General features: G+C 44.1%; 4 protein-coding genes across 5 annotated transcripts; 1 reads left to right on the top strand and 3 right to left on the bottom strand.

Annotated features, from left to right (window-relative positions):
* Positions 1-39,716: 39,716 nt before the first annotated feature.
* On the bottom strand, positions 39,717-46,178 carry LOC138191201 (nose resistant to fluoxetine protein 6-like). The gene is made up of 11 exons (XM_069137502.1): positions 45,475-46,178; positions 43,435-43,673; positions 43,130-43,335; positions 42,978-43,066; positions 42,629-42,834; positions 41,717-42,055; positions 41,255-41,451; positions 40,760-40,886; positions 40,488-40,677; positions 40,248-40,390; positions 39,717-40,145 (listed from the first exon to the last, which is right to left on the bottom strand). Exons 1-11 carry the CDS (start codon positions 45,905-45,907, stop codon positions 40,008-40,010), a joined length of 2,307 nt encoding a protein of 768 aa, XP_068993603.1. The 5' UTR covers positions 45,908-46,178; the 3' UTR covers positions 39,717-40,007.
* Positions 46,179-47,208: 1,030 nt separating this feature from the next.
* On the bottom strand, positions 47,209-56,844 carry LOC124221602 (nose resistant to fluoxetine protein 6-like). 2 transcript variants are annotated; one of them, XM_069137504.1, is made up of 12 exons: positions 56,817-56,844; positions 53,060-53,301; positions 52,653-52,888; positions 50,973-51,184; positions 50,461-50,531; positions 50,062-50,267; positions 48,984-49,310; positions 48,700-48,893; positions 48,447-48,573; positions 48,083-48,272; positions 47,844-47,986; positions 47,209-47,330 (listed from the first exon to the last, which is right to left on the bottom strand). In XM_069137504.1, exons 2-12 carry the CDS (start codon positions 53,253-53,255, stop codon positions 47,220-47,222), a joined length of 2,013 nt encoding a protein of 670 aa, XP_068993605.1. In that variant the 5' UTR covers positions 53,256-53,301; positions 56,817-56,844; the 3' UTR covers positions 47,209-47,219. The 2 variants fall into 2 exon arrangements, with proteins under 2 accessions (XP_068993605.1, XP_068993606.1); XM_069137505.1 differs by lacking the exon at positions 56,817-56,844 and adding an exon at positions 55,181-55,253.
* Positions 56,845-57,486: 642 nt separating this feature from the next.
* On the top strand, positions 57,487-66,069 carry LOC124221341 (nose resistant to fluoxetine protein 6-like). The gene is made up of 14 exons (XM_046631250.2): positions 57,487-58,107; positions 58,201-58,879; positions 59,143-59,345; positions 59,734-59,948; positions 61,043-61,131; positions 61,257-61,453; positions 61,528-61,688; positions 61,797-61,962; positions 62,073-62,266; positions 62,366-62,507; positions 62,602-62,791; positions 62,873-63,015; positions 63,109-63,217; positions 63,345-66,069. The coding sequence occupies exons 2-14, from the start codon at positions 58,582-58,584 to the stop codon at positions 63,407-63,409; spliced, it is 2,172 nt and encodes a 723-aa protein (XP_046487206.1). The 5' UTR covers positions 57,487-58,107; positions 58,201-58,581; the 3' UTR covers positions 63,410-66,069.
* Positions 63,299-71,019, bottom strand: LOC124221337 (uncharacterized). Its single transcript, XM_046631234.2, has 13 exons — positions 69,294-71,019; positions 69,029-69,211; positions 68,404-68,639; positions 68,126-68,337; positions 67,687-67,763; positions 67,411-67,607; positions 67,179-67,339; positions 66,930-67,098; positions 66,647-66,840; positions 66,456-66,585; positions 66,193-66,382; positions 65,955-66,097; positions 63,299-65,836 (listed from the first exon to the last, which is right to left on the bottom strand). Exons 1-13 carry the CDS (start codon positions 71,017-71,019, stop codon positions 63,677-63,679), a joined length of 5,778 nt encoding a protein of 1,925 aa, XP_046487190.1. The 3' UTR covers positions 63,299-63,676.
* Positions 71,020-71,456: the final 437 nt, after the last annotated feature.

Here is a 71,456-nt window from a genome sequence, read left to right as displayed (position 1 = left end):
TACATCGAGTGGGAACAACGACGCGTCGAGTCCTGAAAGGTGTGATAATCTATGAGTGGATCTAACGATAAGTAAAAACACGAGGAAGTTGGGTAAAACAACTCGTACTCGATGGCTGAGTGGAAGTCGCAAACAGGCTGTGAGGTAACTTATCACTTTCCCTTAATCCGGATCAGCGACTCGTGGGACTTGGGAGCGCTCAGCTAGAGCTTGCGCCGTTAAATATTCAGAAGAAGTCTGCCCGGGTGTAAATCAGAAGGGCACCCACTGCCGCCGGGAACCCGACGCATTGCTCCTTGGGGACGAGCGAACCTTTGGCTCCCGCTTTCACAGCCACCGATTCCATTCGTCGGCTTCTGCCGGAGTTTCGCTGCGGAAACACAAAGCTCGCATCGCATCGCGAGTGCGCTCTTTCGATGCCCGGATTGTGAAATTGTATAATTTAATTTGCGTCTCTTAGATTCAACGCGTCTCGAATCTCCAATCTACAAACACACCCGCCTCTCATATTTTTCACTCTTAGATCCACAAGTCGGCACTGCCTGAAATTGAAGAGTACCGATACGGAGATGCTTTCAGACCGATCCCGAAACGGCTTCGAAACTACTTTTTGAGAACGAGACTACTTTTACTTCCCTCTTTTCTTCTCTGTCTTCTTTTTTCTTTTCACTGAAGGCACTTGTTCTCCTCGTGACTGTAAAAGGCTCTGACAACTATACGGACAAATATTTTTCTCACTCTTCTGCAAAGTACGAAATACGGTGTGAAAATTTATTGCGATACAAATGTGCGCGTGCGTGCGTGTGTGTAATTAATCAACGAAAAACGATCAGATCAGCTAATTGCAGAGTTTGAGTTTATTTTTCATTTCCTGTATTCTGTGAACTGTGGTTCGAAAATGTTGATAATCTGTACGGTAAACAGTTGATAAAAACGTTCTCTGGGAGTATTACATCCGGTTTTTTTTTATTGAAATTATAATTTTTTTACGCTCGTGTGTGTGTTTATTATCTCTCCGGAAGTTTTATATCAAACCGTTTGCAGGTGTGTAGAATACGTGAATGCAAATGTTTACCCTTCAATTTTCATTCCACAGTTGTTCAGGAATATCTGTGAAGCGTCACGGTCTCTATACATTAACCTTTGATGCATGTACGTACCTGTAAGTCGTGGAAGGGTATCGTTCGTTTTTTTATTCTTTTTATTTGGCTAGCCTGTTTAATATTGCAGTAACAAGATGCACATTATTCAAGAGATTATCCCCCTCACTTTCAGGAAGGGGGTGTGCAGTTGTATGTGCCGCGGTAATCCTAATATGAAATTGTTATCAGGGGTTCGCTTTAAGGCTGATATATACGGGGCGTGTTTTGCATAAAAGTTTCAAAGCGCGAATGCGTTATGATCGAGCGTTGTTCGGGAACGGTGTATCGGATTGTCGTCGATGAAAAAATCTAGAAACGGGTTCAACGTTGCAGCGCTAAAACAGTACTTACATCGATTCGAGAAGTTTTTCAAATTCGATCGTAAACATCAACGATCATTTTCGACGAATTTTCAATCCTCCGAATCTCCCGAGGCTGACAAGCGATTGCAAAAATTGTCGATGAGTTAAATTGAAACGTTTCAATTTCCACACCGACTCTATACGTATACTCTAGGTACTCCACGGTATCTGTAGCCATCCCGTTAATAGTCCTCCACAATGCGGGATGCGCACGGATTCATCAGATTTTGGAATGCTCGTTTTCCTGATTAAAACGCCCAGCTAGTCGTTTTGTGATATAAATTGGCAATCGGCAAACAAGAAAATTGCAGCTGGACTTCGGCCTGATTTTGGAACCAGCCGCCGGTTTCGCTCCCCCGAACATGTAAATGAATCCTCCGAACAGCGTCCGCATTATGGAGTCAATCCGGAAACGCGGGATGCTCGCCTACCCGCGGCTTCAACTTCGGCTTCGATGCGATTCCAGACAATTGTTTGCATCTTTGTTCAACCCGAACGAGGCTCGCTTCGAACGTACATACATACATACATATACCAACATATTTCCGAGAGCAGATGCGCGCGCCTTCCGTGTTTTGAAAGCGAATTTTGAGCCACCTGATTTAATGGGCATCGTCTAGGCCGCGCGGTTTGAGTGCTGAGTAATTAAACGGATTCAAAGCTTTTACAGGGTGCGGAGAATATGCGCCCGTTATACATCCCGCAAACTGCTCTCAACCCGATCACCGGCAGACTCGCAGACGCGGTGAAGCACGGAAAAAAGCTCAAGAGTCACGCGGGAGACGCTTATTGAATGCTGCGGTCGGTCCCGCGCTCATATTATGCATCGTCTCTTGCCCCTGTAATGTCAACACGCTTTGGACTCGCCGGCAATCGACGGAGTTCAAAAGAATCATCGACGAATCGCCGGAGGAACGAAAGGAATACACGAGAGAAGAGAAGCAGGCAGAAAATTTTCCGCGACTTGTTTCTCCGCAAAAACGGAGCTTTAAAGGTTTCCCGATTTGTTTCCAACCGATAATAAAACGGGGCGCCAACGGACGCAGAGCGTATAATGAGAAATCCGTTGTACCTATTCCAAAGATTAACTCGGCAGCTCGGAGAGGTGATGAAACGAAAGGGAGTCTTTGAAGATTGAATCTCTTAATCTAATCCAATTAGGCAACGCGATCATGATACCTGGACCTGCAGTTTCGCCGAAGGATCCTCGAGAGGAATCGAGGCTCTTCAAGTAGCGGTATATATTTTTCCCGTCTCCTTCTCTCTCTCTCTCTCTCTCTCTCTCTCTCTCTCTCTCTCTCTCTCTCTCTCTCTCTTTCTCTCCCTCTCTGCAGTCGCGCCCGGTTTTCTCGGAACGGAGTGACGACCAACTTCCGGCTTCGTGCTGATTTTCATTTAATTACGGGAAAACCTTATTATATACTCAGAAGACTACCGAAGCGCTGTTTCTGACTTGCCAGGATCAGACTTATGGGTTCTGAGCAGAGATGGTGGAGGAGGGTGGGAGGAGAGACGAGCCGGATTCCTCAGGGAGGACGGTCTCAGGAATTGCATAGGTACTTCTCTTATTTCATTCATTATTTTTATTTCCTTCCCTGCCGTTTTTCAGTTTTTACCTTTCTATTTTCACCTCACTCTCGTCTCTCCTGACATTGACAGCGTCTCCAAGAAATTAATTAAGACTTCGATGCCGTTATTAATAATCTGGACCCGTGGATCCTCCGTCGGACGACTAAGACGTGGATGAATATCTCTCACGTTTCGCCGTATAACCTCGTTCGAGTGTCTTGCGTATGCCTCACAACTCTCAACTATCAATTTATTAGATGTCGACGAATAAACGGTTATGATTAGAATTTTACACGGTACACAGTTTAAGCTTCGAGGTTATAAACAGCGCGGACAACGTGCAGCGTGCACTTGAAAGTTCCTCTTCAATAGGCGAAATTATTAAACGTCTGAGAATAAAAATCTCGTGCAACGCGGGGTAAATTAAAGAGATAATTAAGCGTGTAATAAATTGTACGAAAAGTTTGCGAAACGTGCAACTCGCGTGAAGTAACAATATTTCGCTTTAGAGTTGGAACTAGCAAGCTACCTGTGCACAGTTTACGTTGGCGAATGCGAAATGCGCAATTACACCGAAAAACTTTATCGTCCTTGCAGTTTAAGAAGGAACATTAATTTGGCAAAATTAATCTCCCCGCAGCGTCACGTAAGCAGAGCATCCGAGAGCCGGAATGCCGACTTCTTCGTTCCTAAAAAGCTTGCAGCATAAATACTAAAGCGCCTCTTGAATTTTTACATCGTCGCAGTTTTCGCACTACGTATACAATTTATAATACAGGTACATAGTTTAACATAATACAGTGTAGTCGTATAACAAAGTGTGCGACTTTCCAGATTGCAAAAAGTTCGCGTCGATTTCGTACATATACCTGTAATGTGAAAAAGTGCAGGCTTTGTCTACTATCGAGATCGATCAGCAGCCGCGATAATTAGCCGGGGAAATTCGACGAGTTTCAAAACTCATTTTATTCCAATTTAGAGAGTTTAAATGGCCCCGCAGTATTGCTACTTGAATTCTTGTAGCTCGCGTTGCACTCGTCTCTCTGTTTCCCGTTAGAAGTCTGGGCTGCGCTCCTGTCTCCCCGAGTGGTACATAGCCGGATACAGGTGGGCCAGGAACAGCGTATCGTGAAATTGGTACTTTGAAATTTCATTAGCGAAGTCAGGCCGCGTCACAGATTCAATTAGCTTTTTATTGGATCTCGAACTGCACGACTGTCAAAGCGAAAACCTGACCCGTCTCGGCCAATGCACGCGCGAAAATTATCTACATGTATACCAGGGTGGTCGTTATTTAGGCTGCTGGCGATTTTTTTCTGGCGCGCCCCCCAAATTAACTTTAAATAATTCAAAAACAATTCAAATTTTTATCTCAACTCCGACCTGCGTATAAAGAGGGTGGATTTCCCCATTTAAAACACACAATATTATTAAAAAAACAATGTGTAACTACGAGGTTTTAGTGGACATTAGTGCGACTATCTGAGAAAAAAATCACATCATCGTACCAGGTAATATAGACAAATTACACTTCCTCTGAATGCTAAAAAGTCAGGTTTCGAGGATGTGAAATTCGTTGAGATTGCACGGTGAGATGATGTGATTTTTTTCTCAGATATTAGCACCAATGCGCACTCAGAGCTCGCAGTTACAGATTTTTTTGAATATCATCGCTCTTGCAATGAAATATTAATGCTGAGAATGTGTCCGAAGTAAAAATCACGTATAAAAGTGAAAAAAAAATGTGTAAGAATCTGAAAAATTTAGAGAATTGTTTTTGAATTATTTAAAAAGGTTTTCGGGAGCGCACCAGAAAAAATCATCACGGTCACAAATAACGGCCACGCTAACGTATGCGTTAAACGGACATACACAGGATGTCAGGAGCCGCGAAGTATTAGACATAACCTAAAGAAAAAAAAAAAAAAAACATAGAACCTTCGTAACTAAAACGATAAATTCGTTGGTTAATTATGGCACGCCGAGTGATTTAATACGAGTTAAACATAATTTAGATACAACGGCTTAGGTGAAGCAAAGCGGTTGCAGCCGAGCCGCGAGGGCTAGACTCAAGATAACCGAATTCCATTCTCCCGTACCTTGCCAACTAAGTATTTAATAAACACGCGGTAATTAATTACTGCAGAATTATGGGAAAGGAGGAAGGAAGCCGAGGCGAAGAAGGGGCAGGAAGGAAAGGAAAGGGGTTGTGTACCGTGGCTATACAATAATACGACGCGAATAAACCGGGGTGGCTGGTCTCCTCCTCGTAAGTGGTCACGTGACGGGATGTTCCGAAATTCGCTAACGCCGCTTCTATAATAATACGAACGACGAAGCTTCCCTCCGGCAATGATGGCAACATTTCTCTTATACGGCTGACGCAATTACTCGCACGGTGATCGTCTTAACTACGTCGAACCTAATTATTCTTCCATTATCAGGGCAACGACGAGGACGAGGAGATGGTGGTGGAGGAGGAGGAGGAGTAGGAGGACGAAGGGGATGGAGGAATGATGAGGATCGAGTCTGTATAACTCGCTCATGAATACAATTTAAATAATAACAGTGATCAATCACTGCTCGACAACGAGAAAACCGGTACAAGGTACAAATGTATACAAATACGTGTCACGTTGCGCGATTTCTTGCCAATTTACCACTCACTTATTAAAATATTCGCACGTACAGAAAATGCCCCTTTTTTTATTTAAATTTAACAAACTCACAGCGTCGTCTTATCACACAAACAAATCGATACAGATTTTCTTGTCCTTCCCATCAGAAACAGGTTCCACGGACAAATAACTGTAGAGATCTCGGTATCAGGATCGTCAATGACGAATCTTCTTCGAGGTTAGCGGAAGTGACTGCTGTCGAGGAATGAAAAAATAGAATATACAAAAATACTAAAAAAAAAAACGGGCGAAAGTGAAGGGGGAGGAAAAATGCGGGGGTGATGTAGGTGGGTGAGTTTCACTCACCTTGTAGCTCTCGCGTCAGGGAAGTTGCGAAAATGTCTTACCTCCGCACCTCGGCGCTATACGGGATATTCGAGCTTCTACCAACGGCGTAGCTGGAAAGCGAACACCCCGGGAACTTGGGTGTGGGTCGCCTGGGGGTTGGGGTCTTATCTCCGCGCACCGAGATTGACTTCCTTTCTACCCATTCACCCGCTCAAATGAGTTCCTTTGATAACTGTTGTGCGATCAAGTGTGCTGAATGCTGAAGGGTTTAGTGCACCGCTGCCACCGCTGCCTCGCCAACACCGTACACGTTGTTCTCTCTGTAGGTATATCTATATATCTTCGGATAACTCACCTCGGTATGTTATATTTTCCAAGACAAACAAAAATTATTATCAACGTAATTCCGAAGACACTTTACGCACGCGTTGCAAATTTATTGTATGCGCGGATGCGGCTCGTTTCCTTTATCAATCAACTTCGTTCATTCAATTTATTTAACTGAATAGATACAATTATTTTTATTACAATTGTGTTTTATTTTTTATTTTGTCCAATTGCGACCGAAGAGACGCTGTTTATTTATTTATCCGTACCGATAATTTCCTAGTAACTGCGGTTATGATTAAATTTCTTACAGTTGATTCCAGGGTTTCATTGCCATCTCGCATAGTTCCAGACTCGAAAGAATTGAGGAAAAATCGAGTGTGTTCAATCAACGTTTATTAGTGATCGTTTCGGGACGCGACAAAGACGAAAATGTGCAGAAAGCGTGACTCCTGCGGCAATTGCGGCACACATAATAATATGTAAATAAATGTATGGGCCTCCGCTAGGAGTCTGGATAGTTCCGGGGGTGGGATGACGGTTCCTGTGAAGTAACAGGGGCCGTATCGGAGGCGGGAAAGTGGGAAAGTCGGAAGCTGGTCTGGCAGCATCGCAAGAATACCGCCAAGTCCCGAGACGGTATAATAATTTCAAAAGTGCGGCGGCTGAAAGTTTTTCTTTAATATATTCTTACATGAGCCCGCAGATTAGATTAAAACGGCGAATGCATAAGCCCGAAGTGTTAGTCGCGGGGAGAGGAGATAAGGGAGAAAAAATTAGACGGAGGGTTTGCGGGGGGGGGGGGGGGGGGAGGGGAGGGGGAGGAAGGAGAAGGCGAGGGATAAAGACCGTAAATGCGGTTGTATTTATGATTTACTCCGGTGCCGAGAAGAGAGAAACCCAATTGGCTTATACCGGAGTGTGCAAAATGGAGAATTGAAAAATGCTAAGAAGGAAATAAAAGATTATTCACGCCAAGAATTTTATGTACGCCCGACCGCCTGTATGTACATAGCAGGTATATAGCACGTCGGCTATATTATGATAATATTCAAAACGCGAGCAAGAATTAAAATTCAAATGCGATTGTATCGCTCGCGGTCTGCAGCTTATCAAAGAATGAAGAAAGACCTCTCTGCCAACCACAGAAAATTAGGTAAGAATTAGTCAAATAAAAGCTCGATTCGTACCCCGATTTACGGAATATTCATATTTCATTTGAAATTGGCCATTTAACAAAAAGGCAGATGACTCTTAAAATTTAACAATTTTCTTCCTATTTATCGTACCGCAGTAAAACGCGTTTTGTATCCTAAGCTTTCAAATTTATTACACTTGAATTCGTGTCTGATGTTTCATTCAATCGATTCCAATGTTACTCCTCCTGTCGTGTTAGCTGTTTCTTCCAGATCAGCAGTAAGTACTTGCAGGGTGGATTGCAATCCAGAGGTTCGAACAAGAGATGTGGGAAATAAAATTATTAAGCAGTTATTCGAGAATATCTGCTTTGACACCAAATACGACGTGGTTTATTACGCGGTGGGAAATTAACTCGCCCTGAGGCCAGAACCGTGCGCGTGGCAACACCTTTGTGAAAATTATGCACTCGTTTACCTCTACGCCTATCGTGCAAACCGTTACCGTTTCGGGCCAGCGCTGGTAAAATTACATTTCCAATTCATGAAACGTCAGTTAGTTGTATATCTTATACATGTATAGACATATACATATATATATATATATACGTGTATACATGCGTATGTGTATAACCCATGTATATAAATATGACTATACATATGTACCATGTGCATGAAGTAAGGCAGTCAGGCGAGGCCAAATATCCCGCCGGGAAAAACAAAATTGAATGCGTACAACTCGTTTCACTTTATTTTTATGATTGAGAGTTAATTGTCATTTTTCTGTTCTTCACAGTTTTTTTTTTTTTTTTTTTTTCAAAGTCTTTTTCTTTTATTCTGATACGTACAACATAATTCTAACACTTTATCTAATTAGTCACCACGGACATAATAAGATATACAAAAGAGAAAAAAAAAATTGGATCGAATGAATTGTTTTTGTAGCATGCGATCAGATGTTTTTTTTTTTAATTTTTTTCAATACCATTTCCAAAATCTTTGAAAATTTGTGGTATGCAAAATAGGATCAATCTTCTGGCACATTCTTCAGACGAGTGGTTCCAATAAATCGAACTGAAAATGAGTGATCTGAGAAGAGTCCGAATGGCATTCGCGGCCGGTGGATGGGGGGAATTTTGAAAACGCTATTCCGGCGGCTCTCGTCGTGCTTATTTGGCGGAAAAGGTCGCTGGGGAGAATTCAAAACACAAAAAGTGCCCGATAAGGTTACCTAATCGTTGATTGGAATCGGGTTTACTCTGAACGAAGCGGGCGAGATATCCCGAAAGGGATCGAAGGACGTAAGGAGGCCGTAAGGGATGGGAAATGATTCCAAGGACCTCGTCGCAGCGACCCTAAGGAAATCGAGAATCAAGATTCGAGGACCGACTAATCAAAGACACTCGAGTGCTCCGGTGGATGATGGAAGGGGGGCTGGCGTAGGTCCATCCAAAAATTCTCAACCCCATTTTCGGGGGCTCAAACTTCCCTCCGGAATCCCTCCTCTGTTCTCATTCGGCTGAATCTTCCCCGCAATCTCATCGGTCGTTTATTTATACACCCGGTTGATATGAGCGATTCCCTTAATCCGGACCGATTTCACTCGGTGAAAATTTCTCCCACCAAATCGAAAAGGAAATAATAACGTCGGGGGTGTTGCGAGTGATAACGACAGGGTGCGCGGGACTTGAATTTGACGGATCCTGAGTTTCATCTCCGGCTCCGAGGGTTTTGCCGTGGGGTAGCAGATGACGGATATGGTCTCAACCACGGGCGACGCGAGTATATCGGACGATCAAGCTGCCGAGGGGTGGAGGAGGTCCTTTGATTTTTCTAATCTTGAATTAACGTCGCAGCTCTCTGAGGATGAGGAGGAAAGCGAACGCGGTGTTTTATTTTCGTTGCGGCGAACCGGAGTCAAACTTTTACTCCAATCTTCGTACCGAGGCTCGCAATGATGCAATTATACGTGTATGAAAAACGGTTAAGAAGAGATAAAAATTTGGTCATAATGGCTCTTTTGAAATTAGCTTAATCTTAAAAAACTTTCGGTAATAACTATGCGGGTGCAGGAAAGATTTACGAATAAATTTGCGAGAATCAGGTTATACATGAACTTTATATTCGAACGAAAGAATAAATCAGCTTGACATAACGGCGTAATGGTCACGCAATTGGAAAATCATAGGGATTTAAAAAGAATGAACAACAGCGTTGTATTTTTAAAGTTATCAACAACTGAAGGTTATCAATATTTTTTTCACGTGTCTGGGAGAGATTCTTTCGATACAGTTTTTACCAAATTAATGTCCGCGAAATTGACGGAACCACACCTGACTTCTAGAGATTGGATATATATTCGTAGGTGAGGGGTAGGCGGCGAGGCGACGCCCTCCTTGTCAGCGCAATCAGTTCCAAATTGACCCTTATCCCGCAAGATTAACCGGCGCTTGTTCGGAGAGTCCCCGTGGATGACCAAAGCTTTGGGTAGTCGTCGGGCGTCGGGACGCCGGGATGAAGCGACGTCGCAGCAGCGCCGGCTATGCAGACTACAAGGGTCGACCGACCGTTGTAATCCGAAGCACAAACAAATCCGAAGGCAGTCAAGTTACATCGAGTAACCGAACGTAACGCGGTTCCCGGTCCCACGATGCGATGGTCCGCATGCTATAATCACCACCCGGTAATTATAACTTGGCCTAATTGCTAGAGAAAACTGAGGGAGGTCACGTCAAATCCTCTACAAACACGCGCCCGCGCCCTTCCCGAAACAACCGCCCTGGGACCCGATCCACGTCCCTCCTACGTCCTTGTCCCGTTACCCGGAAGTGTCTTAAAGTTCGCGGATAAACCACGCGTCGTTGCGAGCTCAAGAAAGACCCGAATAGTATCAGGATGAGAAATATACGTAATGCGGAATGAGCGGTGTACGTAGTTGACGGCTTGCAGCGTAACGGTAACATCTCAAATTTACCATGATTCGTACGGGGAACCTTCAACGTCACAAGGTCGAAGTAAAAATGGTCTTAAAGACGATTCTCATACGGTGGGTTAAAAGAGAGTTCGGTTTTTTTCACGCTTATATCGCAAGTATCGAATTACGTGAACACATTCATTACGCAGCCAAGTGTCTGTAAGACGGTGGGTATGGTTATTTTCAGAAAATAAATCCTGTTTCTGAGTTAATCATTTTTATTTTTTTTTTTTTTTGGATCAGGTCTTTTACTTCTCAAATGCTTGTCTTGACGTACCGAAACAATTCTACCTGAAACCGTTGATAATTACTTAACTGATAGTATTAATTGCTTTCAACAAGGAGCGCTGCATTGGTCCCCATAATTCTGGTATTTAAGAGGAAGACCTGGACTAAACTCGGAATAACGGGAAACAAGGTGCGAGAATAGCCGTGGTCTGTGAAAGCTTCGCCCGTATCCTTATTCATCGACCTACGAACGGTAATTTCACTGCAACAACTTGAGATTGGGCAATGAAAGCACGAGCCATTGTGCACTTGCGCGTAAGAGGTGATCGAGGTATAACCAGGGATCATCACTTAGGTGATAAATGATCGATGCTCAAACAGCCGCAATGAACCGACGTAACTATCGGGTAGCGGCTGATTAGGGTCAGCTCGGAAAGCTCGCGTGCGAGATTTGGAACACCTTTGGCAAACCCGTTTCGCCTACACGCGACTGTTAAAAATCAGTGAAGTTTCGCTGAGGGTGCTAACGACGATGATTACGGACGCTCGTAGTGCTGAATACACCGTTGCCGAGTACCGTCGTGAAGTCGGGGTGAACGAACGCGGGCTTGACCGCTATTGGCGAATTGAAACACGAGGAGAGGCAATGAGCGGATGTTTTACGAGCCTCAGATTCGCGCGAATCACGAGGCAATGCATACATAGACCGGATTTCGCGAGTGTATCCGCGTGCATGGGATTTATTCGTAACGTGCCGCCGGACTGTCCGTGCGGGCGAGGACTCAAGGACCACGGAAAGCTTCGGGTAGCAAAGCTCGCGGGAAAAGCTCGCTCTCCCTAATTTATGGGTCGGAATGGAAAAACAGAAGCCAGTCGACCATAAAAAGCATGTAAACGACTATACGCGGGTAGCCAACATCGCGAGAGACAATGAACTGCCGTTTTAATGCGGAATCAACGCAATATTTTTCAATAAGGGTCCCTGGAACGCATTACCGGTCTTCGGGTAATGTATCGCCCCGGTAACGACTCTCCCTCTCTTATTCTCATACTCAAGACCTCGCCGAAACGGCCTGCAACGAGTAAGAAACTAGTCGTACCTACGCCATAGATTTTCATGCTTCAGAGTCTGGAGAAGCCTTGGGGCTCCGGATAAACGACTGATTCCTGACTCGTTCTCGAGGGCTTGATTGGGAACGATTTTCCCTCAAAAGCTCGGCTAATTACAATCCCGCGCTGATCACCACCCAATTATTCTTCACTCGAAATAAGAATCTCTTTCGTTTTTAGTCTAGACGCAATCCACCATTTCCAAACCAGGTTTTTGCAATTGTAGAAATATCGGAGTTATCTGTGTTAAACGTGTGACTTCCGAAATGAAAAAAAAAGTTCTCAAATCGCAATCCGCAAAAATATGTAAATATCAGTCCAAGTTCCGTCAAGTTAGATTCAATCGAACCAATATCTTTTCAAACAATCGATCACCAAGAACTTTGAATAAAAACTCGTCATCTGGTTCATAATTGACGAAATTATGTCTTATCGAAAGAATATTTCAAAAAAGTAATTGAAAATTGTTCAATTTCACCCGTTATAACTTCGATCTTGACATATTTGCGATTTGTTATTATTTCAACCGCATTATCCGCCCGATAAATCGCTTAGCAGAACAAAGATCACGGGTGGAAAACGAAGGAATGTCAAGGGGTGGTGTTGGACCCCTACTTGAAACTGGTATCCGCAGCAGCAGGAGTCGAGGAGCTGGTCCCGGTACCGCAGTGCATTCGAAATAACCAAGAGCATCGCAAGATTACAAGTCTGCAGTATAAACCCTCCTTACACGGGGGTCGTGAGGACCTCGTCTAGGCAGCGAGTGAGGTTGTTGCAGAAAAGGGTCGGGGGTAAAGGGGCCGTAAATTAAGAGCTTCCAAGGGCTGTTCGAGCCCCGAGCGTCCTACGTCCTCGCGCTCTTCCGTTTTTCCTGTCTCTCTTTGCGGGTGCCCGACGCGCAGGAACACCTACCACTGAAGCTGGTTCCCCGCGAGAGTCGCCCGGGGATGCGATCACTTTTTAATACCGTGTTGCTGCCGCGCCGTGTGGTAATTTCATAAAATATTTTAAGACCCCAATAAGGATGGACGGAGTAACTGCGGCATCGTCTGCGCCGGTAATTCTGCCTCGTGTAATTAAATGGCGAACGAAAGGACTGCACTTTTCTCGCCCCCGTGGTTTAGAATTATTCACCCTTAATCAACGCACGTTTGTTAATTATCTCAAAACCGGCTTGACTCCTGCAGCACGTGTAATAAGAAGATGCAGGTATTTTCGGGGAAGGGTTAGGCCGGGATTCCTCGGGGGGCTTAAACGGAGGGTGCAGGAGGGCGCGGGGGCCGAAACGGCGAACAAGACTCCCCGAAACTAAGACCAAGGGAAGGTGGCGATAATTGTCGGGATGCCGACGTCTTATACACCCACCCTTGCCTCTTACAACCAGCAGACAAGGTTCGCGGACGGGATCGTAGATTACAAACGCTTTCGTCCCTCGCTGCTTCTGCTGCTGCAGCGACACGTGCTCGCTGGTTGAGCTCAAGGCGGGAAAAATATTCGCTGCATTTTTCATCCGATATGATTCACTTTTTTTCCCCCTACCTTTTTTTTTCTCTCCTTCGCTGTAATAAGAAGTGGACGATCGGTGTCTGCCGCCTGTCGCCACGTGCAGCCTGGTATTTCAGGGTGAGATGAGACAAAACGCGCGAGCAAAAGAAAGTGAGCATTTATGGCGACAAACAGCGCGGGAGCTGGCGGTAAACGAATAGGGGAGGGAATACCGGCCGGAAATTCCTACCCCTTGCAGAGTTTGCGACTATTTTCATCTCGCCGCCTGTGGAGGGGGTTGGAAGGTGAGGGTGAATGCAAAAGAGTCGGCGGAAAGGTGCAGGATTGGAAATTCAGGAGGCTGCATTTACACTTCAATAAACGTTATTACTACGTGTCGATGCAAATCAACAACAAACTTACTTCTCGCCACGGCATTTACGTAGGGAGTCTCGATTCCCGCGACTCTATCCAGACGCTCGACGCACGACGTCCCGCGTCCTTCTCCACAGCCTCATTGAATATAAAACGCATTACCAACCGCGGGTTGTAAATCATTGGGAATAGAGCTGAAGGGTACGGGATAAAGCCGGGGAAACGCCGTCGCGAGTATACGAGTCAAGTAATTTCGGAGCCGCGACGTTCGACGCCGCAACCAGAAACCGGAAATCAAACTTGTCAGTCAAAATCCGACCACCTTCTCCGACTCGAGTCCGCCGCTTTGCAGACGTCGCGTCGTACGGAAGATGAAGTTACTCTCGCGTAGATTGAAATAACTTTCAGGTGCAATCCTCCGTTGGGACCCGACTTAATTTCCCCGATTCGCGCCCGATTAAAACCTAAGAATAACAACGAAAGAAAGGAGCTATTCCCGTGCGTCTGGCAACGGTATTAAAATGGGAATATGGATAAAAGGGAAAACGAAAAACAGGGAATTACGATTGAAAGTCGAGCAGATCTGCACCGGCGGGCAACGAGCCAGTTACATCGGTATAACCAGAAATCCAATGAAAGCCTTCGGGTAATCGTTTCCCAGTTTCATCCCTCGGGTTTAGCCAGACGATGCGTCAGCGGTTAACGCAAGAAATGGTAAAAGAGTCGAAGGTCGACACGGTTCGTCGTGCCAGGCAAAACCCGCCGCCGATTGACCATGAATTAGCAGTTATTACGTCTTATTATTTGGATAAAAGTACCGAGAGCGCGAATGTATAGGAAAGGGGGTGAAACCCGCCCTTTCTCGAACGCCGCGGGCTGTGCCGGCTGACGTAGGGCGTGAAATTTGTCGCCATTGTGCCGTGGCAGAAACGGCGAGTAACACAGGAGACTCGCTAACTAGCCCTTGTTACGTCGCAGCGACGAACTTCTCGTCAGAGAATGCGAAGTCGCTGCATCGAGGGAGGAAACGCCGCAACTTGTCCCACATTCGAAATCCTAAATACCGACGACTGACTCTCCGGATTTTCCTAATTTCCTAGCTCGGCCAATTCTGCTCGTCCCGCAGTCGATGCCGTAAGCTGGATGTGTCACCGGATTAATTTTGGAGTCTCGATTAAACCACACACGAAAGAAACAAAAAATATACAGCAATAGATATACTTATCCGTTGCGCCAGTGGTATTTTGGAGTAGAATCTTTTAGCAATTTTTGTAAATTCGGGAACAACTTTGGCAAAATCTCCTTACGGAATTCTTATCACAGTTTATGTAAAATCTACAATTTATTTTCTTCTCTTCGACTCAGGCTGGCATTTATAGCCATGGGTCTTATTTTCAAGACTGTTCCGAACGTGATTTTATTGATCGAGATCTATTATCTTGCTACCCTTGAGAATAAGACCTGTGACTTTGCAGAGGAATATCCACCATACAAGTAGTCGCGACTTTGTTCCTGGTAACGATTTCCACATAACCGCGAATTGTTCGAGATACCGAGAACTTGTTGAGCAGAAGCGTTTGAACGCCCGCACGTCCGACGATCAGAAATCTTACAAAAAGAAAGGGATTCTTGATTCGTATTAATGTATCCAGAATAATGATTGTCTCGTCTTTGCGGGCTAAGACTGAAACTACCGTGCGTGAAAAAAGATTTGGCCTTCTGAATTATTGACGCGAATCTGGACCGATGCGATGTGCAAAGCGTATAACAGACGCATTGTTCGACGTCTGTGGGAAACCTCTCACCCCTGGCAGTGTTCGAATTTTTCAATTTTTTTGCTTTTTCCGCTTCGCATAAAAATGCTGTGCTGCATGGATGGTGTAGCAGTTAAACGCGTCGGTAAAGTCCCCTCGCTTTATAAATAAATCTCCCGAAATTGCAATCCCTGGTGATAAAATGCATAAAACATTCGGTAAATATCGGGAATGTCTTTTATTCCTTTGAGGGGTTGAAACGGTATTAAATTTCATTTTAAATGGTCGACCCTGTCAGTCCCGATGTCTTCCCAGATGTCACTCGTCCGACACAGTGCACACATATCTCTTCGACGTCTTTATTCCCACCCACCCCTGCTTCATCCCTCTCCGCCTCGTTCGACAGATATCGTGTATATACGTACGCGTATCTGACGCATTCGCAGAAGACAATCGAATCGTATATCATCCGTACCAAACAAGGAACGCCATATATACACGTAGGTTATGTATTATAATGTTTGAAAGAATTCATATTGGTACTTTATGAAGAATCGACTCTGCAACACCTGGCTAACAATAAGTATTCGAGTTAAACATATGGAAATATTTATATTTCCTATAATTTGGCAGATTGTCACAGTGGGTTGTATGAAATGCATATCAGTTTCGGAAAACTCGTGAAGATAACAATACAGGATTGTACCCAAGATTTATAACATAATCTAAACATAAGATAATGAAAAATTTGTCAGGATCGTTTATTTCTGACAAAAACTTTTGTACCGACGCATAATTGGGTAGCGATAATGAACACAATCCCTTCTCAAATTACTTTTAATTACTTATTCGTCATTCTGCTTTAGACTTTGAATGGAATTGCATCGTCAAACTTCCTGTCAAACGTCGAGAATACACAGCGTATTCGGACAGCGCGCAATCGATTCCTCTTGCAAAAATACCTCGATACGGTGCATCACAGAAATGATATCAACGTTTTTACAAACCGTTGGAATTTTCACCGAAAATTCAAAGAGCTTTACTTTCTTGTGCGAAAACTTATTCGTCGTCGAATCGATTTGTATGATCCTGATCCGATTGGATCCTCAGAAATCCAAAAAAAATGTCTGGAACGTCGTAGGATTAACAGCTGAGGAGAAACAAAGAAAACAAGGAATTTTATACTTTTTGGCCGCCACTTTCGATTCGTTGTTAAATCAACTTGAGAATATGCGCTATAGATTTCTTTTCACAAAATCCTCAGAATCCGCGTAAAATGGTCTGAAAAATTTCAAAGGTCATCGATACACTGCCACTAGCAGAATACTACGCTGCTTAAAAAACTTGAAATTGACGCAGGTTCTGTAACACGGAGATCGGTCTCCTCACCTTTTACTTCCTGAAATCGAACAACTCGCGCCTGCACCAGCCACAGGGGAAAACGAGAGATAAAATGGGATGGTGATAGGCCGCGCTCTTGATCGGTCCCTTTCACATCCTATTCCTAGGACTCTCATATCTCTCGAGATATCGAAGCTTCCCTCGCCCCAATCACATCCATCACCTTCTTATTCAGCTTTTTCCTTTTTTCATTCTTTTCAACCTTCTAATTTCATTTTTTGTCAACGCAAGGTCCTGCACCCGAACTCCCCATGAAATCGAAACGATCGATTCCCTATCCTTTCACGCTACTGGAAGAAATTTCGAACCCCGGTGTTCACAGAATTTTGCACTTCTGTCCGACCCTCGGAATCCTTTTAATCCCTGAGCGGTTACTTTTTTTCATTTCGATGTGCAAAAATTCCTCGCCCATTTTTTAGGTAGACCCTTTTGCGACGTCTGCAGTTTCGTCCCTGCACCGAATCCTCATGTAAGATAATGTTATATTTCACCCAGTATTCGAGTGCCTGGATATTAATTTTATTTTTTCTGCCCGAGACACTAAACGTATCATGCGCTGTACTCGCGGTACGCTCGATCTAGGTTTTTTACGATAAGTGACACCATCTGGCATTTCTCAATGCGGAAAACTTTTCCGATGTTAACCGATAACTGCTACTAGCACGTGAGATATTCGGTGCAGATCTCGCTGCACGCAACGTAATTCAACGAATTGCACGAAACACGTTTCAATATCTTGATTTTATTTGCAACGTGGAAAATAAAGTAAATAGTAAGACATCGTTAAATACCTGGATGAATAAATAAACTTCCAAATAAACTGGGGTTTCGCAAGAAAATTATACGCGATATTTATTCACAACTTCTTTCGGCAAGACAAACAGCGAGCCCGTGTAACTCATTGCGAAAAGATTATTTTTTGAATATTGGGCATATTTATCGCTGTTCTCATATGTGAGTTGGTGGATATTTAATGCGGGTAGAATATTGCAGGCGAAATGTCTGCCGTAAAACGCGATGGCTACGAGTACATATATACGGAGGAGAATAAAATTCGGACATGGTCCTGAAACGTGTGTACGTATACTCACCTACAGATAAGAGCCCAGACCTTAGAGTCAGCCGAGCCGGGCACAAAACTGAAAAGCGAGACGCGTGGGGATCGAGTCGCTGCACCTTGTGCCTTATGTAGCTTTATACCGGTGACAGGACAATTTGTGCGCATAAATCACTCCGCTACTTCTTTATAACGTTTAATATGAAATTCGCAGTCTCGTATATATCGTCCAGTACCAACCCGCTGCCTTGAGGGAAGAGACGCAGCGTACGCGATCGACCAGCGAAAGATGCCGCCATATTCCCCGAGCTAATATTACCGACCCCTGCACAAGCTCAAGCTTTCTCCGATTTACCATTTTGTCTAGCAGGAAAAAAATCGCCGATTTTCATTTAACGGCAACTAAATTACGCTGGTACAAATCAAAGATCGTCATTTGTAAAAGCGTTTGTGGTGATTTAAAAATTTCAGTTTTCTCAAAGAATAATTGCAACGCGTATCCGAATCTGTGAGTTAATTTTACTCGTCTATATCAGTGGAGGTTACTTCTACTCTCCGAATATTATATTCCCTGCTTTAGACGCGCGTTACGAATGCAGGTATTCGAAAAACTGCAGGAACGAAAGGAAAATATTGGTCATACATAGATTTATGTGAAACTGGAGACGTAATATTTGTGTCAGAGTAGCGTGTGTTTGACTAGACAACGGCTGCCTGCGGACGCGAGAATGATTCATTCGAGACACGTTCACACTTATCCTCTTTAGAGAATAAGTGATAATTCAACAAAGTCGAGCTACAATCGAATATGACGAGTTGCCGTATCACGTGTGCCCCAAATTTTATATCGCATCGCTTGAGGGGCAGTCGCGGTACAGTTTCGACAATGCAGCAATGGACTGAACGAGTTGCAAGATCGACGTGTGCGTGGATCACACGATCGAACACAATCGTGGTTCAAGCTCTGACTCCCTTAAATTCAACTCAGAGTTGATTTTTGAAGCCATCTCACTTTGAGACGCCTGTTACGGGAGTAAATATATGCAGCCTACGATCTTAGACTTGGAGAGGGTGAGAGAAGAAGGGTCGAGGGACCGCGGGGTTGCCGAACGGTCAAGGCTCAAGAGTCGGAAAGTGACCCGGAGGGTGCGCGGTGCATTCCCTGGGTCCTCAGAGGGCAGTCGAGAAGTTGGCGTGTCTGCGGGGGACGGGAAGAAGATTCATAGATAAATCGGTTGCATCTCGAGGCGCGTTCGGTTCTTCCTAACGTAATTGAAGAGGGGCGCCTGAGTAGCGATAAAGCGGAAAGCGTAGGAACATAAGCTGGGAAATGAAAGAAGAAGATGCGTTCTCCACTGCATTAAAAACGGATTGTAAATGAAGTGGTTTCTCGAGGCAACCCGAGCTGGCTGCCGGCGAAACAAGCCGGTATCGCCGCGCGTTCTCCGATAAATTTTCTGAAAGTTTAATTTCATTTTATAGGCATGATACTTTAGCGGAATCGCCTACACTTTACACTAACGGCCCAAGAGCACACCTACACCCGGAGGTAGAACGGCCCAACCACCCACCCACCCTCGACTCGCGGAGTGCTTTACCCGGCTGAGGAATTATAGGTTATTTCCTCTTAAATCATGACACGAGTGCAACTACATCGTGTAATTATTTCGCCGTTTTATGTGCCTACCAACTCGGAGCGCATGGCAGTAGGCATAGCCGGGATTTATAATACATGAGATCCGGGCTGGAAGCCGAGCGGCTTGATTCTGGTTAACGATCTCGCATCGGACCTCGCATTATAGTATACCCAGCGTTTACGAGTCTCAATTTTGGCCCTTTATGGGATTAGCCGATTTAACCGTACGGTACGTACGAGGCTTTCCTACTTCCTGACGGCTACCGAATCTCATCCCGTCTCCGAGCGCCTCTCTGCTTCTTCTTCTTCTTCTTCTTCTTCTTCTTCTTCTTCTTCTTCTTCTTCGCTCTCCCGATTTTCTTTTCGTCTTATAGTTTTCGTTGGCGATGCAGAAAAAACAACGATAATAATAATAAGAAGGTAAAAAAGAAAAAAATTACCAGCTGCACTGCAGCTCGCAGTTAATTAAATTGTTGATCAGAAACTTTCCTATAATATAGCTGCGCTTCATATCGGTGAAGCGAACCGAACCTCGCCGCAGCGCCGAACTGCAGATTGGATTGCTTTTCGTGCCCGAACTAAGTGTTCAGTTTTCCCTTAATCCGGATCGGAGTAGCTGTGCATGTTACACTAGTCGGTGGGATTCGCGTTTTTCATGTACGCGGATCTTTGCGCTACGAAATCGCACGACGCGTACGATCATCGCGACTGCAGGCAGCTAATCAAGTACAATAATTAAGCCCGGGTTTAATATCGGCTCTTCTTGGCTCGACGAGATCCCGCGCGATAAGCCTTGCCACGGGAGACGATCCGCACCTTGGCGATAACTTTCCTGAACCTGCATCCGAGCCTTAAGGATACGGCCGGCTTGATTGCCGGCATAATCCCTTGTCCCTGGAATTCTTAACGAGCTATGAAACGACGCGGGGCAACTCATCGGCATGGCGGCGACGTTAATCCGTCATAACCAAAATCGCGCTTGAAATATTTCATTACCCAAACCAAAGTGCAGGCCTGTTCGGTAGGACTGAAACAGCCGGCAGTTTCGCCGGTATACTTCAAGGAAATTATTTACCCATCAAAATGATTAATCAACTCGGTAAACAGGGTTTGCTTTCGTGGTGTAATAACGGAACGATCATCTCCCTCGTCCTTCTCTCTATCTCTCTCTCGGCAGACGTATGCTGAAACTTGAGATGCCTACCTTCCACGCTTTTTCACGTCGAAAAGTTTCTCCTTCGTCTTTTATTTCCAGTCTAGGACCCTGCAGCAGGTACGGCTTGTAGGAAGTTTCGGCGAAAATCGAGATACGGAAAATAGCGACGGCGGTTCAAGCGAAGCTAAAGTTTTTCACTCGGACAGACGTGGGACATCGGTATATTATATATATACCTATATATAACTATATACGTATCCATCTACCGTAGCAACTTTCGCCTCTGAAGCTTTCGGCCGCCGATTCAATGTAGCAGAGTACATCACGATGATCACAAAATCTCCGGTTTCATTTTGATAATAAATATCAAACCCCGTCCCGCTTCAACCAGAAACCTACCGCATTCATCCCGCGCCGTCTCGGCCGAGCAAACGTTGGACTAATATCATAATTGCTTTCAACATTATATTGGCACAGAACCTCTCAAGACTTTCGAGTCGGAGCAGGGAATGCTGGTTCAGTCAAACAAACATCTTCCGTCGACGATCCAAAGCTAGATACGCCAGACGGCAACTCGGGAAACCGCGCACTAACGCCATTGTAACTCGATAAACCGTCGAGGCATCGACCTCGATGAAAATTTGCTTTTCGATCGAGGTGAGAGCGCGCCTCCGGGATTGTTCGAACATCTTTTCAATCGTCGTAATGACAGCCGAGAGTAATTGTCCGCGAAACTGAGCACCTTGGACGACAAACTCGAGCCATCTCTGAACTAAACTGCGTACTGGAGCTTTCAGAAAGTTTTCCTTAAGGGAGTGCTACGCTCCATTTCAACGTGGACTTATTCTTGGATACCTCTAATTATACGCGTCTACGGATCACGAACGCGAAAGAAGGAATAACAGCCGGATTCGACATGCAATTCTAAACCAAAAACACACTCGTACATTATTGGTTAAAACCGAAGTGTATTTGGTGTGTTCTTCTTTAGCATCACGAGTAAAATACAGCTGTTACACCTTTTTTAACGATAGCCTCTGATAACAATAAAAATGTAAGACGACTGAGGCAATCGGTAGGGGCTGACTAATAGCAGCCCCTTGAGGATTGGTAGCGACTACGGAGCGTATTCTTAGAAAGGACTTAGAGGCTCGCGATTGAAGCGGAATATGAAGCGAAGAATTTCACAGCGGGTTAACGAAGCTTTTTTAACCACTGAGAAGAAGAAATAGTCGTCGTAATTGTGCAATTCTCGTACGGCTGATAGTCCACGACTTAATTTCCCACCGATTATACTTGCATGTTGTTAAATTTGCAATATAGTTTCCTTGGGAGAGACGGAGGAATAAAAAAAAAATCGAAATGTTTAATTTACATTCGGAATAAAGATTGCAGATAACGACATGTAGATGCGAAGGACCGCAGCCTTCGGATGACTGGAAAAGGTGCAGAGAGGAAGGAAGAAAAAACACGTGAAAAAAGAAAAGGAAAAGGGAAAAAAAGGTGAAACATCCGGAGCTTCGAGTTCGAGACAATTCCGCACGAACGAAATGCAAATCGGAAAATAAAGGTAACGTCGCGGAAAATTAAGTACAATTTGAATAACGTGAATAGTAATAGAATTATCGGAACGATCGATTAAAGCAATAATACTACCCAGCTTTGCTTCTAGCGAGTCGACGATCTCCAGATTATTATACACGGCGTATCAGAGTGATAAAAATTGCGATAGCTTGAGATATTTGAGATTGGAAAAGCTCTTGCAGGCTTGAAATATACTTTTCCCGCAAAACTCTGCGAAGTGACAACCAAGAGCGCAGGAATGTAATTTCGGCTCAGAAGTGCGTTCGAAATTTTTTATTCGGTTTTATTTCAAATCCGACTCGGTTATCGCGGCGATACGAATGTGGGGCAAAAATCGACGATTCGACGATCAAATTGGAGCGAAAGGGAATTTCCATTTCTGAGTAACCTGGTGGAGCGCACAGCGAAGTGCTAGGGCAATACCAAAGATTCTAAGATCGTAATGTGGGAGCCCTTGACGAAATGCTACGCAGGTTTGATTGTTTAACGCAGCCAGCGTGAACGAGAGAGGAGCCTAAGCTTTTAGCCAAGACGGTTCGTCGGTGCAGGAAACTGACTGGCTCTCTCGCAGGAAATTGCGTTCCATTGTAGCGGGACGGTGTTTGCTTTCGAGCACTCTGGATTTCTCCCACCATCTCTATACCCACCTTGCCTTCTGTATCAGATGCTCTTCGAATGAACTCTGAATGACAATTACACTCTCCCAAATCAGTTCCGCGATATTCGTACTCGCACAATATATACACACCTGCGAAAATTCACTTTTTATTTTCTCCACGAATCTCACGTATATTTACTATCTCGCAGAATATGCACGTTGGTGAGGATTTGACTGTGAAAAAACACTGATATCGAGCATTACTTCGAAAGTTTGAATTTGTAGAATACTCTCAATTTTGCTGTTAGATGGTTCGCGACAACGTACAAATTTCGGACGACAACTTTTATGCGAAAAGTTATTCAGTGCAGTGTTTTTTTATTACCTTTAAGGATGCGCGAATGAAAATATCCTTTTTCTAACAAATAGGTGTAGGTATAGGTGATACGGATGAAAACCCATGTGTTATTTGAATGGGAAAACGATAAGTCACTACCGAGCCTTATTTCCTTGAATTATGTTTTTCCGAGCTTCAGGCCGGAAATTGGAGAATTCAGAATCGGCCGATCGGAGAAGCAAGTTACCCTGTATTTCAAAATCGCTATTATTATGCGGTGTTTGCCGAAATGTTTATTAAACCCCGTATCGTTTCATTCCCGCGTCTTTCTTTCGTCATTCGCAAAAAAGAAGACAGCCATGTATTGCAGATGATAGAAAAATACGAATAGTGCGGAAAACGCGATGCATCTTTGGGGAAGAACGATAAATAAAAAGTGCAACGCCCGCGGCGATTTATTGCATATGAGTTCTCGGATTTGTCAATCGATCGGCGGGCCGGTGTGCGCGGCCTCCTCTAAGCCACTTATTTCTTCGAATAAACGCCATAAATCAGAGGTTGCCAAGGGTTTCTTCGATAACTCGTACGGCTGGTAATACGCGGGCCGCACCGTAACCGCGACGGCAGCTCTTGAGTCAGGAGGAAAAACGCGTCGGCTCTTCGGCGAATGAGGAATCCCAAAGAAGAAGAACCTAAATCACCATACATGACAAACACCCTGGCACAAAGATTCGCAAGCGTTTGAATAATCGGGTTAAAATTAGGCACAGATTTGAAGGTTTTTAACCAACAGGCGTCGAAAAGTTTTCACAATCATGAAAAATACTGCGAAAAACTATGGATGAATTTTTTGGTCAGGTAATTTTCAAAGAAGAAATTTAATGTCTCGTGATTACGCTCGTTGCATCTAAAACTTCTTATCCATACACTCTCTGTATCTCGCAGTAAGAAGGTGGGTAGTATGGTGAAAATCGAACCTTCGCTTCGACCAGCCAGAAAATCGAGTGTCACAAAAGAGCTGATCCGTATCAGTCGATTTATGACACGTAATTAAAAAGTCAGATTCCGGCAATCAGCCGCTCGTTCTTCAACGTGCTTTCGAAAAGAATTCTCGATAACTCGAACGGTTACCCAGGCGCAGACAGTGTCGTATCCGGTATGAGATTTAAATTAGATTCATGTTAGACGTACCCCGCAATTTTCAGGCCTTGATACTAATGAACCACCAAATGTCTCGAATATGATGTTACGCTTTCCTACGAGAGGTAATTGGTAATCATTGTCAGATGCTGGTTAGACTCGTTCCGAATCCTCTCTCGTACGAAACAAATAAATTGGGTTGTTAATAACATCCCGCCAGACGGAATAATCTTTCTTCTCGTTGCAAGCTTTTGTGACAGTTGTAGCACTAATTTTCATCCTCCACCCCCACCGTTTGCAACACTCTCATCCGAACTTTGTACACTTTTATTTCATTCGATGGGTTTTTCGGCCAGAGAATTATTGTCTCCGTTCCATCGGGCTACAAGTTATAGTCAACGCAAATCTCTCGTCGTTCGGTGTTTTTCATTTTGTTTTATTTTCTTTGGCACTGCACCGCCATCTCCTTTTGTCGCAGAGAAACAATCGGTAGAGAGTAATAAAAAATTATCATCAAGTTTTTTTTTCCTCATTTCAAGTCGAAAAGTGATGATACCGCGCCAGCGTTAAATAATTGGAACGAAATTCGGGACGGTTGATTGTGAATTTGACAGACTTTAGACGGCTTGTATAATTTCAGACTTTTTCGAATTTTTTTGGGCAACTAATTTCGTTTTCCCGCCGTGTAGTCAGTTCGTAAAGCTTCTTGCGGAGAACTTTAAACCCCTCGTCAATTACACAAAATTAATTATGGGTATTGTAAGATGTCCGTGACGATATCAAATTAAGCGGGAATAGAAGTTTAGCGTTAAGAAATCTCCGGGTAAGAAGATCCGGAAATCGTAAACATCGGTGAAGTTGTCGCCGCAGAGAATATTAAACAACAAATCGAAGGTCGGGATTGAAATTTAAATTGAAATTAAGAAGGGGGAAAAAAAAACGTACGAATTCTTGACGAGGAAAAACTAGAAGCGAGCTTTGACGAAGTCGGTAGTGAGATTGTGTTTAATTCGAACGACTGGGAACTGACTTGACATTCCCGGTGCCGATACTGCGTCAGGTTCGTACCTACTGGGTAGTCAAAAGTTTGCTGATTGGACTGATTGGACTATACCTATATCTGTCCAGCCTCGGGAGCAGTTGGGTTCTGGACCGATTGAAGTTCCCCGTACGAAAGGGGGAGCGAATCGAGCGGGGTAACCTTCCTCTCATTATACCTCCGAGCGTTCGAACACAAAAGCCGAACTTGCTTGAAAATCCAGACTCAGCGAATCGTCGAAACTTTTTTTTAATTTCATTTACTCTAATTTCCAAGGTAAATTTTCCAATAGTGACGCTGTCGAGACGAACGCGACCCGCCGTGCAGTCGACCCCCCTCGAACCATTGATTCATTGTGAAACTCGACGTTGCTTCCCGCGTTCGCTTCCATCGAGAATTTAAAGCAACTGGTAAAAGTTACGAAACCAGTTAGATACCTGATTCAAGGGGCTAAGGGGCCAAGACCGCCCTCGAGCACGCTTCGCGTACTTTCAATGGAATCAGAGGCTGCGATACACCGTCGAACAAACTTTGAATAATGTCTGAAACGGCATCGTTGGCCGATCCGACGCCGGCCAATAAAGTTGAATAATCTCCGGTGCCCGGATAAATCGGAGAATCGAAAGAACATCTGGCGAACACATTTTCAAACCTACGTACAACGTCAAACCGCTAATTCTCCAGAAACATATCTGTTTTTATCGCGTTGCGGTGGAGAGATTTTTCACACGTATAAAAAAATTTCAAGGATTTCAACGGTCGAGGAAAATAAATCAATCGTTGAAACGGATAATTTGATGAAGCGCTTTTTATTTCATCACCTGACGGATAACTACGACAAGCCAGTAGTATCTTCAATCATAAATTGGTGTGCTCAAGCCGAAGTTATTATTTTTTCCACCTGGGAAAGCAGAAAAAATAGCAAAACTAAACGGTACGGGAAAAACAGGGGCAGACAGAGAGCGGTGGAGAACCGCGTATATTTGAAATAAAAGTGTGCAAACAGGAGGGTAATCCTCGTTAAAAATGTTATTGCTCGCAGGATATGTGTGAGGGAGGAAACAACACTCGTACGAGTACACATCCGCGGGTATGTGGCAACAGTTTCGACGAAATCCGAGAGAAATCGCCGGGATTAGTCAGCACGTTCACCCCGGGTACGATTATGAAAACAAACAATGGATTCTCTCGGGTATCATTGTCCCACATGCAATATAAAAATGTGAAGCCCAGTTGCATGTAATCATATGCTAAGGCTGCCTGAGCGCCGCTGAGTTCCAGGCAGGCATAATGCCGAACGGGAACAAAGGCTTTCGTCATTTCTGGCTCGACGTACGCTGAAAATAAGCCAAATGCCGAAATCCAAAAAGTTATGTCCACGAGCCAAAACGATGTCGGTGTGATCGAGATACGATTCTCGGGAAAACTTACGCACGGAGCTTCGGTGCTGAGACGATAATTAACTAATCGAATCACGGAGCAGATGCGCCTTCGATTCATGAACCCAGTAGGTATGGTCCGGTTATGAACCAGACGATCATAATTTGCGAATTGACGATGATCAATTGATGGAAAAGAGAAAACATTTCCGACCAGTTTTCCGCCTCGGCTATTGGCGGCGCATCGTAATTAAAAGTACAGGACAATGGGTATCGGAGTATGCGGAGAATTCCAACTGACGATAATAGACGGTGGGAATTAATTATAATCCCGGAAGATCAGGAGCGCTTAATTCATCCCCTGACAGAAAGCCGCGTCTCGCCCTTACGGGCTGCGAGTGGACGGGTGTAGCTGACGAAGGTACGTATATGCTGTTATTTCAAGTAATGGCGTGTGTTTATGCACGCGAAGTAACTAAACTTGCTCTCACCCAGTCCTCGAACCCAAGGTGGATGTATACGAAGACCTGAGACCCCGTCGCTTCTCCTCACTCGCTTCGAATGATAATAAGATTTGACTCATTAGAAGTTTCGTTAGAGCGTTTGTTTGCCGTGCGGGTGCAGAAGAGAGTCAGGCTTCCGTGTCGGCGGCACCCGCTCCGAATAGAATCTCACCCTCGACAATTCTCATCCACTTCCAATTCAGCCTCTTGCTAATTCCGCGGATCTCAGACTCCGTTTATCTCCTTATCGGGTTCATCGGGCGAACCGGTAAGCACAGCGAGACTTTTTCGCGGTAGGTGCACGCGAGCCTCGCGAGAAGCAAAAAATAAAAGCTCGTCAAGCGTCGAATTCCGTGCCTCGAGGTTCTCCACCTGATGCAACTTCGCCGTTCCTGCAAACGTCTTCGAGGATTCCCCCGTGAATCGTCGAGAGCTTCACCCGCACCCGCCCTTTGAAAGGACTTGTTCATCCCTCGAGTTGGTGGATCTGCAAGTACTCACCTCCGGTCGCTGGTTCGTATACATTTGAAATATCTATTCATCGGGTATGTTCAGAAAAAAATGTACGGTCGGTTGGTTCGTTCAATTATTTTCTATCTTGAATATATTCCCCGGAGAGAAAGAGGGCACCGGGCTTATGCAGCTTCACCATCCTCGTGCAATACGAACTGGCAGATACAACCCGGACGATGCGATGCCCGCCCACCTAATTACATCCTGTAGAATACGTCGGGACGCGGGGCTTTGTACAACTCACGTACTTCCGGTTATGGATACGGGGGTGTGCACACATGTTCACAGACACCCCCTACAGCCGCTGTGTGAGAATGCAGTTACGTTGTACGCGTGCGATTCGAAAGCGAATGGGAACCGGCGCCGTCGGTTATATTCTGATTTCTGAAGGTTCCGAGCCTTCCACCCCTGTTCGTCCACGTTGTACTTCGGTTAATTAGCATGCTCTAAAGCGGATCAAAAGTGGCGGATTTCTCATTCGTTCCTTTTCTTTTTTTTTTTTTTACATCAAATCGATTGCAGGCTCCGATCATCGGCGGCGGGATTGAACCGATCGATCCTGTGGCACGGTGGTGGGGGAGAGGGGGAAAAAAAATGAGGAAATAAAGTCGTTTGATGCAGCGAAACGGAAGAATGGATTTCTTCTCGGATAATCAAAGAACTCCTCCGAGAGCCGCCTTTGTCTCTAGGAATTTGACGATTTTACCAAGACCCATGTGCGGCTTAAGCGCCCCAGTTTCCTTTGACGGGACGAGGCAACGAAGGACGCACGCCGAGGAAAATACTTTCGTATAGTGTGCGAATATAATGACAGCGTAATGACGAAGCCGTTGAACGAGCGACGCGGGGCCTTTGGGCGTTATAGCTGTATAAGTTCCGCACAGTACGACCGGAAAATTAAATTCCAACGAGGCAACGCGTTCAACGACTCAGTGTGTCGGCGTCTCTCCCGGTAGGGTGATATTTTTTCACCATTTGGATTTTCCCTCTCTCGTCATTTCTTTGACGTTCATCCTTCGCTGATTCGAGGAGTTTACTTTATTCCCCGCAAAGGAAAACGGGATAACAATCGATCGATAACGCGGATACCGCGATGGCTGCTTCAATCGGCGTCGGGGAAGGGGAAAATTTCCAGGACCGAACCAATTGAATAAATCAATTTGCAAGCTTTGACCGAAGGTCATTCGAACCGCGCGTTGATACGGACAAGCCGACGGCCTCGGGTGTGAGGAGGCAATAGAGATTTGGTAGGCTTATTATCACGTTGGCTAGATTGGCCAGCGGTATGAATGATAAATCTGGACTAGGCAAATGCAGTAATTAAACATTGGCTAACGAGTCATCTATATGGTAAACAGGACGGCTGGCTGGCTGGCTCAACGCTGAAATGGTCTGGCTTGATGCCTGTACCGCGGTCGAAAAGCCATCCGCAATATCGAACAAAACCAGAGCTTATCGCGCTGTTTCTGCGTCCGATTGTCCCTCGAGTCGAGCGCAGAGTCGGTATATTTTTACTCCCGCCTTTTATCATTTTTTCGACTTTTGAAAATACATATCTCGTCTTCTTCTCGCGACGGAAAAGCCGTTGACGGAATAAGAAATATAAATTCGTTTCAGTGTCCAACAATTGTAGGACAAGAATCTCTAGCGTTGTTCAATTTGTGAGGAAAAAATCTCGTCGATATTTACGGAGGCTGGTGGACGTCTCGAATGTCAGTATAATAAGAAATGTGGACCGGGGAAAAATTCTTTCTTCGTATGAATCGGGAGGAGATAAGATGAGGCAGATTGATACGGGTTCCGTTTTCCTCGGGCATTGCAGACCGTCTTCGGCGATAAGGAGTATCCGCGGCCATATCGGCCTTAGGGCTGTGTAGCAGACGGGGTAATTTTGATTCGACAGGAAATGGTATGCTTGGTGAAAAGTACTTTCACCGGTCCATCAGCCTCCCGTGGGGTTCGGCGTAATATATCCGATGATGGGAAGGATTCTCGGCTGCCCTCCAAGCCCATTATTACCCCCACTTCGGCCGCCGTTCGTCGTTCGACCCGCAGTAGATGGAGAGCTTGACAAATTGTGTTCGAAGAGACACGACGGTATATCGGGGGCAAAATGGGTTCCATATATTCTTCAGATTGAACATTACCACCGGCATATTTCACTCAAGTATTGACAATTATTCCCAACGACTCCGAGTTAAGAGCTGACGTGAATTACGAAAAACTCGGACGGATAATATTCGTATCTGGTTCTGATATCGTTGGATTTCCCCGTTGGAAATATTTCTTTCTTACTCTCCTTCGTGGAGATCACCGATTTTCTTCGGTATTGAGTTTGTATTCCTCCGTATACGTTGAGGCGTAGCCTAGCTTTGTCCATTTTATTCGGGTACCAGCCGCTCCGAAGACATAAATAACGGACAATGTCATAAAGGAATCCCATACCGGCCATAAAATTGATACCATAGATCACACTCGAGGAAAATATGTTAGATTGTAGGGTTACCAAAGGCTGAAAAGTCGCCGACGATTTCTTTGCGCTTACCGCTTATATTCGGCGAGAGTTTCGGAGTGTGGACGCGAATTTGAACGACGCCTGTTCCAATATCTTCAATTATTTGGATAGTCTTCCGTGAAATTTCAACAAAGCAGTTTGAACAGGATGATCAGGCTATCAGCGGCTAAGCAATGGCGGGTGGGATTTGACTTAAGGGAAACTTCATTAGACGTCGCATTGCTCGGAAACTTGGTAATTGACGACAATCAAATTTCGCGGTCGCTATACCGTTTAACCGTGTGAATTCCAAGTTTTCGATCTAACGACGTTCGAAGTAAAAGATGCGCGTTGTCATTGGAACGAATTCGGCGAGTAAAATAAACCAAGGTATCTACGGAACCTTTGAGCGAACATCCAACCCTTATTTGCGTCAATTTTTAGTAAAATATCACCGCCTGAAGCTAATGGAGTTGTTTTTGTACTAATTGGAATCAAGAAGATCGGATTAGTTTGACGCCGAATTTCTCTTATCCATACCAGCGACGAGTAATTCATGAGTTGAAATTCCGATAACATCGGTATTCTACATGACATTAACGACAAGACGCACAATCGCATTGAACAATCTCGACAACAGATATTAATCTTATTACAGATGTTACACGCGCTATTTAAGATTAACATTCTGAGATATAATGAGTGACGACCCCATTTAAATTGTTTCCAAGGTAGATATCATCAAGGCAAAAACTGAAAGTTGACGAACGAAAAGCATTCCTGGCGTTGAGAAAGTATACCTAAAACTGAAGTCCCGAAAATGTGTTACGCAGCCAAGTAGTAAGTAAGTAACTGTACTTTTGGATCAAAAGTACAAAATCAAAAGAACTAAACCAAGGCCAAACCTTAAGGTCAGCATCATTTTTTTTTTAATTGAATACGGAACTGGCACGCATGAAATTCCGTCCTGCGTACAGCGTCGCTGCTCCACTTTGATCGTACCTAAGGTAAGAATGATATTAATAACAGAGAAAATTCTTCGTCGCAGACCGGCGCTGGGGCGAAAGGGTGAGGGGCAAAAACTGGGAAAAAGATCCGCAGAGGGGAAGAGAGTGAAGAGAGAGGAGATCAGGCGATGGTTGGGGGTAAGAGCAAACCGCTGTTTCATGAAATGGATCGGATTAAATATTATTATGAGGACGAATGAGATACGTCACACTCACTTTCTTTATTTTCACGTCATTTCATTTTTCCCTGCTACAACCATCCCTTCTTCGGCTCGTTTTCTTACAGACAAGGACATGCCCGTCTGGCCTGCGACTGTCTCGAAAGTTTAACCCCCTCCATCAATCCAACTCCCTCTTTTACCCTGAGCATGCAAGCCGCCTTCGTATTCTGCAGCACTTTGTGTGGGTGACGGAAAGTTGTACTGCAGTCATGATCGATGGATGCACAGCAATATCAGTTTATTGGGAAATTTGATTAGGTGGCCGGTTATGTTGCAATGGAAAACAAACTTGGAACAATATTCTCAACAAAATAATAATATAGCGTGAAAAATACGTAACCGTGATCACGATTTCTCATTTTTCATGTCAATTCTTCATTTTTCCGTAAAATCAAAATGCATTAATGTGTTTTTGTTTAAAACTGCATTTACAAATTCGCTGTTATGTCCTTTTTCGCGATGCGAATCAGCTGACTATGAACCAGATGTGAACCGTTCCAGTTAACCGATTAGTGAAGATTCTTTCCCGGGATTCTGAGCGCCTTGGTGACAATAACTTGGTCGAATATCCGGGCCTACGGTATTCGAAATTGCATTGAACGAGAAGGGGAGAATTTGACTAAATTGGCCTAAACTAGGAAACGTGGGATTTTCACGCTTGATAGTCAGCAGGCTCTCTGATTCATTTGCCCTTTGGTATCAGCGTTTTCACGTCCCGCGGCAATTACATTAAAAGTTTCTTCAACGGGCACGAGAAGGAAAGACTGTGAAGTAGATACAGACCGTGGCCAAGAACTGCGGAACGCTGAAGTTCCTGCACAGGTCTTGAGTTTGAGCCCGAGCGAGCAAAGAAAGAGAGGCGAACAAGCGGGGACAAAAACGAAGCGGAGTCCAACGGATACCGGAGACAACGAATATAAAAGAATAGAAACTATACATTCTATCAAGATACGTTGAAAATCCTCGCTAATGATATTACCGATCGGTTTTAATTGTCCTCTCTGTCATCCGGGGCTCGATGCTGGCATTACATTTTATACAGGTATACGGAACGGGCAGTTTTACCGTCACTATTACCCCGCCGACTATTATCAAAATTATTATCGTCATTAAATACGAACAGCCCGGCGAAGTCCGTCCTCAGATGATGATAATAATAATAATCGGACCGAGATATCCTCCCCGCGCGATTAACGAGCGGGAAATCAAGTCCGGACGGGAATTATCATCGTCATCATCCAGCTTCCGTTCCCGGTCCAGGTGGAACGAATCGGGACGCCAAGCCGACGCCGAGCCAACGACGTCTACCTTCGTTGACCGTAGTGCTCGAGGCGGCCGAAACGGTAACTGTATTATTACTCGCTTCATTTAAGTTAGATAACAACAAGTATAGACCGGGCACAGAAACCGTAACCCACCGACACCGACGGGATGGCCACGGTGTCGTCGTCGTACAATATCCGCTACATCTCTCGCCTCCAGCCTAATTACTTCCCCTTTCGCCCCGACCCGTCCCGTACCACCGCGATAGGTACAACAGTCTATCGCAAGAAAGATAGCCGCTTTTTATTCTATTTCTTATACTCTGGTTTAATTAGTTCCCCGATAATACCCCCTATCTCACCTCCGCAGCGGCGGGGGAGCCGCACTCGAGTTTCCGCTTGTCTCTGCGGAACGCTTTGAATTTCATTCGAATTATTTGAGATTTTAGATTTGAAACCCGCGTCCCGGTCTAGCCCCGAGCGAGTTATCGTCCCGGCATAACACTCCCCTTATACTTCTATCCTCCCCTCGCACCGCGTAACCGTTCTGTGTCAGACATTTTTCAGACACAAGTAAAGCCGAGTATCGAAATCGCACGAATGTGCTCTGATTAGGACGTGTCGAAGACTGTTGCAGACATTCGCAGCCTCCGTTGATGAGGAATGTTCGTTCTTTTCACAGACCTCGGATATATGCTCAATATAAAACTGCAGCCGTAAGCGAGATAATAATCCATCACACTTTTGACGGTTCGTATTCCTGCTGGACAAGGACATTTGATTTGACGCAATAATTAGGTTCAGAATAAGGTCTGCACGCGTCAACGGCGAAGATTGTTTGCATTGAATTTATTACGCGAGAGAGAGAGAGAGAGAAAAGTAAGTAGAATACCACACACCAGTAATTAATTTTTGTCCGACGCGTATGGCGTCAGTGAAAACCTTGGCACGAATCATCGTTCTCACTGAAAGAGCATTCAAGGCAACCTACGCTCCCTCTGCTTTGTAACGAGTTACGTTTGGTAGCGTGCACGTACTAAATAGGTGATATTATCGTCACGAGAAATAGGTGGGGTGGGAGATCCTCTCATGTGCACCTAAGGCGAACAAATATTATTGCAGCAATAACATCGTTAATAATAGATTACGTTGAATAAAGTCAAAGGAAAATTAAATTCTCGTAAATATTTGAGCCTCGTATTTGCCCATCAAGCTATCGTCACGTACGTCATACTTTCGACAAAAGCCACTCCCGTCTCCATTCAAAAAACTAATTTTATCAGAATCACGCAAGCTGGTCTCTTTGGAGAATCTGTGCATCTTTTGCAACGTAGTTTTGCACAGCATTCAACGTTCGCCATCTTCAAATTCACTCACCTCTCTATACCAAATCCCGACGATCCCTTAATCCATTTGTTTTCTAAGCTATGGGAACGATACGAAGGCAATTAGAGATTTTCCGCAACCTCACTCCACTTCCTGGTGTTTTCATGCTCCCTTCCAATTTGAGCGAGTAATGTTCAAACGGCGAAAACGTCTTAACGCGTCACAGATCTTCTACCTTTTAAAATACGACCTGTTTATTAGAACGAAGACGTTTGATGAAGACGCACACGGTTCCAACAATGGTACGAGTACTTGTATTCAGCGTGACAGTTGTTCTGTACGTTTTGGGAGATGTTGCCGAATCAGCGCGAATACTCGGGGTGTTTGTTACTCCATCCTTCAGTCATCAGGTATGAGAAACGAGCTGGTTTTACTTGGGTTCCAAAGAGAGTTAATCTCATTTTTTTGCTCATATTCGTGTCTCTGGACCAATAGATCGTCTTCAGAGCGTTAACAATGGAACTTTCCAAGCGGGGCCACGAGTTGGTTGTCTTCACCTCGGATCCGCTGAACGATCCTAGCCTCAATAATTACAAGGAAATCGACATGCACTATACCTACGACCTGAAGATGGACCACGCCATAGCCTTGGACGAGACGTCTTTTTTACAGGAATGGTACAAAGTGTCAGAACCGATTACCGAGGCTGTTCTTATCCATCCAGAAATGCAACGAATCATCAGTCCGAACAGCACCGAACGCTTCGACCTCATCATCGCCGAATATTTGTCCTACGATGCCATCTACGCTCTCCGGATTCGGCTGGATGCTCCGATCATCGGAGTTTGCACCACGTCTCTGTCACACTCACTGAGTTACCAAATTGGTTTGTACCAACCAAACGTTTAAGTAAAAGTAGTTTTCAAATGCTCTTCTTCTTTCTACAAAAAAAAAAAATAAATAAATAAATCCTCGATGACTCACAGGAAATACACACGCCCTGTCTTACTCTCCGTCATTGATGGATGATTACACGGATGACATGAATTTCTGGCTGAGGTTGATCAATGCTTATAGAATGGCAAAACACGCGATTTTACTACAATATGATCTATTGCCAAGGCAAGAGAGACTGCTGAAAAAATATTTCGGACCGCATGTGCCAAGTGTTGAGGATCTGAGCACGGAGATGAGTCTGGTATTAACGAGTAGTCATCCATTGCTCGAATACCCAAAGCCGAGCTTACCTAACATGATCCACATAGAGGGTTGCCATTTGAAACTCAAATTACAAGGTCTCGACGAAGTAAGATGTGACAACCGCATGTGTGAATCACGACGTATATGAAAAAAGTTAATATTGATACCTTTTTTAAAATTTGAATTTCTTTTTCAGGACTTGAAGGAGTTTTTGGACGGTGCTAAAGAGGGATTTGTTTACTTCAGTCTGGGCACAAACGTGCTGAGCGACCACCTAGCTCCCGAAAAGATACGTACTCTGATATCCGTTTTCGCCGCTGTGCCCTACCGAGTTGTGTGGAAATGGGAGCAGAATTCGCTCGACGGCAAGCCGGACAACGTTTTTATATCAAAGTGGTTCTCTCAACAAGACGTCCTCGGTGAGAATGTGTGCCTGAGAATTCACCTCGTGATTTGATCGAATCAGATAATTGAAAGAGTCCTTCTATAATTTCAGCCCATCCGAACATCAAGCTCTTCGTTTATCAGGGTGGAAGACAAAGCACTGAAGAAGCCATACACTACGGCGTTCCGCTGGTAGGTATACCTGTTTTTGGTGACCAGAAATTCAACGTGCGTAAACTTGAATCCATTCAACTTGGCAAGCGGGTAAATTTCGAGCCACTATCCGGGGATGAACTTAGAGGAGCCATCGTCGAGGTCATCGAGGACAAAGGGTAATTATCTCGAATCAAAACCTAACGACACTAACGTGACAAATGTCCGAAAGGGAAACTACACTCCGCTGTGCGAAATATGCAGGTATAAGGAAAGAATGTTGAAGTTTCGTCAGCTATTCAACGACCGAAAAGAAGACCCGATGGATCGAGCGATGTGGTGGATAGAATACGTCATCAGGCATAACGGTGCTCCTCACCTGCGACCGCGACTTCGACACTGGCCCTGGCACCAGCGAGAACTTCTCGACGTCCTGGCCTTCGTTCTCCTAGTCGCTTCCGCGGCCCTCTACTTGTCGTACAAGTTCATCCGACTAGTTATTAGAAAGTGTGCACAAACGTTGCCACCGAAAGTGAAAACGAACTGAGTTTAGATATTCGGTGATTCTTGGGCTTTGACGGATTCGAGAGATTATATTGCTGAATTATTTTTCCAGGGATACCGGCAGCTTAATTATTAAAAATACTTAGATCCGTTGGAGGTCTCTTTGATACCGCTTATCTGTGTTGATCAATTTGTGCGGCGGTTATAATTATATTACAAAACGAAACAAAAACAATACACTATAGTTCTGTAGTAAGACATTGGAGAATTCGGAATACGAATTACGAAAATGGAAACTTGAGAGGGCGTGAAAAATTATTCTATTGGGTTAAAACTGAAATTCGTAATAGCGGTCGGTGGCCCGGGGGCGATTCGGTATTTCGAATGACCGAAAAATCATATAGCAGTTGAAAAAAAGAAAGCAGAAATGTTAACGAAAGTATAGATATTCGTGGCAAGGATATACAGCGGTGTAACATTCGGTATAAACTCACGCTCGGTTTTCAGCTCAAAGCTTTGCTTTTCGCGATCAGCAGCGTGTACGCAAAAACGCTTTATATGTTCGACAATTATTCGTCGGGAATTTTCCTTCATTCAATGCGCATATAACACACGTCGTGTACCGCACAAACTATGTATATCGGAATGGTATTTGATACGGAATATTATTCAATATGCATCGAGCGCCCCACGTTTGATTTCGCTCGACAATAATTGACGTTTGTCCGTCTCTCCGTTCATCTGTCTACATCCACGTTTATCCACGTAGCCACCTACCAAACACGGACGCGTGGTATAGCCGAGAATTTCAGGTTACCGCGTGAAATGAATCACAACGCTGAGAACCGAGGCAGGAGTTCAATGGTGGTCGGCGTAATTGTTAACGCCCGCTGACTTCCCTTTTACACATTAGCCGAGTGCGGAATTTATATCAATAATTATTGTTCACCGATATCTTTCCCTCTGCCCGATCGGCGAGCACCAATTCGGCTGCACCGAACCAACACCGCGAATTTCCACCGATCAACGCAGATATTCATTCCACAGGGTACCTCCAAGGCAAAAACCAGGAAAAAATCGGCTCACTGATATACGGTGGAACGTGAAAACCTCCGAGCAGCCGCTCCGTAAGTGCCCGTTCTAGAAACCCCCGCCCTCCGGCAACTTGGGGGGATTCTACCGTACGAATCGTCAGGGATGCAGTAACAAAAAGGGGAACGAGATGTTCCGGGAGGTCTCGGAGACGGGTGGAAGGAAAGCGAGTGCCTTTTAGGGGCTTAGAGATTACACTTGGAGCGGGAATCGGCTACCCCGTGCAGCCTCGGAGACGCGAGACGCGTGCGGCGGAAGCTGCAGTCCCCGGTTCCCACGAAGGATCTGCTCAACTCAAGTTATAATACCGGCTGGCTGGGGGGCATCCAGCCAGAGTCCGTCCCTACCTCCGTCTATCTGGGGGTACCGGTTCTTTGGGGGCGAGGAAAACCTCGGCCGTATAGTTACCGAGCGAACCTTCGAACCAACCCCGTGACCTTCGCGACAGCCTCTATAATTTACGTCGCGCTCCGGATTGCTGTCGCTTATTAGGATTGAATAAACATGACGGTGTAACATCCCAGGCGAAAGACCTTCGCCACCGCCTAATTAATTATTCATAATTATTATTCTCCTCGGGGGTTGAAGGAAACGAAGTTTACCAACAAAACTTTTCATTCGAACCCGCGAGCCATCCAACTCAAATTTTACCCCTCGTTCGCGTTTCGTTAAACAGAGAGATGTGATTACGTGCTTCGCTTATTATTGTTATTTTCATTTTTGTTTTTTTGAATTCTCGGTTTCCGGAAGAAAAACGACACGCACTCGTTAATCGCGGTGAGATCGAAGATAAAGGAAATAAAATTACAGACGAATAGTCACCTCGTTTCCCGCGTTGATCGGATTAAACCCTCTGGCAAGGCTCCGGATCCCCAGATCCGCTTGAAGCTTGTATTTCTTCAATCTCCAGAGACAATCTTGTAAATAATCGTAGTAATTACTGAAGAGTTATAGCAAAGCGAAGGGAGATGACGAGAATACGAGAGCCAAGACTCAGAGGGAGGACCGGAGGGAAAGAGGGTGGGTAAAGCAAAGGGAGACCACAGTCTTATTTCATTAGCAAAGACGACAAATTGATTGATAATATTGGCTCAAGTATTTCTTTTAACTCGCTCACGATCTAAGAGTTATCTCCGTGTTCACGAGTGTCCTGCCATTTGCTGCTTGTATAAGATCGGCCGAGGGAATAATTTCCATCGGAATTAAATTACCTCCTCGTGTCTTATCCGTCGATGGATGAAAAAAACCATTGATTCGCAATTCCCCCTTGCAATTAAATCGTACGCCGTACTTCTGTAATGACGAGCAGGATGCTGACGATGAGATGATCCTGCACATTGGGACCCGCGCAAGCAAAGGACATTCCTAGATCAGCGTTGGCAGACGTACACGTGTGTATATACATATATATATATATATATATAATGGTATACACGTACAACATGACCGTGCACGGCTTTGCCCACATGAATATCCAACTATGCAAATACCGCGGGAGGTCATCGGATGTTTCTCGTTGTCGTCGACAGCATCCCTGCAGCTAGCCTCTCGAAAACGCGACAGTAACGTGGCCGATAATCCAGTTCCGGATAAAGAAAATTTTCACGAAGCTACCAGTTTCCACTGCGAAGATGACATTACGAACAGGCGGACCGAACGAGATCGATTCGTTGGTTATATCCTGATGGAAATCCATGCTCTTGTCACGGAGCGAAGCTCCCCGACAAATGTGATAAGAATTAGGCTTCAAATTGACTTTGTATTTATTTTTCAGGGAATAATCTCGAGCTACGTGGGGAAAATGTATCGAGAATTTGTAAAATCAGAACGTAGCTCGTCTCTGGCAGGTGCGCCATCACGCAGAGATGAAGAACCACCAGGCCGCGTCTCTAGCCAAGCAGAGATGTACGTGGCACGTGTACTTTAGTTTCAACGAACTCGTGCTATTTATTTTGGCAACAGAGAAGAGCGGCGACGCCGTCGTCTCGAGGAGACGCGTCTTCCTCGTCGGACCTTCGCAGTCGACGCACGTTTCAACCATGGAAGCGTACGGCATGCGCCTTGTTGTACAAGCCGGCACTCACGTTGAAATCAACAATGCCGAGGTGTACGTATGTACACGCCTTCGCCGAGAGTAGACGAGAAATAACCAGCCTACCAACGAGACGAGACGCGACGTCCCGTCCCTAATACAGGAACCGGAGTCCGAATATTCGGGAATAGCGAAATCCGAAGCAGGAAGAACCTCGCACGGGCTAGATACGCTTGGAAATGGATTTGGTGGAATAACGTCGACGCCTGATTATATTATATAACATGAAGAATATTCGTTTTATTTATACAGGCTACTCAAGTGAACGTCGCAGGCGTCTCAGCTTAGCGCCATTCGTAAAAATAAATACCTACGTACAATATACAACATATATACAACAACATAATTCACTCATTTGTCTTTTTCCCAGCTCGAATGTTGCCGAGTGGTACTTATATAAATATCGATAACAATAAATGCCCCGTTATGATAGCGGCACTTTGGGTAAACGACGCGATTCTACGAGCGACATCGACATCGGGTAATAACGTTAGTCGGAAGCTACTTTAACTTCTTCACTTCCCGCTTGGTTTTTCTGAATACTATTTGAGACAGTTCCGCGAACGGCGCCTCGACGCTGAGATGAAGGATGATCGACAGGATGATAACGACGCTCAGTTCACCGACCATCTCCTTCATCTGAAATATTTTAGGGATAAAGATTGTTTCATGTTTTACAATGGAATTGCCGATAACTTTAGACGTCGTATCTCAAATCCAAGAAGAAAAGGTTGTACTCACTATTGAGGGAAAATCTGTATGCTTCGGAACTCTCAGGTATCCTGTGAAGCACACGAGGATTCCCAGGTGAAGCAGAAATACGGAATACGATATTCTTGAGAGGAACTTCAATACCCTGCTGGAAAGAAACGCGTTGACCGGTCCTGAAAGAAGTGATGATTTTTTTTTTTTTAGTGAATCCACCTTCCTGCCAGGAACGCAAGCTCCTGTGACGCAGATATTTCAATGTCGAAAACGAACCTCCGTAGCCGTTATGACTGGCGACAATTATCCAGGAAATGGCCACGGCCCAAACAGTCTTGTGAAACGCTCCGAAGTAGGCGTGTCTCCAAGATCCAAGTGGATAATCGACTGCCAGATAGCCCAGAGATCCGAAGAGAGGCCAAAACAGTCCAAGCATCGCCAATGGCCAGCCTGTGCTCAACATCGTCTGGAATCAAGGTTCCACGCAAAGCGGTAAGGTTAATAACGAGAATAACAGACAAGTGTGTGATGTCGAACAGCTGTCCTACCTTCGACATAGTGATGCTCTTGTACCGGTGCATTAGATACCCCGTTGCAATACCGATCAAATAGGGCATCGCTCTCGTGTGGGAAACGAAATAGAAAGTTCGTACGTAGGTGAGAATCGCAATGTCGCTGAAAAGGAACGAGATGTAAGTATGAGTAAAATGAAGAATGATTTCGCAGGTTGACTCGTTAGCGAGAATTTAACTGCAACGGGACTGGAGACCGACTTATCGCAATTCTAAGATCGATGGAATGTGTTGCAGAGAACCTCAACTTTCCCGACACAATAACACAACACACCGATGATACTACGGAACCTCGTAATCGGCGCGTACCCACGTGTTGCACACTTTCTACTTATGTTATGCGCCGTGCGGTTAAGCCATTGGATAACCGACGGTTCTGCAGTCTTATTCTCGACGCAAAAGACACGGACTTTGGCACAATTAGTCCTGATTTAAATATAGCCGTAGGCGTTCCAGTGCCGTTCAACTTACTCCGAGTGCATCGTTATCGGTAGACCCGGTAACTTGTTCAACACAATCGTCGCGTATTCCACTGCAGTCGCGATTCCAGCCACTGTTATCAGGAGAGTCATGCCCAGCTTGGGATTACGCCACAGCGGCACTATCAGCAACGGGGCCAACAGGTACAGCTGCATGTCCACGGACGTGTACCAGGATTGGAGCAGGCACTGAAATCACGATGAAAATGAGCAATGAAAATTTTTGAAACTTACAAGCTGTTCAACTTGACAGTTCCACAGTGTAGTCTTGTCAGTTATCTAATCAGTTGCAAACCTACAAATTTGGTTATAGGTTATTTTATTACCAAGTACTTATGGTACTCGTACTTAATCAAGTTTGGAAGGAACTTTGAGTCAGATTTTTTTGATATTTTTTTTTCTTCTAATTTCTTATTCGGCTGATTTAAACCATATGAAGAATAATTCAACATACCAAGTGATATCCCTCACGCTCGTTGTATATGTAATTATTTACGTAGAAGACGGTCTTCCACCAGTTCCATTCGCAAGCGACCTTGTTTTCGCCAACGTGCCGATTCCATAGCGGTCCGTTCGATATTCTGTACATAACTGATACGTACAGACCGATAACGACCAGGAGTGCCGGCGTCAGTCTGAGGTACCTTGTAATGGCACTTTTCCAGTGATTTACGGTTCGCTTTTCCAATCCTGGCATCAGGTTGTAACACCGAACGAGGCCGCCGATGACGAGAAAAGTGTCGACGGGTAAAAAGAAATTCCAGAGAATCATGAGGATGGTGTACTGTTGCGTCTAAGAGATGATTTCGGTAGCGTTAAACAGATTTCGTTTCGCAAACATCCAAAACATGCTGTTCAAAGTTCAAAGATTTGCATTATTGCGGTATACGAGAGTATGAATTTTATCCAGAGTATCGAGATGTTTAAGTTTTATATTCTCTTGCCATAAAAAAAAAAAAAAAAAAAAAACATTACCGATTCATGAGTTCGGAGTAATAAAAATTTTTCACAAGTTTTAGCCGATTGAACTAACGACCGCAAATATGCATACAGACTTGAGCATATTTGCGCGCACGAATGCACTGGTCTGTTCCCTGGATTATGTGTAATTATTCGACTGTTTCGCATTGAACACGTCGTGTAATTACTGTCAGGTTTCAGCTGAATATTTCACTTTGCATTGACGTCAGTGAGCTAAAGCTTTTTCAACAAACACGTGGATCGTGATTCGCGAGGGGCTTTGCAAAAATCCTGCTCACAATCAGCCGCGAGCCTATTGTTTCCTTAATGCCAAAGATCAACCCCTGTAAGAACAAACGCTGTGCCTGGCTCGAAATGCGAAACGTATACCCGAAAATGGTCTTACTTTGAAAAAAGTCACTTTGTCCGAGTAAGGACTGGAGGATGCCAGGAGAGCCTGGTGGCCCATGACAACCCAGAGCGACGAAATTCCTCGTAAACCGTCCAGGCATTCGATCTGTCTGCTGGACCGACTGGGCGAAAAGTCGGTGAGATTTTTCCAAGACCGTTTCAATGAGAACGCGTCTAGTATCTTCACACTTAACGGTTTTTCTGAAAAAAAAAAAATAGATCGATCGATCAATCACCGGCAAACAATATCTCCCAATTCCCAGCGTGTTCTTTGGCAGTAAGAAAAATTCGTTGACTCTGCACTTTACTCGGAAGTAAAAAGTGTCCTCGCAACGCATCCTCACCTTCGTCCTGGTTGTCGTTGTTGTTACCGTCACTCTGGTCCCGGAGCGTCCCGACGACGACCAACGAAACGATGACCATCATGCTTAATCTGGGAAAAAATCAGCCGTTGTTATACGTCCGAAGTGTCTTCACCCCGATGTGTTATACTTACAAAATGAGCTTGTCCCTCAAGGAGAAGCCCTGTGGCTGCGAGTTCGTGTAACAATCCTTCGAGTGCACCGTCGCTCTGATATCCAATTCGGGGAAGATCCGCTTTCCGGCGGCGTTCAGCATTATCTCAACGTCGACCGGAGAACAAGTTGCCGGAATGCACATGGCCCACTCGATTCGTCCTGACCTCTGCATCGGTATTGTTCCCTGGTTTGGAAAATAATATTACTGTAAGGAAGCCCTCTTCGGCACTCGGAAACCGCGTTCTTTTCCTCCGATAAAATGTGCGAGCTTCGTTCCACGTACCATGGTCGTTTCGTACGTCTCCATGTTCATTCGACCGATGGTCATCGTTCGGACGATTTCCTGAAGCTTGTCGTACACCGGATACGTGTTCTTCACATCCAGATTATAAACGGAGGCGAGACAGTACTTCGGCTCAATTTCCTGGTCGGTTTTCGTCCAAAGACACTCGTCGAAGTCCCCCATGCTGCGGATATTCCCCATAAGAATACCGTGGGGAAACTTTGCGCTTGCGTCCATCACTGTGGGAAAGGAGAGAAGCACGTCAAGACGAATAAAACAGCGTAGATCTCATAGTAATGAACATTGAATTGAGGTCGATCGCGTCACGCTTGAGATTACAATACGCCTTTGTAACATATTACACGCATATCTCCCGGATGGATGAAATAATCATTAAATTACATATATTTATCTGTTGCGCAGCGAGACATGATTCGTTCTTTTAGTTAGTTTGGTCCCATGCAGATAATCCGAAATTCTATGATTCTTATTCAGATCAGTCAGTGATTCGTGTACAAAATATGTACGATCTCTTGGAACAGTGTATTTTCCTACAAATTCAACTCGTTTCGATTTTAAACCTCGCAAACAAACTGCTTCGTTTATATTTTGTATTTTTAATAGTATCATTAAATTTTCAAGACAACCCAGCGTCACAGGTGTAAAGTAACAATTTTAAATATCACTATCTGGTGTAAAAATATAATGGGATCTGTGCGTAACATTGTACTAATCGCACAATTTTTCCTTGAAGTAGAGAATGCTTGAAATTTTTTTCAAAATGGGAGGGGAGGCGGGGGGGAGCGGGAATGAAGTATTCGTCTAATTCGTTTCTCGAGAAATAGAAATACGCAAAATTTGGAGCTGTTTCAAGTCTGATGATTTTCTGCGTGAGGAACTTGATTTGATGCAAAATTATAAATGTTTTTTTTTATTTTTGCAATAAGCCCACAAAAAAATATTCAGTATAGTATATTTGAACTGGCAGTTCAATCAGCAGCACTAGACACACAGACGCATTCGTTTTTATTCATAGACTTTGGAACACCGAATTGAAAATGCTGCTCTCGTTATAAGAATTATGCGAAATGATCTGTTTCAAACTTTCCCGACTCCTGGCCATATCTCGCGTTATTGCTTGCAATTAATATTACTCAAACTTGGCGGAGAAAAAACGTTGTATATTCAGATCATTTTTTCACCGACAATCACAATTTACGTCACAGTGAAATTAACGCCTTCGCATCAATCCGCTAATGTTACGAGTCTAGGTAACTTTTGAATCAGTGAATATAAAACATCCGTGAATGTACCGGTGAATTCGTAATTCGTACAAAATACGCGAAGTGAGCCGATGTTCCGACTGGATCATTAATTGCGCAAGTTTTAAGATCGCTAGATGGTCTCTCGCGTAACTGCTATACCAGTTTTTACTTTCTTTCAACTTGCGTAATATTGGATACACATGTATACCGCGATACGAGTAATGTATGTATATAAAAGATATTGAGGTAACGGTTTCTTTATACATTGAATAAATCATGCGGGTGTATACGTGTTATACCATCCACGGAACGGTGTAAAGTAAAATTAATACAAGCGCCATTGACACACGTGTGTTTTCCCTCTGTCATGAGTCAAGAAATCTGTACGGTGATGTACTTTTTTTCTCTTCTACTCGTCAGATGAATCGTCACTGTCCACAATTATATATTAAGATGCATTTTCCACCGGTGCATTCACTTTCACAGTATATAAATACTTCACCGTTGACGCTCAACTTTCACAGTTTAATTGAGAGAACGAAAACTCTTCTTTTCTCGCATGCATATTTACATCACCGGCTCTTACTCGGAAGTGTACGGTACAACGTTAGACGTACGATAAATTTTTATCAATTCTCAAAGCACAATTGGAACGCCTACGTGAAACGGTTGCAAAGCTTCGCGTTTAAAGAACCGGCACAATTGACAAAACGATATCGGTAAAGAGGTAAATAAATCTAATAGCGACGACCGTTCGACCAGTTAAATTACTCACTCCTGACGGCCCAGTGGGTGAAGTTACTCAGTTCCTGTAAATATGTCTGCGTGTCCCTCTGGCAGGCGATCCCAAGGTTATCCGGAAGCGGTGTCAACGTCGATATCACCTGTGTAATCCAATTCTGGGGCGCACTGGGTCTGAGTGACATGCGATTGAAATCCTGACCCGTGTTCGCGACGAAGTCGTCGTCGTCCTCGTCTTCGTCGAGTAGGTCGGATACGTTTTTTTGAAAGACATGTTTCGGGACAGCAACGGTATGGTTGTGGGTAAAATTTAAACCACTGGTAACCGGTCGTCGAACACTGGATGCGTTGACTTGATTGGTATCGCTGCCGGTGACCGCGCCGGTGCAACTGGAGAGAATTGCAGTGCTCTGAGCCGGAACGTTGAGACACAAGCCGTACAACACCACCAACGAAACGGCACGCATTTTGACTGAGGAATTGCCTGAGCGAGAGCGTCGGCTTATATAGACTCTTTAAGATCTAAGGGCTTACATAAAACTCGCTGACAGCAATCCCCGAACAGGATAGCCGCCGATAAGTTTCGGCTTGTGGTAGTGTAACGAGTAGGAAACAGAAAACACCTCTTCCTCTCACTCGGGCCGATTGCCTGGGAAGAATAGTCCTACGAACTAGCCGACGAGCAAAGTAGTCGAACGGACAACGTTGGACACTTTCGCGCGCAGACTGACCCCTACCAAAATCATTCACCTCTCCAGCATGGTTCTCTGGGTAAACACCACCGTTCCCAGGTTCGCGTAATCACCACGGAGCCAACACCTCGTCGGTGGTCATAAGAACTACCGCCGTTTCCGCTATCGGCCTCGTCTCCATTCGGCCAATAATATTTACCTGCATCCCGACTGGCTCCGGGCTGATTTTCAAAATAACAACACGCCGATTAACATGGCTCGGAAACTTCCAATATTTCCTCTCTTATTAGTCCACATGGCTTTCACGCTCCAGCTTGTTTGCTCTCATTCTTACGGCTAACCCTGGTATCAATTTTTTTGTTTTTCTATTTTCTTCGTTACCTCGTTAAAAAATAATTCCAGAAATGTACTCATCGTGGTAGCTACCACACAACATGAAATCGTTCTAAGAAACTTTCAATAAAATATTTTATAGAAAGATTATGAGAATCTTTTTACGAACAGCAACAATCAAGAAATCGTTTGCAAGTTTCTGGCGCGGACATTTTCAACTTGCAGCAACCTTTTATTGAAATATTTTTGAAATGTTTCTTTCCTTTCATGAAAGATTTCAGAAAGTATTCCGAAATATTCATTGTTATGTGGAAGGTAATACGGGGAAAATAATTCACGCTAAATTTGACTAAGGTCAAAACGGTAAACCACTTGATTTGTTCATCGTTTCTTATGTACCATCGACGCAGCGTAGTTCCCGAGATTGGTTTGGGAAATCCCGCATTCCTATACTGTACCGATAACTCGTTGATCTCTGTACATCGTGTGAATTTTTTCTCTAATTTTTCTACATGGGCAGTAGCTGTTTCAAGCTGGCATTATGTTATGATAGGAATTTTTTAAAAAGCGAAGCATCATTGAATTGCCGCGGAACACGACGGTGTTCATAAGGTATGCAGACGGAAAAACTATCGTATACCCATTAGTGAAAATGGATAACAATTACGTAATGTAGAAAATAATATTTGAATAAGACCAGGCCAGTGGATTACGACGATTTGGTCAAACCGCCATTTTAATAATACAATCATTACTACTTCTTGAACATTTCTTTTGTTACACGATACAGCGGAAGTTCCACGAATATATAAAGTAGCAAGGACAACGCAAAGATGAAGACGAAGTCACCCATGAAATCTCGAATCTAAAAACACAAAGAGAACAAAAGATACACACAAGTTTCGAGAGAGCCTGTGTCCGTGAAACGCACAAACATGTTGGCGCAAAATGAATTTTCGAACAGTGTCAAAGAGGATGTGTCATCTCACAGGGCTGGAGTTGCACGCAACTCAAAAAATATCATTGCATTAATGGCGTAATATGGTAGAATAGTTAATGCCATCCTTGACCAACATTAATGTAAAGTTCGTATCAATCGGGAGTCTACGCAAGCGAGCAAGACCCTTTCACCGGTTCCCGGACAAACAAAATCATTTAAAAATGTCGTTGTAACGTGGTCTCGTTGCTTCCATATGTTGGTTCAACGACTGAAAGTTTGGATCAGGCTTGGGATAATCCAGCGACGAATGAAAACGACAGTGTCTTAATCTAGAGGCAACGTCGGGTCATCATCCGGAGGAAAATTGAAATCGGTTGTTATTATCAAGTTCGTTGGAAGAGGAATCGACCTGGCTGCGAACGAGCCGACGAATCTTACCGAGATGTAGATATGGAGCTGCCTCGGTACTTGGAGAACGGCAGCGTTGTAAAGCAGCACAGCAAGGTGGGTCAGGAAAACGCAGTAGCTCAATCGTCCTAGAATCCTGAACGCGCTGCAGGACAGAAAGGCGTTGACAGGGCCTGGAAAGCGTAAGTTTACACGGTACTTCGATTATTATTACGGTGTATAAAAAGCAGGAGCGTATAAAATTAGTCCCAATTAATGAAGTCCCCCACCTCCGTAACCGACGTGACAGGCGTAAACGACCCAAGCGACGGCGACGGCCCATGCGAAACGATGAAGTCCTCCGTAAAGGGCCGACTCCAGGATATTATAGGTGTGCTGGAAGGAGGTCATGTCTTTTGCTCCGTAGACACAGGCGTACATGACGGCTAACGATGCTATCCACCCCGCGGCGACCTTCCACTGTTTTGTGAACGTTGGTATGATTAAAAATGGAAATAAGTACACAAGCCACACCTGAGCTTACGCGATACGCGCTGCACGACATTACTATTCCAAGTTTGGACCAGAGACGGTGGTGATAAAGTAAGGAGAAACAAAGAAATAAAAACGACAAAGAACAGACAACGAACGTACCTTGGCCAGGGACGGGGAATTCTTTAGGTGGAATAGGTGGCCAAGCAGAACGCCGACGAGATACGGTGACATTCGATCGTGAGTCGCCATATAAAGATCGTGCGCGTACGAATTGAGTACGGAATTTCTGAGTGCAATAAACATACATTCTCGTGTGAAACCGGCATTTCGTAATTGTGAATGCATATTGAGATACAGGCTCTCCGAGGTCGGCAACTCGTTGAGCCGATCTCGTGCTAGGGAGCTAGATTACCTAACCGTGAACATATACGTTCCGGGAAACTCGTTGATCCAGGTTGTCAAAAAGGGCAGAACGATCGACACGGTCACCGCTATTGTGAAAAGCATTTTTCCGATCAGCCTCCACTTCCACAGCGGATAGACTAGCAGCGGAGCTATAAGGAAGAGCTGCATGTCGGCGGACAAATACCAGGACTGTAGAAGGCACTGGAAAAGGAGAAAAAAAAAAGACACACACCTTCGAAAACCGAACTCGGTCCGTCGGTTTCAGCTTCCCTTGATCACCGATTCGCTTACCTTGTCATTTCCCGGCACGTAATTGTTTATGTACAGCAAATTGTGCCACCAGTACCTTCTGCACGCTTCGACGTTACGCCCTACGTAGACGTTCCACGTCGGGCCGGTATCGAGCCGATCGAAATACGACACGTAGAATATTATGACGAACAGATAGGCCGGGGTCAGACGCAGATATCTCTGCAGCCCTGATTTCAAATAATTTGCCCTTCCCTGCTCAAGCTCTTTCGTCAAATTGTAAGCGCGAAGAAGTCCGCTGACGAATAGAAAGGTGTCCACGTTGAAGTAGCTGTTCCATATCACATAGTACCAGTAATCGTTGTGAGTCTGAAAAACGCGTTCAGGTACAATGCGGGAAAATTGCACCATAACGCGAGCGTGCGAAATTTGCAGCTTGGAATCATATGTAACAACGCGTTTCGCGATTCTATAACCACGTGCTGATACGTCGCTTATTATATTCTACGGGCATTTTCGTGTAGACGATACGAAAAATACATGCTCACAAAATTTGCCCAAACCGCGCACACACACGCACACAGGCAGACACGCGCATGCATACACGGACAAAGAGACTGGTTGATGTAAACAATTTGATTTGGCTTTCACCGGAGAAAGTCTTTGGAATTCAACGTGCTGTTCACAAAATTTTACAAACTGTACCCAAATACGATCGTATACTGGATAGAATTATCGAATAACTTATGTAATTCGTATTCTTACTCCGTAGTTTATAAATATGACCCAACGCTGCCTGCAGTTACGTCAACGAATTCGCTCCGACAGTTTCAAGTCTTGATTTTTCCACATTTTATTTTCATTTTGGTACCCTTCCTTTTTTAATCCGTCTCTTTCTCTCTCTCTCTCTCTCTCTCTCCCTCTCTCTCTCTCTCTCTCTCTCTCTCTCTCTGTCTCGGCATCTCTAAATCTACCGCTATACATAATGCATTAAATCAGTCAATTAATCTCCCAAATTTTTTTTCCTCCCGTCATAATTCATGTTCCAGTGTGACAGTTGACTTGAACTGCGTCATTCGCAAAAATCATCCATCATATTACCATACTTCCTATACATCACCTGCATGGTCTCGAGTTTATTGATGTACGCCAATTGGCCGATAAGCATCGTTTGGTGAGTCATCACGACCCAAACGGTTGACAAGGTTCTTATTCCGTCCAAGCAGGTGATCGCATCGTTGGGGGGAGGGCCGAGATTCGCCAATTGGTGCCAATTATCGACGATCGAAAAGGCTCGCAAAATCTTCGGCAGAACTCCGTTTCTCTCTGGTGGAAGGCCAAGTTCAATGCAATGTCACTCATTATACTTTTGTATAAACAGATTTGGAATACATTACGCGTGCATACGTTCGCGTTTCATTTTCATTCAATTTACCTCGGTTAACCACACGACTTTGAACTGTCGTAAAGCATATTTCGAGATACTTTCAAAACCAATCATTTAAAACCACGGACTTACTTTGCACATTGGTAATTATACTCCATGCCGATCCAACAATGGTGAAGGTTAGCAGCGTTACACAGATGAACCTATAACCGATCAATCAACACTTCTATGTCAGAGGTAATAATACACCACCGTCAATATTTCGATCGGTAAAAAATCTTTGTTTCAACAAAATTTTTCCCTCATTCTTTTTGTCAGCGATCGTAAAAAACCGAAACCATATTTCGACCTACAGATCATCGGTCGATCTTTGAATTCTGAATTTGACGCGATGTCGTGCAACTGAACTTTTAAACTTGTACCCAGCCTTTCACCGTGCACGGCCACGTGTTAGAAAGTGACAGTCATTACCGATCCTCGATCAAAGGACACCGTATACAGTGTCTCGTGAACTTCTGATCTGGCATAAAAAAAAAAAAAAAACATTATGCATCGGAAAAGTTGCACGATCGAAGATCTTTCCGTGATTCAAAGAAAATGGAATGAAATATGATTTTTTTCGTTGATTCTCTTAACGATCTTACGTCACGAAATAATCGACCCCTGTGAACGGCTCAGTCCGTAACGCAGTATAGCAAAGATCATCTTCGAGTGAGACCGCAACCTGAATGCCGGTCTCAAAGGTTGCCCGTCGAATAGCATCTCCGGTCATAATGGCAACATCTTTTGCTGAGCACGTTGACGGAAGACATAAAGCCAGTTCGCTGCGTGAATATGTTGGCAGGATCAAAGTACCCTGAAATAAAATTATGGACATGTATCGTTGAATCAGAAAATTTTCAATTCCGAGGACCCGAACATAAATCGTCGTTGGGCATGCGGTGTAATGGTTGCCAAGTTCTTGATCGTACAATTGAATTGCAGAATAGGATGGTTAATATCGCATGCTTGTTATCAATCAGCTTCTTCTTTAGCGTGAATTTTTATACCGATGTGTTGAATATATAATCACGGAAAGAGGCGAAAGAAAAAAAGTAAAGGTCAAGAGTTCAGGAGCCATTTTTTTCGATCGGAAATTGAAATTGAACGGTACCACATAAGTGATCGTCGAAGCCGTAATGCCTTAGTGATGAATTCATTACAGGTGTAGCTCAAGAATATTCCCGAATCAAGCACGGCAGCATGGAGAGTACCGGGAGACACAGATATAAATGATAAATAAATATATTATTACAGAGTACGTAGTTTAGAGCGGTGGATATCAATCGTCCGCATGGAGCGCGATTATTCGAAGAGAGGACAAGACTTCCATCGCCGGCAACACGCGATCTTGCTCTTGCGCAACCGACCAGGAAAGAGAAAGCGAAAATGCAGCCGGCTCTGACATAACGCTTTGCTCCCAATTCCAATCCCCAATTCACCATTCGAGATGAATGAACTCGACTGATCCGATCCTGAGAATTCCAGTTTGTAATACCGGTGCGATCGGTTTGAATTTTTTTTCACCATTTTTAACGTTCGTTTAAAGATTCACCCATTTATTGACACAATTACGGAACCGAATGTTTTTTTTTTTTTTTTCCGGTCATGTAATGCGCCGATAGTGAAATGATCATTTTTCAATGCAGAAACAAAAATTATTGATCAAAGTTTAGGTACGAGGACGATATTAATATCGTTACTTTGATTATTCTGCTTTGCAAGAAGCTAATAAACCGATTAACCGTCAATTCAAGATTATTATAAGTGGGACCCAAAATCAAACGGGATAAAAAATAAAAAATTGATAATGTCATTTGAATTCTTCCCATATTGAGAGTCTCCGGAGGAAATCACCAGACGAGCAATGGGTAAGATTGCGGTATCGAAATCACGAATACTATTTTACCGACCGAGCAGCTCGATTATCCGAAGTAGAAACAGGTGAGACTTTCAACAGCCGCTGAAGGTAATCCGCAGGTGAGAAGAAGGGTGGGCAAATTTCTCGGAACGCTGACAAGGTGGAGCCACACGAATTGAAAAATATTTAAATATTTTCGGGCGATTGCGAATGCGCCGATTTCAAATCCACAGTAAAATACAACAGCCGACTTTTGGCCGCGAGCCTTTTTCTCTGAACGTATAACAAGCGCGGTCGATTGCCACACGATTTTGTCGTTATTTTCATTCTTCGTCACGTTATCACAATTCAGTACGATGTTGTTTTTCCGTCGATTTTCGCCACCGCTCCGACTGGCGTACGACGCAATGTTCGTCGAACTTACTTTATCCCAGTCATCACCAAGCTCGAGCAATCTTCTACCGGCCGTTACGAGATCGATGTACTCGAGTATGGTGTCTTCGTTTTCCCCATAAGCGGAGTAGTTCAATCTAGCCAGACAGTATTTTCCCACGTATTCGTTGTCCGGATGCCGGATCTTGAGACACTGGTCGAAATTTCCCATCGAACGTATATTTCCCGACAATATTCCGGCCGGGTAATTTGCCGTAGCGTCGATCACTGTTGTACGAGAATTTTATACAATACATTATAGATAATAAGCGTTACATTTACCTGCGTAACGATTCAAAATCAAAATATCAGTTCCAAAACGTCGAAAGCGGTTTTTAACGATCGGACTAATGCGTGCGTGATTAATATCGCTTTTAGTAGGTGACGTAAAATACAAACTTCCGATGGCCCAGGTGTTTGAAAGGTTTTTCGCAGCCTCGAGACAATCCAGCGTATCGTTTCTACACCTGGAATCCACGATCGACGATATTGGTTCTAAAAAATCCGCGATCTGAGTCGTCCACTTCATCGTACTGTCTTCGGATCGTATCGGAGAAACGGATCCGCCAAGAGTAATCCAAAAAATTATAGACATGCCTCTTTTTGCAGAATTCGTTGCGCCAATGCCGTAGCTGTAAACGCTGTAAGAGATGCAATATAATTATTACGGAACGAACGTTTATTTCGGTTTCCTTGGCTCTTTTTCTGCAACTTCACATATCCTTGCTTTCAGCCTTTCGTAATTCAAACACGGTTCAACCGATGATGAAATCATTTTGAAAAAATGATGCCCAACTCATCTCCAACGAACAATTATAAAGATATTCTTTCAGGGAATCTTGCCTTCGGTTTGTCAGCAAATTGCACGCATATTTTCAAGCCAAAGAAATTTTTAATACCGTTTTTACGGCCAGGTTTGTCACTTGTATCCAAAAATTTATCGCTCTATTCGACTCCGCGCTTTACATATTATACTTGACATTCTGTCACGCGGACAGTGACACTCGGTCAATCATCGCGAAGCGGATCCGAGAAAAAACATTCGTATAGATCAAGATTTTTTGTTTCGTCAACCTGTTTTCATATCTTTTCAGCCGATTATTTATAACCATTATATTATTGAATCGCAAATCCAATTTAAACAAAGGCAGCAAGCGAATAATCATGTCAAAAAAATTATAAAAATCTTCTGCTACCTACTGCAAGTGTCATATGGTGGCCTTGCTGCGGAGTTTGAAGCCTCAATAATTCCCTTGACGATTATTTATCGTGAACCCGAGACCGGATCTTGATTTACGGCTATTCTAATTTCGCAATTAGCATGCCTATCAGATCACACGTTTGGCTTTTATCTAATTCGCTCACAGGTTTTCTTCCGCGTTACACAGTGTCATAATTAAGCTCGTATGCAAACCCGTGATGTACGTAGGATCGCGGTAAAAATATTGAGGAATCTACAGAAAGGAAAAAAACTAATGAACCAATTAATGAAAACAAGAGATTCCGAATTCCCACCGAACGAAGTACGACACGTGATTAATCAAGCGTTCGTTAAATTCTTTCGAAGTGACTGACGCCGTTGGATCGCAAATTCTGCTCCGTCAAGGCGGATATTTCAGATCTCTGCATTCACATTACCCGGAATATTCAAAGGCGTAATCCTAATCTTTGAAGCCAACCAAGTTTCTATTTTTTTTATTTATTTGATAACCGATCACTAGTCGACGAAACCTCATTTGTTATGCCTAATCGATGGTGACGATGCGAAACGCGTTCGGGCGTATGAATCCCAGAACCTGTTGAATTTTTATAACGGTTCCTACGTACCGATGCTTAATCGTATATCTACAGACACGATTTTCCACCTGTCTCCAACATTGGTTTCTGTATTTTTCCACGTCACGTTCGTCATTATGACCGAGTTCCCGACGCATTGGCGAAAACATATGACACTCTTTGATCAAACTGATTAGAAACTAATGGATATTTTATTTGAGAAGTATGCCTTTCGATATTTTTACCGATTATTGTCTCCGTGTTGTGACCTGTGCTATTCACGAACTCGCTAGCAAACCAGTAAAACCAGATATATCGCATTATTATTTGCGGACGTATGGGATGGTATGATTATTGACGGCAGTACTCGTCTATGTATAGTGGAAATTTAGGCATTCCTATTAAATCGAGTCAACCTTCTTTAATTTACAATCCATCGCCGCTGGCAATTAACGAAACAGAGCTGAATGCTTGATTAGACACCCGTGATTCTGGTCGTTAAATCAGAGTCATTTTGAAGCTGCTATCGCATCAAAAAGCCTCAACTGACCGTCCGTGACGTGAGTGTTAGGATATTCTCAAGTTGTTTCGATGATTTTATAGAAAAAAACTAGTACGGGCCGCACCGGTATTATCGCTGGACTAGTTCCAACGTAATCCTAAATTAATCCGCATGTATTACGTGGAAGGTGGCTTATTCGCTTTCCTTTTTTTTCCTGTCAAAATAAGTAAACTAATATTTACCTTGAATTCTTATCAAATGCATTCTACTTTTATCCGATTTACGAAAATACTCGGCTGCATTATCTTGACACATTGCCGGAAGCGATGAAATCAGATACATAACTGAGGTACAGTTATGTATAATACAAGACGCCGTTTTGATTTGAAAGACCGTCAGCAAAGATTTCTCAACGTTGTTGCCAAACATTCGAAAACAAACAAATTGTTCTCTCTCGGTCGCAAACTTGAGGTACACAACTTTTTATCAAATTTTTTTATTTTCGAGTCCTTGACTTCGGCAATTGCAACAAGTCATTATTTTCATCTGTGCTTAATAAGAATCGTGCAAAATAAAATGGATTGCAACCGTAACGATTCCACACCTGATTGTTATGAACGATTTTTTTTCTGCGGTAGCCTTCATGTACATACCGCAATGAAGAAAGTGAAGGCTCTTCGTAGTCTTTTAAGATAGAGTAAAACAAATTTTCAATTAGCCAACACAGTAACCAGAGATCATTACAAATGCCCGCACGCGATGTTGCGAAATTTATACCAATCAAGCGAAATTTTATTAGGCTGAATTTGGCGCAGTATAATTTCTAAATCCGTAATTAACCAAAATTCGGCAACTGCAAGAATCCAACGCTTGACGTCATTTTACCCGCTTCGAAGGACGTAGGCCGATTTCGACACTTCAAGACCATCGTAAAAAGTAAGTAATGTACGCATGTGCGTCTCTCACTTTTGTGCACCGACTACTTTTTCTCACCGCCTTGTATCTGCGGTGTCTTTTATTCGCTATGCAGTTCCCTATAAATGCTTCCTGAATTCTCAGATTCTGTTCTTTCTGTTTCGAATTCAGGGCCACATACCGTCTTTTCATTATTATCTCGACTTGAACTACACCAATCGTTCGCATATGTATAATTGTGCTAATATTGGTATGTTTAGATTTTGCGCAGTTTGAGATTGAAACACGTTATTGCATTCCTGGTCGCCGTGTTTTTTCAATCGAACGATCATCACCGTCCGAAGATGATCTTCCTTGTGCGCATATCGCAGCAGTTATTGAAAAAATTACGTAAGATCTGCAAGCAATACCCGAAATAACACGAAATGCGTGAAATAGTGACAACAAGCGAATGATCGTCCGTTTAATTAATCATTAGACGCACAATACGGAAGTCTGCAACGCTTCGTGTGTAAATAATTCAATCACTATCAGCGTTATGTATTTTTGGGCGGAGTTTGTGACGCGCAATACTCTCGGCGTCGATCAGACGTCGGTTACTCGTCTTTCAATCTTCGTTCACAGCTCGATACTCGCGAGGGAACTTCTATTAGAATTTCTACCGGCGTGTCCCGCTAACGTGCCGAGAAGAATTTCAATTCTTGCACTATACACGGGCCAGTCTTCCGACAGTCGAATGTGGGTACGAGACTTATTCAAAATGAAATTAAAAATATAAACTACACAATTGCACACGCGCAGAGAAATTCCCGTGCCTGTGACACGCCGGATATTAAATGCATCATCGATTTGCCAAGCATCGCATATAGAGAAGATAGTTACTTGAACGTTCTTGACGAAATTTTTAATAATCAATCGGTATGTCGACGGCGTTTTATCATGCTTACTTTTACTGCAGCTTACCGTTTCTGTTCTCTCTCTCTCTGTCTCTCTCTCTCTCTCTGTCTTTCTCTCTCTCTCTCTTGCTCTCTCTTTCCAGACTAGACACAAAACTTGGTACGAAAAGCCAACGTGAACAACCATGAATAAACACAATGAAATTATTCGAGACGTCTTGTGACGTTAATTAATTAAGAACGCCTCGATCGAACTGCGAGTCGACGCGGATGCGACCTGATCGAAACCTGATGACCGTTGCACATTTTGCTAACGCTCCAACCTACATTCAACCTCGTAGAAATATAACAACGTGGAGTTTTGACACAGTTTCTGATGTTATTGATGTCTGCTAATCGTTGCTGAAATTCTGACTCGTTGTGTTTTTTGTTTATTCTTTCCTTCGCCTCGATCGGTGAGTTTACGGTGAGTTACGATTCCCCGATGAAATCCAGGTAAAGCTGATTACCTACAATTTCTTTCACTTGAAAAAAAGAATTTGTTGGAAGGGTCAAATTAAGCATGAATAGTGCAAAACGGCGTGAACCAGCAAAGCTGTTAACACCAATCTTCAAAGATATCCATGTGTTAATGATACCTCGGTACTATTACGATTTCCTACCCCCACCGCACATGAAAACGATTTAGAGGTCACTGTAGGGAGTTTATATGGTTCGCGAGAAGCAACTCGTAGGTTTCCCTTCTCTCTGGTCACACTCAGCTTGTGCCTCGTCGTGCTTTTGCGACAACGCGGTGTTCTGCTGAATTGCCAAAACAATTCCGAATTGACCAACCACTACACTCGGTGGCGAGTCAAGCAGTTACATCACGATCTCCGGGAAGAATCAATGTCTGGAGCCAACATCATATTCCAAAGTGAGACTTGACTCTGACCGTAGACAAACGCTCGCGGACGAAACTTGTAAAGCTCTACGCGTACCGATTCATTGTTAAAAACGGGTGCGCGTGTGTTGTTCGTTGCAAATATGCAAAGCATAATAATCACTTGTTGCATTTAATTTCAATAACCGCATAATAAATGTGTTAAAAGACAAGTAAACGGATTTTTAGAATTGTCTTTTTTACTTCATTATTTTTAAACAAGGCGAATTTACTTGAAATAAGTAAAAATCTGCACGTGTTCATTAGCCGTGAAGATCCCCAAAACAAACAGCGGCTAGTATTGAGTTGCCTTTTTTTAAATATCCAGCATCGATGCGACTAGTCGTGGCGGAAGGAACGAGTCTTCGCAGAACGAGTTTGGCATTCGCGGCAAGTGTTTCCGTCTACGAACTATGATCGAACTCGCGTAACTATTGTAGGTATACATTTATATTTTTTTCAAATCATCGACCAATGCGCGAGGCATAATATCACAAATGAATATTTATTCTTTCATAATAATTATAAGGTATAGGTCTCAGAGGTGATTAACCATCGACGGCCAATCGAATGACGCATGTCCTTCCCGAATAATTCCATCAATTTCTATACCTAAGCCGCGTGTACCGGACGTTGATGAACTTCCAACGGCACTCAAGCAACGGCGCTGAAAGTGTTACGAAATATCTACGTACGTGAAAAAAGGACGGAGAAGCGGTGCGACAGTTGTTAAAAGTTATTAATCGAACGAAGGTGAAAGTGAAACTACGTGAAACTACATTGTGCCGAGTATAAGGGAGAATTGAAACATCTGTTAATAATTGTGCTTAAAATGGGTGCGCAAACATAAACTAGTCACCGTAAAAGAACACTTTTCATCAGACATTGTATAAACCAAGAGAGTCCAGCTATGCCTACGGTCAGACCGTGGACAGTTATAATAGTGGGACTAACCGTCTCCCATTTTCCGATTGTCTTTGCCGGGGCGAAAGATGAGAGTATATGGAAAACGCAGAGGTCCGGAAAGGAGACCGATGCCCAGGTGGAGCTCGTCTACGAAAATGACAGCGGAAGCATGCTTCCGTTGTTGTCGAGAGATCTAACTCTTCTGGGCCAGGCCGTCGACATGATAAGCAACGACGCCTGCAAGGATCAATGCAAGTCGATGATGGCGGGAATTCACAACCTGACGTCATGGGCCGTAAAGTGTAAGGCTCGTTTAACGTTAATTTAGCGATGTAAGTCCGGCTAATTTGCAAGTCGCGGCAAGCACAGAAATTTGCGTTGGTCGTTACGGCCGCGTTATGTCACTTCTCCGCAAAGCGTATTCGCGCCTTAATAAACAGTACACACTTGACGAATCGTTGAATTAACATATCTGTTTATTTTGACACCTTGGCACCGGCTGTGCACGCGCTCCGTGACTAATCGGAAAAATTTACTGACTCGAGATCTTCCACCCCTTGCTTAGTTTACGACGCGTCGGGAAAATTTCCCGAAGGAGTACTCGGCGGATCCTTGTACCAGCTGGGAAATTTCGACGAATGCCTTCAGATCGGCCCTCTCGACGACGCACCTCTGGGGGTCAACGGACAGTATTGCCTCGGGGAGGTGGGAATCGGCGTGCCTGATCTTTACCGTAATCGAAATGGCACTATTTGGAAGGATTTTGGCGTAAGTCAGCGCCCCCACCTTGCTATACAACCAGTACTACTCTTCGTCCTTAGGGCCAACTCAAGGAGGCCCAACGCGCTCCAATTTTTGCCATTTACATTTGCAGTTTGTTTATAAAAAACATGAAGTGCGCTATTCAATTCGACAACCAATCTGGGCAACAGTTTCGTCCTCGGCTTCCGTTGCCTTCGAATTTCCATTTCATCGTCACTTTTTCATCAATCTTCTTCCTTACTATTTTTCACATCTCGTAAACAATTGATCCAAGAAATGGTTAGGAATGGTGTAATTTTTGTTTTTATTATTATAACACAGAAATGCAAATCTGCGCAAAATTCTTTAGTTTGATGAATTAAGACAGTACAGTACATTTGCATCTAATCACCAGCCTCCGTTGGAGAGGTCCGATGTTGTGGTGACGAAACTCTATTGGGGAATCTGCGTACCAGCGGCTTGCGAACCCCAAGACGTGGAGGATGTGGTTCGGTCCGTTTTGGCGGTAGCCTTCAGCGGCTCTCGTTTGAAATTGACGCCAAGGATACCGGAGGGTTCTTGCTACAAGAGAACGTCTGAGAGCTACAACAATCTGGACATTGCTTACACGTGAGTGAACGACGGCGACATACTTGCAAACAACCGCGTCACCGAAATTAAAAATTGCGCAAGACCGAGAGTAGCGTTCAACGAATAGACGCGGTCGGTTTCGAAATTATTCAAAGCTTATGCAAACCGTTCATTACACCTGTACCATTCGCGGTATCTCGAAGTTTTGTACAAATTTAACTAAGCTCGGCTTGTTCAAACATCGAAACGTACGCGGAAGCGACCTGCATTATTTTGCTGATTCAATATTATCCGAACCAATTATGTTGAAAACGATAAATGATTCGGGACATAAATTATCTTTAATCGAACTGCTCGCGGGATCCGTGATAATTAGACGTATCAATTCGGAAAAAGACATCAAAAAAGACACCGCCAGGAGGCTTCCTTTGACAAAATCAATAAACCTCGATACGTTCTGAAATCCGGCCGACTGCAGACGATTTCATCCTACTAACTGCATAAGTGGACGTTAGTACCTACTTATAATCAACGTAGCAGGAGTGTTAAAAGAATGTTTTTACTACTACCGGACAGCTCTGAATATTGATTTGCAGAAATTAAATTATACTTTATTATCATATGCGAGCGTTTTTGTGCCTCACTCGAAGCCTCGCTGCTTGGTTACCAATGTTATGTATTATATTGGTATCTAATTAACTTTTTTTTTATTCTCATGAAATGAATACAAATAGCCTGATAAATTTTGATAATCAACCGATAACTCAACTACGTGTCATACCGTTCAACCTCGAATAAGAACATCTTGGCGTTCGTTAAACCCTGCGAAAACAGCATCGGTAATTGAATTGCGGGATCCTGATCATATTCCTGCCTGGGCTGAACAAAAACTGTAGGCTTATGAGTTTTTACTCATCAACAGCGCTGTGGCTTCCAGTGCATTTTCAATTAACTAATTATACATTGACACCGGTATAATATCTATTATTTATGAAGATGAAACATTATGCGCCGCACGCTCGAACTTGAAATGAACTCCGAATTTGAAATTGCAATTACCCACATCTGTATACATATATATGTACATAGGATTTCTGTATGAACGGTACACGTATCTTTTTCCATATTTGCAGATGGTTAATATTCTCACTGATATTCCTCCTATTTGCGGGAACTGCGTTTCACCTAACGTATCTTATAAGGAAAAAGAATATACCTGAAGGTGAGTAGATTTCAATTTACATCTACGCGACTTTGATTACTCACGTATGTAATCGATATCATAAAAAGGCTAATAAGACGAACGCATTAGCAAAGTTTAAATTTGTTTATTTTTTATTTTCTCAGGTATGCTGCCCGAAGCGCTCATGGGATTCTCTGTGATATTGAATATGAGAAAACTGAACAGCAGTCCGAAAATGGAAGAGATAGATCTGAGCTGTATTTCTGGTGTCAAGGTGATAGCGATGCTGATAATAATCACGGGACACTCACTGATATTTATCATCAGCGGTCCTGTATTGAATCTAAAATTTTGGCAAGTTGTAAGTATTAGATTATATATACATACAATTATCAGCCAAGTTCACCTTGCCGTAATGGAATCTCACTATTTCAGGCTGTGACAAAAGTGGAAAATGCAGTATTCCTCAACAACCCTCTTTTGGTAGATACGTTCCTGTTGCTGAGTGGATTTCTCATCACTAGCCTCGTCCTCAATCAACTCAACAAAGGATACTCCATCAACTTCCTCTTCGTATATCTTCTACGTTACATAAGGCAACCTATTACTCGTAACATACATCCATTACAGCCCTAGCACTCATACGTGATTAGTACCCGAAAAAATTCTTCCCAAATTTACTTGTAAAATATGCCAATAATCAGGTTGACACCGGCGTACTTCGTGGTCGTTGGATTCTACATGACTTGGTTCTCAAAACTGGGCTCTGGTCCAATGTGGTCTCGCGTTTACCTGGAACAAGAGAGATGCCTGGCTTCATGGTGGTCCAACATGTTGTACATCAACAATTACGTGAAAACTGACCAATTGGTATGCGACACACTCATCGGAAGTATCTTAGCTTTGTCTTTGCAGTTGAAACGAGATAAAAAGCTTCTATTCGCACGAAGATTGTCCGATTACCGCCTTTTCACTTCTAGTGCATGTTCCAATCCTGGTACCTGTCCGTCGACACGCAGCTTTTCGTGCTTGCTCCACTGGTGATTTATCCCCTGCACAAATGGCGTAAAGTTGGAGAGTTCATTCTAGCGGCGGTTACAGCTGTGTCAGTTGTCATACCATTCGTCATAACGTTAACGAACAACTTGGACCCGACGTTATTGGTCTACAGCGAGTAAGAATTGAATTTCAGCTATTTTCTCATGGCAATATACCAGCACGTCAAGAATAATTTTACCCGTGCCAATGAGTAATAATTTGTCATTCCCTGTAGCGAGATGTCGGACTTGTCAACAAATTACTTTTTCATAACGAGCTACGTCAAAACCCACATGAGGGCGTGCTCGTACTGCTTTGGATTAGTTTTCGGATACGTAGTACACCGAATACGACTGTCAGATTACAAACTGTCATCGGTGAGTTTCTATCCACATTCAAGTCGTGGAAATCTCTGCTAATTTTTTCACCCGTGCAAAGTAATCAAACGAACACCTGCTCTTCACCTCGCAGACGACGGTTACAATCGGATGGCTGTTCGCGAGCTTGTCTCTCATAGGCTCCATGTTCACAATCGTGATTTTCTATGGACCTCTGAAAAACTTCAAGCCAGTCGAAGCTGCACTCTACGCGTCCTTGCACAGAGTCTTCTGGAGTCTGGGTACAGGATGGGTTATCTTAGCCTGCGTTACTAAAAATGGAGGTATGGTACTATCGAACCTTCTTCACGATACATCACCGTAATCGGCAAAAGCATGAAGTATTATTTTCTTTATCGTTACAGGTGTCGCGGCAAAGATACTCCAGTGGCGGCCATTCTTACTCCTCAGTCGTTTGACCTATTGCGCTTACCTGATGAATGGAGTGGTCGTCTTAGGGAACGTGGCTTCCACTCGGAGCCCACAGTACCTAGATTTCGTTGCTTTGGTAAACAGTAGTATTTTCCACAGCTGTGACTATTGGAAACAAAATTCGTCTACTCAGCTTCGTTACGAAAGTAACTCATGATATTTCTTACAGTGTCAACAATGCGCAGCCCATTGGGTGGTCACGTTCGTTGGCGCTCTGGTATTATCCATGACGTGCGAATCTCCAATACTTAGACTGGAAAAACTCTTCTTGCCACGAGGTGAGTTACTAAAACTTGAGAACTTGCAGATACTGTCAAGTTCCGAAACGTATATGGAAAGGAAATGTATTTATTCACTACTTTATTTAATATTGAAATCATGGTGTGTATATTTTCATTATTTCAGGGAGACAAAAGGCAAATACCGACAGGAAAAATGAGAGCCAAGATACCAATACTACAGACGCCTGATACAAAATAAAACCGTACTTTTAAAGAGCATAAATATCTATTTCCTCTAATGTATTATACCCTAATGTGATGATGGACCTGTCTATATATTGGGATACTTAAGAGTCCCCGTCTTCAGACGTACGGAATAATTTCCGGTAAATCGGACCCCGCTGCTTCTTCTGCATATTCTTCATCTTCTCATTCTTCATCTCGCACCAGCTGTACGTATTTAACTGTCTTTCAGCCACCGTTATAACATATGCCCAATACCACAGCCCAAATCCGTCAAGTCTCCTCTTGATTCCATTCCCAATTCGCCTCTTCCGAGTACCGCACTTGTTCCTTTTTTCCAGTCAGGAACTCCGCGTCTTTTTCTGCGGACTCTGTCGACTCCAACTCAGTTTCCTCAAGCCCACTAACCGTCGAGCGTTCTTCATCCTCAATCCAATCCAGACTAGCACTATCACCGCTATTACTAGCAGGATATGAGACTGAAGTCGATTCCGCTTCATCGCCTCCAAAGTAACTAAGGTCTTCGTTCTGTCCTCCTGCTGATGGCCTGGCACGTTTGATCTCGTCCTGTTGCGGAGCATCTTTTCGTCCTTCCGAGCCACCTGACCGCGGTCTGGTGTCTTTATCCTTGACTAAGAATCCTACTGGGCCATCTTCCTCTGACCTGGACTTCTGCATCTGCCATGCCTTTTTGAAGGGATGTTCCTGCTCCTGCTCAACAAGCTTCGGCCGCTCTGGCAATACGTATTCCGGGTCCTCCTCGCTCGCTTGACTTCTGATAATGGAGGCCCGCTTGAAAAGTCCAGTTGACGTGGTCTGGCTGTCGCTCATATCAGCGTTTTCTTCCTTGACAAAATCCCACCCAGTATCCTCCTCCGCTTCCAGTTCCTCCTGCGAAATTCTATCTAGATTCTGCAGCGACGTCCGTTTGCTTACCTTTTTCAACATAAAATCGTAGCTCGACGGATCTTTTTCCTCATCTACAAATGTCGTTGGACTTACGGCAGGGCGTGACTGTTGCCTAGAGGGGTTCCAGCTCGTCTCGTCTTCGCTCTGGGTGTCGTACCGTTCTCGGAATGGAGGTCTAGTCTCGCGAAAATCATTTCTGGTAACATCGTACGCAATTTCTTCGTCACTTTCGCTCGGCTCGTGTGAATAGGCATCGGAGGTCGTGTTTGGCACTTTGCTGATACTCCAAGCGCCGAAACTTTTTATTTCTGACGAGTCGTTCAACAGAGCCATTTTACCTTCGGCTGAAGATCGTCTCCTCAGCATGCTCCAGTCCTCCTCTTCGCTCGCAGTTCCAGTTTCATCGGATGGCAAAATCTTGCCTATCTTCTGCCTTCGTAACCGCAGCTCGTATTCCCAGTTCTCCTCGTCACTCACCCTCGGTTCTTCCAACGGCAAGACCTTTGCCGGTAATTGCTTCTTCCTCCAATATGTCGGCTCTTCTGTATCACTCAGTACTTTTCTCTGGAGATCACTTGCACGTGGCAAAGATCCCGTCGACGATCTGAGCGCTGATGATTGTCCATCCAAACCTTTCGTTACTGTTCTTTTCCCATCTCTCGCGCTCTGAGAGGCTGAACGCTCTCTGTTCACGTATTCCCATGACGGCTGCTCTATCGGTCTCCACATTGAAGCCGAGACTCCATCAGTATCTTTTGATGAAGGTCGTTCTCCTTTCGTAGACTCCCTCGATAGGACTTCGTGATCCTTGAGGTCTGACTTTCTGCCGTCACCAGCTCTCGAGAATGAATCGTCTCTCTGTTTGAAATTCCTTGACGATTCCTCTAGATCCTGTACCATTGTTTTTCTACTCTCCCAAGCTCTAGGCTGCGACCGTCCATCTCTTCTGCAAACATCTTCGTCCCGTGGTTGTTGAACGGAAGATCTCTTTAGAGTTTTCGGTTCATCTACGTAGTCGTTCGCTAATATTTCCTGACGACTGAGGCTTCTCCTTTCCCTCCTCACTTCTTTGTTCTCGTCGTTGCTTCGTCTTGGTATTTTTCTAACAGGGGTTTGTATCCAGTCCCACGTGGGAATTTCCTCTTCCTCCTCCGCGTTGCGTCTAATGAATGATTTTCTTCTAGGATGGTCATTCTTGAATGTCTGAACGTCAAGTGTTTCTTCTCCATCTAGATATTCATCCTCGATATTCCTGCTCGAAACTATGTCCTTTTGCCAATCCCAGCCAGTGGACTCGACTTCTTCGTCAGCTAGTGCGCTGTCTTTTTCTACTTGTTTTACTAATATGTGGTTTTTAGTCTCAGTCGTTTTTTCATCAATCTTATCCACGCTGTTGACCTTATCCACCGTCAATCCATCGGTGAATTCCATTATCACGTTCTTTACTTCTTGCATAGGCAAATCCAGAAGCAGCGTCAATGTCACTGACACGCTGATAACGGCTGCTGCTTCATACAAATCGATCTGCAAGCAAAATTCGAACACTTTTTACTACAGTAATACTAGAAGACTGGTGCATTAATAGTCAGTTCAACGGAAGTTATTCTATTGTTATCAAAGAACAAATGAGTAAAATACTCACGGATCTATGAAGTTGGAATTCTGCCGTATACCTTGTGATTCCGACGTTGTAGAAGAATACCGCAAATTGTGTCAGGTAAACGGAGTAAGATATCCTGCTCAATACCACCAGCCAATGGTGGGACAAAAATCTGTTTAATACTCCTGCAAGTGAGAAGAGACTAACAGTTGATCGCCAAAACACATTTGACCAGCGAAACCCGTTACGAATACCAATTTCTACGTAAGTTCCTACAAACCTCCATTTTGGGTAAACGAGGCAAATATAACCCACGATAAAGAAATGGCCCAGAACACTGGCAGGACCACGGCATAATAAGTTGCTTCCTCAACATCATAAGTGTAATCTCTTCTAGCCGATCTCCACGGGGAAAATAACGACCAGAATCCCAAGGCAGCAGCCACTACCCATCCAATAATTACAAGTACCTGCAAACAGTGATTAATCCGTTCAGTGAGCAAAAAAGAAAAAACTTAACAACGGAATTTGCTAATGATGCACCTTGTGAATTCGAACTTGCTTCCCGGTGTAATGCATGAGTGTTCCAAGCGCTGTACCAAAGAGGTAAGGGGTGGCTCGGTGCAATGGCAGCGCGTACGTCAAATTAGCCGTTTTGTACAAGTGCTTCAGCCTGAAAATGATAATTAGATAAAGCTTCATCCCAATTTGTTAAAGGTACAGGATTCACTCACGTCATTCCGTGAAAAATAACCAAAGATAAATAGTTGTTCGTCGTAGCCAGATAGCGGAGAGTTGCCGATACTTGTAGCAGGAAAAGTATAACAAGGATACCGATTACTGGTTTGTTGTAGAGGAAGAAAACCAGCATCGGGGCTATCAAAGACAGTTGCATGTCCAAAGCAAGCTGATGCGTGTGCGTGGCGCACTGTAAAGGTAGTTGATATATCAGTTACTGGTTATGAACAGTGAAAGGTATAATAATTTTTGGTATTTAACTTTTGGTATTTAACTCACCATTTCTTCAAATGGCAAGAAATTTTGAATGTAAAGTAAATTGGTCCAGGCATTTTTCTTGCAGAGATCAGCGTTGCTCTTGACAACGCTGTTCCACTGTGGTCCAGATCCCACGTGCTCCATGACAAACGCGTACCAAAACACCACAGCCAGAAGCACTGGTGTTAACCTAAAATAACCATGCTAAAAATACTGTACAAAAATTTTATACAATACGTTATTCCGTTTCCGGATCGAATTCTTGCGGACCTGATGAACCTGGTGACAAATCGACAGAACCATCGAATCTCCCCACGTTTATTGTATTCCTTAGCCATGTTGTACGCGGTTAAAACTCCGCTCAGAAGTAGGAACGAGTCCGTGTATACGAGCGAAACCCTTAGAATAGAACTGATCGGATTATTGGCCACCTGAGCATAGCAGAAGTTATGATAAATCATAAAGCTACTCGGTCAAGATAAGGAGTGCGATCAAAGTCTACCTCAGTTAAAGATATTCTGTTTGCAAAAGGTATTCTGGACATGGGGATCAGTTTGTGAGCCACGTAGAGTAAAATTGTCGCCAGCGTTCTGATACCATGTATGCATCGGATGTCGTTCCCGCTTTGGGAATCCTGCAGTAGTAACGTCGTCGTTCGTCGCAATGAGAATGCCATTATAATTCTTTCGGAATAGCTGCCTGCGAACACAATAAACAATCCACGTGGTAAACGCAATGCGGTAGTTATTCGCCAGGTGGTACGAAATCATCACTTTACCCGGCCTGTCGAAAGTGAGAAAAAAATCACGCAGCGTCGCAACCAAGACCAGGCACACTGTCATCGCGTAAAAATACCTGCAGACATAAAATAGTATCAGAAAATAAAGATAATCAAATGCGATCTTATGCTAGTAAAGGGAATAGAAATGATTACAGCAATAAATGCGGCCCAAGGCCAAGGCTTTCTACAACGAATGCAGCCTACGTGGCATCAGTGGGTGCACATCCTCACTTGAGATGCGTGAATTTATTTTTATCCTGGCTGGAAGGCACGCGATACTTCAGCCATGGATTACACTGTTCAAGCTATTAATAATTCAAACTCAACAGACCTTGTGGTTCAGCTTTTACCATTTTATATCCACGAAGTAACGCTGAACAACCAGGCCGAAGAGATGAAACTAAAATTTTACCGTTCAGGAGAAAATTTTACTCACAAAATGGCAACTGTCTCCTTGGAGTACGGCTGCGCCTTTTGTTTAACGTAGCAAGAATCCGGGTCAACACCGATGGAAAACCTTAGTCCCATTGATTCGTTGTAAGCGCTAAGAGCGTCTTTTATCACCGATTGAACGTCCGCTGGTGAGCAGGCAGCCGGAACACAAAGTGCCCAGTTAGCGGTAGTGAATCTTGGAATGAAGTGCGACGGCTGAAAACCTCCTAAGACTTACAACACGCCACCAGTAATGGATGCGCTACGATCTCCTAGGCTTACCCCGTTCATGCTGGCTCTGAGGAACGCTCGGCTCTGCATAAAGTTCACAGGAATTTTCGTATCGTGTCTCGTCGCCTGCAAATCAATAGTTGCCAGGCAATACTTTCCCTGGACCTTAACCGTCTTCTCATCGACCTTGACATACGCCTTTACACCCAGACATTGGTCAAAGTCGCCCAGCTGATTTATGTTACCGCGTAACAAGCCCGATGGCACTTTAGCGCTCGAATCCAACACTGGAAGTGAATTTCAAATCATCAGCCGTAACCGTTGTTGTTTAAGTCTACTATCCCGGAGTTGGAAAATATTCAAACATGAGCGAAGCACAAAGCTTCAGTCTTGAATTAACATCAGAGAATAACTCGCACAATTCCAACTCTATTGGCATTGGATAACGGTAGCCACCTTGGCTAAGTGCCGAACGACGACCCCGAGAAATACCGGCTGCTGAATACCTTGTAAAACATGATGATTCTCTGGGAAAGAATCCTCGGAAAATAGCAAAATCTATTTCACTTGTTGGCCGATAAACTAAAAGCGATTGAGGTGGCAAAATTTGCGTACGACGACACGTTACAACGAGACGAACAAAATAAAACATTACAAATCGAATACGTAAACTCACTTTGCAAGGCCCACAATTTGTATCCACGAAGTTGTCGTAGAAATATTTTTCCGTGCTGCTGGCAGACGGGGTTTTCTATAGCGGTAAAGTTTGGCGTAAATGACGGTGTGGTCAGTAATAAGTCGTTCAGTTCCGACAGAGTGATGGAGGCCTCCATCCGTTTCTTTGGCTTAGCATTTGACTCTACAACACTCAAGAGGCATGTTACAACGGAAAAGGATAAGGTGTGTGACAATCACGTCCATCGACAGTTAATTATACTCACTAGTTGACTTTTGATCTGATTCTCTTTCAGGGACCTTGACTTTGGACTTTTCGGATTGTTTTGCCAGTGGCTGGGGCGGTGGCTTGGCTTCCTTTGTGGGCTGCCTGGGTCCTGCTTTGTTCTTTCCCTTTTTTACCGTTCCATTCGTCTTTTGCGAGGCGAGAGGTAGGGTGATATTTTCTGATGGTTTTACGACAAGCAATGATTCCGACTTCTGCTCACCGGTGGACGCTGGCTTCAGGACTTCGATTTTCTCTGCGTCGCTCGAAACCTTCTGTACCTGTCGAGGCTCAGTTTTCGTAACCTTTTGAGGTGCAGCTTTTTCAAACGAGTCTTCAATCGACCTACCGAGAACTACTTCCATTGATTTCGATTTGTCGGCGAGTCTGACACGTTCAAGCTTTCGTGGCGGAGGTATAACCACATCCTCGACTTTACCTGTGTCATCCTTTTTCACCTCTGATTGATCGCCGTCGTCGTCATTTTCACTGGTCGAGTATTTACTAACACTGATTTTCGAAGCATCCCGAGTTGTCCCGTCGAATTCTGTTTCCTGAGCGACAAATTTATCACCATTTTCTTCAACGAGATCCACCACTGCAGCTTGATCACTGGCTCCGTCATCATGCCGTGTGGTTTTAGTCGCGGCTTCCATATCTTCATTGCTTTGTCCCGTACTGTCTGCTGTTATTAATTTTTCGATATCTTCAATGCTCTGCCTTGTACTATTTTCAGTGGACCGCATGTGATGCACAGGAGTAACTTTTATGCTCATTTTATCACTTGGCATATCCTGCTTCGCAATTTTAGCTTCGTGCTTTATTCTGATGTGTTTATCTTCCACAGACTCAGTACTTTCAACATCCTCGTTATTTGAGTCGAGAACCTGTTCGTCTTCGACTTTTATTCGTCCATAGTCAGCATCTTCGTCATCGTCCTCATTTTCACTGGATTTGGTGGCCTCGTCATCCTTAATCTCTTCTTCCGATTCTGTTTGACTTCCTTCTTCATCTTTGGAATAGTTTTCGACATCCTCGTCTTCGTCTTCATTTCCATCCTCACCGTCATTTTCTTCCTCGCCATCAGTGTCATCGCGATCTTCATCGTCATCGTCATTTTCTTCATCATAGTCTTCGCTATCGTCGTTATCATCCTCATTCTCCTCAGTCTCTATCGTGCCATCGTCATCCTCGTAAGAATTTCCAGAGTAAGACTTCGACTGAATGCTACTCCGGGCAAAACCACTGGCAGCAGCTTTTGTCACAGCGGAATTCCTGAGCTGAGCTCTAACGACATCCGGAACCTTAACACTTGCCACTTTTTCGAACTTTGACTTGACGTAACTGGAAGCACCCACATGTGCTCGATCATTGTCACGCACTTCACCCGACTCTTCAACAAGTGGTTGACTTTTCGTCGGACGTGACGAGAATGCGGTTGCACCCTCGAACCTCCTGCGTAACCCGATTATGGGGGACGACGAGGTGGTGGCTGACAATCCGGACGTTTTATGTTGAGCGCACTTGCCGAAGAGGGGATTGCACGAGGTTCGCGTTTGCTCTATAGAAGCTGAACCGCCGCCGTCTCGAATACGGAACGCACCCACGCCATCCGGGATCAGAAACAGTAGTGAAGCCAACGCCAACACTAGAAACAGAATCCTAGCCAGCTGAACTCCGCAGCCTGCTTGGAGAAGGTGAACCATGCCCATGGCGGGCGCAGTCATAGCTCCATCACCTTCGCATTGACCCGCTGGCCCTGTGTTTACCCTGCGACTTACTCTGCCGTTTAATGCTGGACCGATCACACAAACTACACACCAGAACTAAACTCCCAGACGCGCAACCACCAAGCTGTTCCCGACTGGTCGCTGCACGACGGACCCACAGAATTAGAGCATATGGCATCATCCCAGCAGCTATGAGTTTTATTTAGCATCAGCATTTGAATGCTGCTCCGCGACGGCTAGATCAAGACGCAGGGCGTCTGCGCCGCGACGCCCGCCACGCGGTCCCGCTTCCCCACTCCTCGGCGTACCTCACCCGGGGCGTCGCGACGCCCGAAGAGCATATCACGGTGCTCGAAATATACTTATCTGTCACGGTGAATTCTCATCCCAATATAGAGGTAACTTCATGCATCTGCAAGAAAATTCATATCCGA

The sequence above is a fragment of the Neodiprion pinetum genome, chromosome 6 (assembly GCF_021155775.2).
Source record: "Neodiprion pinetum isolate iyNeoPine1 chromosome 6, iyNeoPine1.2, whole genome shotgun sequence".
Taxonomy (NCBI): Eukaryota; Metazoa; Arthropoda; class Insecta; order Hymenoptera; family Diprionidae; genus Neodiprion; species Neodiprion pinetum.
The sequence above is the reverse complement of the archived record's forward strand: the minus strand, read 5'-3'. Positions and strand labels throughout refer to the sequence as shown.

Bases quoted from the DNA above. Each gene is read 5' to 3' on its own strand.
- LOC124221602 (XM_069137504.1), bottom strand. From the start codon at position 53,255: ATGTCTATAATTTTTTGGATTACTCTTGGCGGATCCGTTTCTCCGATA. The intron at 48,574-48,699 runs GTAATCTAGCTC...TATTGCACTCAG, and splicing joins ACGTATATGTTCACGGTTAG to AAATTCCGTACTCAATTCGT. The intron at 47,987-48,082 runs GTGGGGGACTTC...TACGCTTTCCAG, and splicing joins CTGTCACGTCGGTTACGGAG to GCCCTGTCAACGCCTTTCTG.
- LOC124221337 (XM_046631234.2), bottom strand. From the start codon at position 71,019: ATGACTGCGCCCGCCATGGGCATGGTTCACCTTCTCCAAGCAGGCTGC. The intron at 69,212-69,293 runs GTGAGTATAATT...TGAGTGTTGTAG, and splicing joins ATCAGATCAAAAGTCAACTA to AGTCAAATGCTAAGCCAAAG. The intron at 65,837-65,954 runs GTGAGTATTTTA...TTTTGCTTGCAG, and splicing joins AATTCCAACTTCATAGATCC to ATCGATTTGTATGAAGCAGC.
- LOC138191201 (XM_069137502.1), bottom strand. From the start codon at position 45,907: ATGCGTGCCGTTTCGTTGGTGGTGTTGTACGGCTTGTGTCTCAACGTT. The intron at 43,674-45,474 runs GTGAGTAATTTA...CCTTTCCCACAG, and splicing joins CACCCACTGGGCCGTCAGGA to TGATGGACGCAAGCGCAAAG. The intron at 43,067-43,129 runs GTAAGTATAACA...ATTTTTTCCCAG, and splicing joins TTGAGGGACAAGCTCATTTT to ATTAAGCATGATGGTCATCG.
- LOC124221341 (XM_046631250.2), top strand. From the start codon at position 58,582: ATGCCTACGGTCAGACCGTGGACAGTTATAATAGTGGGACTAACCGTC. The intron at 59,949-61,042 runs GTGAGTGAACGA...CCATATTTGCAG, and splicing joins AATCTGGACATTGCTTACAC to ATGGTTAATATTCTCACTGA. The intron at 62,267-62,365 runs GTAAGAATTGAA...CATTCCCTGTAG, and splicing joins ACGTTATTGGTCTACAGCGA to CGAGATGTCGGACTTGTCAA.